This window comes from Populus nigra, chromosome 7 (genome assembly GCF_951802175.1).
Source record: "Populus nigra chromosome 7, ddPopNigr1.1, whole genome shotgun sequence".
Classification (NCBI taxonomy): Eukaryota; Viridiplantae; Streptophyta; class Magnoliopsida; order Malpighiales; family Salicaceae; genus Populus; species Populus nigra.
Window position 1 is genome coordinate 16,052,640 of NC_084858.1, and position 70,719 is coordinate 16,123,358.

The window sequence follows — 70,719 nt, forward strand, 5'->3', positions numbered from 1 at the left end:
TTAACAGAACAACAATAATGAATCAAATACATTCATAAAAAGATATGTCAAGCACTAATAATACCTGATATTAATATTAATAAAATTATAAAATAAAATATAGTTGAAAGGTTAAAAAAAAATACAAAACATCATTTCAATAAAATAATATTTTATGAGTGTTCTTACAATAATTTAGCCTCACTTTTTTATTATTTTGTTAATAATTTTTAAGCTTATAGATTGTAGATAATGTATATATAATTAAAGTACTCATGAAAATTTTTATTTAATTATGAAAAAAAATGTCTTTATATTTGTAATATGAAGTATTTATTTGTATATTTCATTAATAACATTTCTATTACTTCTAGTACACCCTAAAACCAACTCCCTCGACCTCGCCTAAGCTGGATCAATCCTCGGATCGTGTCTACCCGATCAGGTCTTGAAATCTTGATCACTTGATAAAAACATCAGGTACTGGCCCAACAACAGTAAATCGGGCCGGTCAAAAAGTCCGCCACGTAAACACCCCTTCATTAACCATTGCAAACACCAAACACACGCCTCCTCCTCCTCCTCCTCCCCACCATTTCTCTTTCTGAGATCTCAAACCTTGACACCAAAAAATAACACAAACACAAAAATGGGGTTAGGCTTGTTAGCTTCAAGGCTCATAAGACCCCAAAAAACCGCCGCCCGAAACCTTCTTCTACGCTCGATCGTGACTAAACCGGAGCTTCAATCAGCCGAACCCGCAACCACCCCACAACCTGATCTTCCACCACGAACACCACTAGGTGGTGCCAGAGTTCACTTTCCGAACCCGGACGATGCAATCGAAGTGTTTGTTGATGGGTATCCAGTGAAAATCCCGAAAGGGATGACAGTGTTACAAGCTTGTGAAGTTGCTGGTGTTGATATTCCGAGGTTTTGTTATCATAGTCGGTTGTCGATTGCTGGGAACTGTCGTATGTGTCTTGTTGAGGTGGAGAAGAGTCCTAAGCCTGTTGCTTCTTGCGCTATGCCTGCTCTTCCTGGTTAGGGCTTTAATTTTGTTTTTTGTTTGTTTTTATCTGGGTTTTTGGTTTGGATAGTGAATTTTGGTGGAAATGAGTGTCGTTTGTTTTGATTGTTGAGTAAAGATTGGAGATTTGTGGTTAGGATTTTGCCCTTTTGTGATTTGGGTTTTTTTAGAAGTGATTAGTTTTCTAATGTACTGTATTGGTTGAAATGAGAGATAATTTATGACTGATTTTGATAGTTTAAGTGGAATTTGGGGCTTCTGGTTTCGTCCTGTGATTTTGCTGATTTTAAGTAGAAGATGGGACGTTGAACTTTTTTTGGGTTCTTATGTTTTTTGTCATTTGGGTTTTGATTTGGATGGTGAATGTGGTGGAAGCTAGTGTAATTTCTGTGGATTTTGCGTAAAGATTGGATTTTTTGTGGTTCATCTGGGGTTTTGTTTTAATTCATTTTGTAACGTGTGTTTTGAGTTTTTATGATTTCGTCGGGGGTTGAGTTCTTAATTGATTTATCTGGTGTTTAATTTGGTAAAAAAGTATTTAACTTGTTTGATTATTGATTGAAAAACTGATTTTTTTTTTTTATAATTAATGGTCTAGGCTTTGGCTTTATGTGATTTGGGTTCGTAGTTCTCTAATTTGCTCTATTAGTAGAGATAAATGGTAATTTATGATTCTGATTTGTGTGATTTTGATGGGTTTAATTAGTAATTGGTGTTCTTGTGGCTTAATTGGATTTTCAATTTAGTTGTGGGTTCTGTTTACCAACAGAAATGGGGTTTAATTTATGATATAATGTGTTATTTTTTAGAAACGGAAATTTTGTGGCTCATTCCAATGCTCAAAGTGTGACATTTGGGGGCCTAGATTCTGAAATACTGTAATTGTTTAATATATTGAACATTCTATTCTTTATGGTTTTTGTTTTCTCCTATTCAAGGCTCCATGCATTATATATTTTTAGTTTGATGTTCTTAAAGTTATTGTTTTTCTCATTTGCTTATTTCTCTAGAGGTTCTTGAAGGTGTCTATTATTTTGGCTCAGTTTTGTTTGGTTTACCTTTACAAAATTTTAGACGATCTCTCTGATTCTTTTCTTGTTTTATGGTTGTGACTCAGAGTAGTTAGTTTTAGTTTCTTGCAGTTTCTTTAGTAGAAAATCTTGATTTGATTTAATTATGATTGATTTGATGTTTCTTGTTTTTGCTCTCAATGTCCATGCTTCTGATTTATTTGCTATCATTTGTGTATATGATTTATCCTGATTTTATGATATGCATTGTATTTGCAAACACATTTTGATTCGCTTATATAGTCATAAGAAACCTTGATTTTATGATGCAAGGTCTTATGAACTTGCACGTTTCCTTTGTTTTCCCCTTTTTTTTGAATAATTTTTGCTTAGTATCTTAGATGGCTTAGTGTTCTTAATTTGATGATTGAGGTTTCAGAATTGCTTAGTTTAAGAATTTGTATCCTCCTTTGTGCTTGGTTTATTTCTTAATTATATTTTATTTATCAGATGGTTTATATTGTAGGAATGAAGATTAAGACAGACACACCTGTGGCAAAGAAAGCACGAGAAGGGGTTATGGAATTTTTGTTGATGAATCACCCATTGGATTGTCCAATTTGTGATCAAGGTGGAGAGTGTGATCTTCAGGATCAGAGTATGGCATTTGGATCTGATCGCGGCCGGTTCACTGAAGTGAAGCGATCAGTTGTTGATAAGAATCTTGGCCCTCTGGTTAAGACCGTTATGACTCGTTGCATCCAGTGTACAAGGTTTGATTCTGAAATCATTTTGCCATCAATTATATGAACATGATTATTTCAAATTATTAAATGTTTGTTTTAGGCGAGTAGTGCTAAATATGAGAATATTTATGTGCATATTCTGCATGGCAACAATTTGACTTTAGGACCACAATGCAAATACTTCTGTGTAGCCTTTTCATTTAGGACAATTTCTTTCAGATTTGCTTCTCCATGCTGCAAAGAGTGATCAAATCTTGTCTGTGAATCCTTTTCTATTTCCCCCATTTGTTTTCTATATATATATATATATATATTCTGTTTTGATGAATGATGCACCAAGACCTTGCTAGGGTTTGAATCCCAGGCTTTGTCACTATGATCAAGGTTATAAGAGATTACTTGGCACAAATTTGGTTAGGCTCCACTTTGTGTTTTCATGCTTGATTTTTGATCTCTAGTTTCATTCTTACACTTAAAGAAGTGGAAGCTAGTTTAATCTTTGTGATTGTTCTGACTTATCCAGAAATACTATTCCTGTTCAATATTATGATCATGTTATTGTCCTGTTTTCTGCATGCATTTCCTTTGATATCCTGTAGTTTGTGTTTTCTTGCTTTTGCCACCTCTCCCTCTATCAATTATATTTGGAAGCAATTTATGCTGGATGTCCCAAGTTGATGAATGGGATAATTCCTAAAATAGTCCTGCCTGCCATGGAAAAACTTCTATCATTTACCCTTTTTTATGATTAACTTATTGGAAGCCAGCAAGTTTTCTTGTTTCTGCTTTAACCAACTTATTTTGTCTTGGGTAATCTTTCATGTACTTATCTTGTTAGTTCATTTTAGCATTTGATATGTTGGTTGATTAGGCATTAGAGATCTGTTGATTTATTTTCACTCTAGTGATGTAATGGGATTAAGTTAGGTCGTGTGCAGTGGGGTATTGTGGTAAAAATGAATCTTTGATGTAATTGCAAATGATGCAGCATTGGTAATGGTTAAAGTTACAGTTGATTGCTGTGTAATTTTCCATCAACCTTTTCTTGCTATCTGTTAGCATTTATAAATCTTGGTTGTAGTTTTGCGCACACTGTACTATCTTCTGATGCAAACTAATTTATTCTATTGTTGACCCACAGGTGTGTGAGGTTTGCCTCAGAAATTGCCGGGGTTCAGGATCTTGGCATGCTAGGTCGTGGCAGTGGAGAAGAAATCGGAACTTATGTTGAAAAACTTATGACAAGTGAACTATCTGGAAATGTGATAGATATCTGTCCTGTGGGAGCCCTTACGTCGAAACCTTTTGCATTTAAAGCTCGAAATTGGGAGTTGAAAGGTACAGAGACCATTGATATCACTGATGCAGTTGGATCCAACATCCGGATTGATAGCAGAGGTCCAGAGGTCTTGCGCATCACTCCACGGTTGAATGAGGTAGATTCCCTGCAATGTAGTGTGTTATTTTCTTTATTTTTCAGACAGTTTATTGGCTGGTCTAACCAAAGCATCTAATTGCTTCCTTCTGAAAGCAAATTTGTCCCGTGCTTTGAAGGGGTCATAATTTTCCGTGAAGAGGAAATAAGGCTATTATTTCATATTTGACAATTAGGTCTACTAGTGGTTTTGCATTGTATCCATCTGCTGATGTTGACAAGGGTGCTGTGAGCTTATAAATGTTAAACTATATAATATACAACAATTTACCAGTAGATTTTCTATTGCGAGGGAATAAATATATCAATGGCTTAATTGTAGCATTCTACAAGTAGGCTGCTGTGTTTATTGTGGTTTAATGTTACACAATATAAGTTATTGTTAAGTTATGTTAGATGCGCTGTTTCAGTTCATGAAGGATTATCAGGTCCATTTAACTTGTTTCATTCAACAGATTGATTTAGGGTTGTATGGCTTTAATTTCTATCAAGTGAATCACTTTGGAGGCAATCAAGCTTGTGTATTTTACTTATTTTAATTAAGGGGCAAAGCACTTCAATATACTTTGCTTTTAATATCCTACTATGATTATTTTAGATTAGAAGGGAAAAAAAAACCAACGCTATCAACTTTTTTGTTATGGTTTAAGTGTTTTTGGTGTACAAGACTGCAAGGGTGCCTACTCATGATTTTGGACTGACATATTTCAGGATATAAATGAAGAATGGATATCAGACAAAACTCGGTTTTGCTATGATGGTTTAAAGAGGCAGAGGCTAAATGATCCTATGATTCGCGGTGCAGATGGGCGCTTTAAGGCTGTGAGCTGGCATGATGTCTTAGCTGTGGTTGCTGAGATTGCTCATCAAGTTAAGCCAGAGGAAATGGTGGGCATTGCTGGTAAACTATCTGATGCTGAATCCATGATGGCTCTGAAAGATTTCTTAAACAAAATGGGGTCAAATAATGTGTGGTGCGAAGGAAATGGCCCTAGCCCAAATGCTGATCTACGATCTGGATATATTATGAACAGTGGCATTAGTGGTCTTGAGAATGCAGATGTTTTCCTCTTGGTTGGAACCCAGGTAATCTCATTGACATTTTCAATCATTTGCAGAATTGAATTCTTGGATTACAGCCACTATATCATCGCATATGACTTTACAACTATGAACTTGTCTTCTGTGGGTATGATGTCTTGAATTTGTTCTTTGCATTTGTACACTCCTTTACACTTTTTCATTGCCACAATGACTTTGAAGTAATCTTGTTTACAAGGCGTTTGGATTGATTGGGACTATTGGTCATGTAATCTCATAATTCATTTAATGAATTGTCAGCCAAGGGTAGAAGCTGCCATGGTAAATGCCAGAATCCGCAAGACAGTTCGAGGAAGTAATGCTAAGGTTGCTTATGTTGGCCCTCCCACTGATTTCAACTATGATTGTGAGCATCTAGGCACTGGTCCTGAAACTCTAACTGAAATCGCAGAGGGTCGTCACCCCTTTTGCTCAACACTTTCAAATGCCAAAAATCCAGCCATCATCGTGGGTGCTGGACTCTTTGAGAGATCGGACAAGGATGCAATTTTCTCTGCTGTAGAAGCCATAACGAAAAATGGGAATGTTGTACGACCTGACTGGAATGGTTTCAATGTGTTGCTTCTCAATGCTGCCCAAGCTGCAGCCCTTGACCTTGGACTTGTGCCAGAATCGAGCCAAAGTATTGAGAGTGCCAAGTTTGTGTATCTGATGGGTGCTGATGATGTGGATTTGGAAAAGCTTCCAAATGATGCCTTTGTTGTATATCAGGGGCACCATGGGGACCGAGGTGTGTATCGTGCCAATGTAATTCTACCAGCATCAGCATTCAGTGAGAAGGAAGGGACGTATGAAAACACAGAAGGGTGTACGCAACAGACTTTGCCTGCAGTTCCAACAGTTGGTGATGCCAGGGATGACTGGAAGATAATTCGTGCTCTTTCCGAGGTAGCGGGGGTGCGGTTGCCCTATGATACAGTTGGGGCCATCCGATCCCGGATTAAGACAGTTGCGCCAAACCTCTTGAGCGTGGAAGAAAGAGAGCCAGCTACCTTTTGGGCTTCATTGAAGCCTGATGCCACTAAGAAGATGAGTTCAACTCCTTTCGAAGCTGCTATAGACAATTTCTATATGACTGATTCTATTACCAGGGCATCAAAAATAATGGCTCAATGCAGTGCACTGCTGCTAAAGAAGTGACTTCTGGATTTTTGATCTTTTTAATAAACTTGCAAATTCACTCTTCTTTGTACCTCTTCATTCAAGCAGTGTTAGGCCTTGTTTGGCAAATGGTCTAGGCTTCTGGAACATCCGGATTACATCCAATAAGGCTATTTTTAGATTCTGTTTATTTCACTGTAACATGTCCTGCAATTAAATAGCATTTCCCTGTAAACGCTCGGTGTGTAAGATGTGAGACTTAACTGTTTGTGTTGCTTAGGTTTTAGAATATGTTCCAGTTTGCGGCAGCGTCTGCTTCTGTTCACCAATCATATCTAATAAAGAGACCCTTGAGAGTACAGTTATTTCTCGTTTATATTCTCTGTACACGGTGAACTGGTATAGGTAAGAATTAAGATGTTATTGTTCACTGGTATAGTTAAGAGTGTTAATAGTCTCGCCTCATTCCCTGGCAAACTCATTATAGGTAAGATGTTTTTGTTCACTTTAGTTGAAATCCATGTAGTTTCCCTTCAGTACTAAGTAGCCCTGAATACGGGTTCTTTTGCTCATAAATGAAAACATTATTGAAATGAATAGAACTTGAAAGAATTTATTTGTATCGCAGCTGACTTGTGTTTTTTTAAAAACATGTACGGAGGTCCTAGCTTTCCATGGCGAAACACATCCAGGTTGTCCTTTCAAGTTCAAACACAAACATGTCTAGGCTTGATTATGTTGGTTTTTTTTTTTTTTTATTTCTTAAATTTTTTTAATATTTAAAATGAAATCCTTTTTCAAATATAATAATTACAATAATATTTTAAAAAACATGTGATGGCACCATAAGGTTAGATATTTTTAATGGTAATGTTACCAATTACTTTATGTATAATTAAATATGAATTTAATGTAGATATTTTTCTATTAAAAATTATCTTGAATATTCAATAAGAGTAAAATATCTATTTTTTTTTATTTTGAAGTTTTTATACATTTTTATTTAAATTAATTATTCTTTTATTTTCTTATACATTCGTGTAAAAATTATCAAGATTTATTTATATTTTATTTTTTTATTTAAACTTGCTTTTCATGATAAGTTTTTATTACACAAAGCATGTTATATATAAAAAAATATATTCTTATATCATAATGAAATATATAAACAAAGTAGTGAGTTTTAACTAGAGATATTTTTGGCAAAAAAATCTTAAGAAAAAAACTGCGCACAACACAATTTTGTCTTAATAATTTCTTGAAAAAAAAAAAACTTTTTTGCTCCCATGTCCTCTTTGAATTTAGACTTGAAATTTTTCTTGAAGCTTTGCTGTTTGAAATCCATGCAAACAAAATTTAATCAATGAAAAAGACAGAAGGCGAGCCCCAAGATAGTTGAATTATGAACATAAACAATCGAAGAAGATAAAATTACAACTGAGAGAATGCAGGAGTCCAACCATATGACAAATAAACATCAAAACTGATGCGCTCTCTCAAGTGGACTTCATGTTACTCTAAGATCTAGCAGAAAACATCGACATCCAGAAACTTGCAGTTGCTCGAGCTATGGACATCATCTCCTTCTCTTTAAAATAAGTGCGTCAAAAGAGAAGGCCTGAATTGGGAAGTGAAAGAGCCTCTGGGGTCGAAGAAATCCTGCCAGCAGGACTCAGATTTTGTCTCCTCGTAATTGTTCTTCTTAATCTTCCAATCCGAGCCAAATCTGTTTTTCCAATTTCCAAAGCTTTGGGATTCAGAGGCGTATCCAAACTCATCCACATACTTCTGCTTCCATATATCATTGTTTGAACAGAAACTCTGCTGCTTTGAATTAATGCATGAAGTGTCGCGACATTCGTGGCAGGAAGAAACCCAAATCTTGAGCTTTAAATCTGATGATAGGCTCAAAAAGCAAGGCGGAAGAGTCTCACCAGTCCTCTCGGAAAGTTGTATGGAAAATGGCATAGCAAGCTGATCCTTCAAGGCTTTCCAGAACTCGTTAACTTCACTCATCCTGTCGTTCTCAAGACAATTTGTCCGCAACAAATCCAAAACTGGGGCAAATATATTCTGATCGAAAGTCAAATACAACTTTGTCCTGCTCTCGGCCAAAGACCCTGAAACTACAGCACCATTATTGATCAACCTCCTTATATTCAAAACAATTGATTCAGAAACATCCTCCTTCTCCAAAAGTTCAGGAAGAGTGTAGGAAAGCGACAGTGGGGGTAGCTGATGAAGGCCACTCTTCCGGGAATTGAAGTCCATCAACAGGTGTTCTAGATACAGGATCGAATCCAACAAGACCAGACTCCAAGAAAGCTTCATGAACAGAAACAACCAAGAGGTTGATAACTCACTCTTATCACCTAATACACTCCTCAATACACGAGCAGAGAACCTCTCACAGGCCATATCGATAATCTAAACTCTATTGAAAAACAAATTCTATTATAATTCCTCCTTCTCTTATTAACATGTTTTCGTGTTGTCTTGATTTTTTTTAAGTCAACTCATATTTTTACCTGATTATCAAGTTATTTCTAAATATGTTAAATTATTTAAATCACATAAAAATAACTTCAACATAATTTAATTTAAAATATAAATTAGATAAGAAGTCAGATCAGTGAATTTCAAGACTAATTTGCTGAGCGATTTTAATAACAATATCAAAAAATTTCTAATAACCTAAATAATCATTTTTATGTTCAAGAAATTTTTTACTATCAAGTGTAATGTTAAAATTTAACCTTTTGCTTCTTAGAGATCATCTGTTCAAGTTCCACAAACCTCAAGACTATTGAAAACTTACATGGTCGTTAACTTCAGGACCCATAAAATTAGTCGAGATACGTTGGTCGGACACCCACGTTAATTTTTATAAAAAAAAAGATTTGAACCTAGAAAATTAAGGAATGAAACAAACTTTCTTGACTAGCAAGACAACTCATTGAGATTTCCATAAACGTCAACTTAATAACTTGATATATTAGCTTGATTTAATCATTGAGATCCCTACTTCATAGTTCCAGGAGAAATTGGAGAGCATTCAATAACAACTACTCCCATAAAAAGAAATATGATCTGCGCCGCCGCCAGTGTTAGTGAAAATGCCTCAAAGTCTGCTAATAGTTCGAAGTCTGCATGGTGTTTACTCCAGCTAGCGCGCCTGAACCTTGATCCAGTTAATAAAAAATTTTATGGACAAGGCAAGTTTAATAATAATGATTTTAAGAGGGAGTGGGATGATTAGGTAGGTAGGTTCTGTATTTCTTAACGTCGAATTTATTTTTATATATTAATATAATTGTTTGTAAGCTTCTTATCACATATATATGGTATTATCTCTATGGTGGTATCTATAAAAAATTGTCATTGTGCTCTTTAAAGCCCCGTGATTAATCTAATTTTTCCAATTTGACCACCTCATTAAAGAAAATGCTTCAATTTAGTCCCTGAAATCACATTATGTTACATTCAACAACCAACTAACTAAAACCAGAAAGCCCGCCCTTTTAAAATTTCAGTCCTTCCCTTCAAATGATTCACATCAGCTCTTCTTCAAGAAACTCTCCATTTTTAAGAATCTTTCAAGAATGGCCTCCACTACTTCATCGCCACTACCTCAGGATTCAGCTACACCACCATCGATGTCCCTGCCTTCGCTCTTGAGGGCCAAACTCCGTCCGACCCGAGGAAACCCAAATTCAGCCATAAACTGGTCACCACCACCAACATCAAGACTAAGGCCACCATCATTGGGCTCACAGAGGTCACCATTACTTTCACCGCCGACGCAGTCATCCCTGAATTCAACCAGGGACTATCTCAGAAGAAAAACCATGGAAATCCTGGAATCACCAGATACCTTACCTCTTACTTGTCTTATTGAAGAGCTTAACTTCCCTGAAACCTCCACTGATTTAATGTATGCCCAAAACCTCTTGAATTACCTTAAAAACAATTACCTTACGTCCTTCTGTTTTTGCCTTGTTTCTTTCTATAAGACTTGCGGCTCTGACTTTGGAAACTGCAAGGAGTATGCCTTTGATATTCTATGCCAGATTCTTACAGAAGATAAGGAAGGACCTTGTCAAGAAACCTCTTTCTTGGATAAAGAAATCAAATCTGCAATTCTTGATTTTTTGAATACAGAGAGTTCAATAAAGAATTTGAATAAGATTCGCGATTTTGTCGCTAAGATTGTCACTAAAGAAGTAAGACTTGGAAATGATTGGCCTGAGCTTCTTGAGTTTGTTTATGAATCTTTGGATTCTGATTCTGAAGAAAAAGTGAAGTATGCTGTTTCTTTGCTTTATAAGTTGATTCCGCATTGTGCTGTCGAAGATCTGGTTGTTAGTCCTGATTCCTTTTATGATAGTTTAGTGGATATATTTGATTCTGATTATATGAGTTTAGAGGTACAGGTTGAGGCAGTTCTGACCTCAAATCGTTTTCTCTTGTACTGGACGAATCGATCGAATCATGATAGGTATAGTGTCCTTATGATTCAAATAGTGGAGACCATTTCCACTTTGGTTGAGCATAAATCAGACAAAGATGTACAGGCGGTAGTTAAGGAATTGACTGTGTTGACAAAGGAGAAGCCATGGACTTTGAGCAGCAAATTTGATTATGTAGTTCTATCTGTGCTTAGGATCCTAGGTGAAGTCGAACTCCAAGACAAAACAAGAATTCTTGCACTAGAATTTGTGATTGCTTTAGCTGAAGAAAGAGTTCAGGGTCGACAGATGTTGCTAGGATCGCAACTCGCAATCCCAAAGTTACTTGAAAAGATTTTGCTTCTGCTAGCAAATTTGAAAGATGACTCAGAATGGGGAACTGCAGAGAGTGATACACAGAATCTGCATTCGGCAAGGTGCTTGGATAGAATTGTAGCCGCCTTAGGTGGGGAAGTTCTTATGAGGTATTTCCCCCGATTATTTGCAATTAATTTTTGTGCTGAAGATTGGCAGAGCCGCCACGCTGCGGTTCTTTCCCTTGGCATTGTTGCAGAGAGATGCTCAAGTCTAAAGGTCTCAGATTATTTCTCCGTTTCCATTCTAATGTTTTGTCATTGGTTCTAATTCTTGTGGCTTTATTGGACTTCAAAATCATCCCTAAGGTTCTATATTTTGCAGGAGTCGAAACACAGTTGGGATCAAATGGCAGGAAGAATTATAAGAAGTGTCAAAGAAGACATACACCCTTGTGTGCGTTTGACAGCTTTATATACAATTAAACAATTTTCCAAGAATTTGAAACCTGAATTTCAAGACCAGTATCGTGACCAAGTTCTTCCTGCATTAACGAAAGCCATGGATGATTTCAATTATCCCCGCGTTCAGGTACTTCGATTCCTGAAGTAGTTAATCCTGGCTTAATCTTGTATTATCAGTATCCTTTTGCCATCTTGCCTATAGATTTTATATCCTTGATTCTTCATATTTTACTTATTATATCCTCTCAGGTGCAAGCTTATTCAGCATTGTTTGAATTCACCTCGAACTGCACTCCAAGTATTCTAAATCCTTACCTAAAAGAAATTGTCACCAAATTGCTCAAAGAATTAAGGGTATATTATCTTAAAAATACAATTCATTCTACTGTATGCACCCTTGTTTATAATTCATTTTGGCACTAATGCAGGAAGAAAAGCACATGATCAAGGGTGAAACTTTGAAAGTATTGTCTGCAGTTGCTTATTCATCACAGGTACTTCTTGATAGTCTCTTAATCTAAGTTTTATTTTTCTTACATTTCATTTATCCTTTTATTTTGACACTGTAGGATCAGTTTGCAGAGTATTACAGTACTGTCATGCCTTACCTTAAGGTTATAATGATGTCTGCGAAAAAGGAACTTGATCACAACCTTCTAGCCAATTCCGTGGATTGCATCACTATGGTTTGGATGGCTGTAGGAAAGGAGAAGATCAGAGATGATACTGATATGGTAATTGTCAATAAAGTTTTTAAGAATAGACCACCTGAAGTCAGCCTGTAACCCAAACAGATGGGGTCAGCAAGGCCAAATGATCTGTAATTGTGAGATCATTGCCTCACTAACTGTTTGTTATCTCATACAAGGTTGTGAAAATGCTTATCTCGTTACAAAGATCTGAATTAGAGGCAAATGATCCAATGAGATGTCAACTGTTGCAAGTATGTTAATGTTACTTCTTCGATTTCATTTGAAACATAAACGCAGTACTTTCATTTATACCTGCTTTTTATCTAACACAAATCAATAACCATGTTTCAGGCATGGGCCAGACTGGGGAAATGCTTGGGAAAAGAATTCAAACCTTATATGAGTGTCTCCATTCCTCGTTTGCTCAGGTCTGCTAAAATTGGATCATATGTCCTTATACCTGAGAATCCTGACAATGTTGATGAATCAGACGGAAGGTTGGCTTTTAAGATGAAAATTTTTCTTCATTCCTCTAATGCATATGTTATAAGTAAATTTCTTTTAAAACAATGCTACAATGGCATAAGCTATACTCTGAAATCGAGAAATCTTTTCTTTTAGCTTTATGCTTTCAGAAGAAATTATTTTAACAATAAGATAGCAACATTTGGTGTTTCGAATTATGATCTGATATTATGATTTTTAGCCCTTTCCTTTTGCTGAGGGATATATGATTTTTACAGTATCAGGGCCCTGATTCTTGGAGAACGAAAGATATGGATCAAGACTAAGGTCCTGGAGGAGAAAGTTGCAGCTTGTGAAGGGCTGTATTTACTTGCTGATGAGTTGAAGGAAGGACTTTCTGTATGGATCGAAGAGGTTAGTTATGTAGCACTTCATATGATTTTCCTTTCTTGAATCTCTTCAAACAAAACGTAAAAGGCTGTATTTGTGTAGGTTGCTCAGACTTTAGTTCCATTTCTCAACTTTCAACTCAACGAAGAGATTCGAAGAGTTGCTGCTTCAGGTATTTACACATCAATGGTCCTTGACAAAGAAGGCATAATTCTGCAAGTTAAAACTAATGCTCAGAATAGATTGCAGATTTCCTGACAGCCTGCACACCTTGGAGTAAAACTGTCACAACTTCCTCTAGGAAACTCCGATACCGCACACACCATTTGAAGCATCAGAACCTAGATACGTGTAGCTTTCTAGTCATATATGGATTGCATGGTGTTTTGCTTAGAATTAATACAGTTTTTCCTTTGAAGTTAAATTCAAAATCTGAGCTTGTTATGAAAGTTTTCAGCTGTCCTAAACCTTGTTAAGCACCATTTATCTCATCTTAATTTCTCAATGTAAATTTTTTATTTATCAGGAATGCTCCTGCATCACTGACAGTAACAATTTAATTTTTTTGTGCTTCCACACTAGCCATGCCAGTGCTATTAAAATCATCTAAAGAAGCAAAACAAAAAGGGAATCTTGAATTGTCTGATGAATCTCCTTTCGAGAAGTTATGTTCTGATGTGTTACCAGCTTTGGTAAAAGCACTAAGTAAGGTAATTTCTATCTGGATATGACATTTTTTTTTAATCAAAGAAATGACTTTTTATTAAGCTTCGCTGCCATTTAAGAAATTTGTAATTTGTAATTGCTATTGCTGAGTAGGAATCCTTGCCCGAAATTGCTGCAATAATTTTGGACTCATTGGAGGAATGCATGAAGGTCTGTATTGCTTTTAATAAATCTGTACTGCGTATAGCTGTCTATGATCTTACATCAGAAGAATTCAAATTGCTTGTTTCTACTTTAATCATATTTTTTTACTTCTATATATCTTTCCAAGGATAATGATTCTGCTAATCGAATTCATATGTTATAGCAAAATGCTGTTCGCGTACTAATGCTCTTTATCTTTCAGATGTCTGGACCTGTTCTAGATGAAGACCAGACTGACTTGTTCTTGAAGAAGATAATGAATGTTTTGAATTCAAGAAGCAAAGTAGGGGACATTGATGTAATAAAGCAGACGTTACAAGAAGAACAAAAAGTTTATGACAAAGTCTGTAGTTTTTGTCATCTTTAATTAGATATGCCTTGCCGCTTATTTCAAATTTAATTATCTGTGCAAGTTCCTTGAAATGAGTTCTGTTTCTTGCCTTATGTTCATTTCTTGATGCAGGCAGTTGATTGTTTGGCCACTTTCATCAGAATACAAAAGTCTTCTTTCTCACCATTCCTCGGCAAGCTTTTACCTTGCATACAACTTATGTGGGTGAGTTTAACCATTCATTTCTGCTCAGATTCTGTGATGCTAACTGATCTCAGTTTCATCCATAAAACTGTAGCATGAATGCTGCTTCTAGGCTACCCTGATGACTTTCCAATTCCGTTCTAATTGTTTTCATTTTCCCTTGTTTCTTTGCCTTCAGGAAAAGGATAAAATAGCTAAAGAGCGAAGAACTGGCTTGCGCATATTTTGTGATGTTGCAAAGCAATTCCCAGAAGAAGCATTCAGGTAGAACACTTCGTTTTTATTGATTCAGCTTGTTATTTAAATGTGCTTAATACAATCTGATAAAACAGGCAGTACAATATTTGTCTTCTGTTTCTGTTTGAGGCATGCAAGGATGAGAACCCCGAAGTTCTAGAGGTTTATCTCCCACTCATGCCTGTAATGTAGGCACGCATTCATGTGGTGCATTTCTGATTCAAAATACTGTCGTTTCAGGTGGCTGTGCAGGCAATTGGGATATTTGCTGAGTTTGGTGGGTCTGCATTCAAGTCTCTTCTTAGAGGTTGCTTGTTATACTGCTTTCTGCTACATGAGTTAGTCCAGTGCAGTCTGTTACTGTAATAAATCACATCACTTTTTTCTTCGGCAGGGGCTTTTTATGCTTTGAAAGCGGTTATAGACCATCCTAAGGCGTTGCAGATAGAATATGTAATGGCCCATGATGCTGCTGTTTCTGCTCTAGGAAAATTTTTGCAGTTCCATCGTGAAAAACTCAATGCGGCACAGGTATATATATATACTTTTTTCCTATTCCCAGATCAATGGAAAAAGAAGCTTTTATGTTTTACCAAATGCGTACACATTTCATCTTCTACTCCCTTTTAGACTTTCCTTTTGGACTTATTGAAGCGATACACGTATTGACAAGTTTAAGTCCAAGAAGAAAGACTGAACAAGTATAGAAGACTGAACAAGTAAAGCGAGCTTTCTGATGAAAATGAACATAATTTTGATCTGGTTCATTCCAACTATTCTTCACTAGTAAGAAATTGGATTCGAACAATTAGGAGATTTAGTAGAAGAAATACAGTATAATGGGTCACCTTGTTGTCATGTCCAAATTAGATCTAGAAGTTGTTGTTCAGGATTTTACTTTATTTTCCTAGTTATTTTCATATTCTTTTCCTAGTTAGGTTTTAGAATTTTGATTTAATTAGGTTTTTATTAGTTTAGGTTAGTTTAGCATCTATTCAAACCATTTGTAAGTTATTTCAAGAAGAGTTTTCGGAATTATTGAATTTCAGAACATATTAAAACAGTGTTTTCTCTATGGTTTAGATCTAGGGCTATAACCTTAAGACTCGAGAAACCCTAGTTCTTTCTTTTTCTTTCGTCATACGTTGTGTCGCTGATCTTCAACAGGAGAGTATGTTGTCAGTAAAACAGTAGCACATGCAAAGCTAGGAATTAATTTGTCCTTTGAAAAGCATATTATGGCCATTCTGTGAAGTTTGTTTCTCTATTTAACAGTTTTTAAAGACATGGTTAAGACATTTGCCGCTGGAAAATAATCTAAACGAGGCCAAAGTTGCGCATCATCAGCTTTGTTCACTAGTTGAAGTGTAAGTCAAAATTTTCATCACATGTTTGAAGTACAACTAGAAACAGTCAGTTATATTTTCCACTGATGGAGTATTTTTCTTATTTCATTTCAGGTCAGATGTGGAACTTCTTGGTCCCAAAAAGAAAAATCTTCACAAGATTGTTACTGTTTATGCCGAGGTACAGTCCAATAGTTCCATCCTTTGTTTAAAAACAGAAAATTGCTTAAATTTCTGTGAATTCTACTTATCATAGAGTAACTCCTTTTTCTTTTTGTTCAGATCCTGTGGGCAGGTAAGAAGTTAGCAACTGAGGAAACTGTAAGCCAAATGATCAAGCAATTGGAACTTTACAGGAGAAGGTCAATCCCCTCTACCTGGAGATCCTTCATGTTATCCATGGAAAACCATCTGCGAAGGAAGTTGGAATCAAAATTATCATCCTAGATTGTTATTTCTAGTTGTCAATGTTGTCTGTCCCACTTCGAAACCTTGGTGCTAATCAGCAAGTTTTCTCATTGCAGAATGTATATGAACTATTCTTATGTGCATTCACCCTTTTTGCCCTAACAGTTCCTGGAATGCATAAATCAAAGGAATAGATTGCTTATTCAATCACTTCTAATCTAAAAGAGGTACTCATTCTGATATTGAACATCTGCTAGAAAGAAAGAAACACGTGTCTTTGTCCATTGCTCTTATAACACCCACCGCGCCTATGTCAGAAAAGAAGCTCGAGGGCCACATGACATAGAGTTGCCACCATCCAAGGGCTAAAGTACCACGACTTTGTAATTTGACCACCTCATTAACGCAAATGCTTTAATCTAATCCTTGAATAAATGGACACCAAATACAGTACATTTGAGACCCTCACTCTTCTTCTAAGTGATGATCAGCATGGATTTTGGCAAGAAACCTCCTTCGAGGATGAAAAAACTGAAATCTGCAATTCTTGATTGCCTTTATACACAAGGCCAGAAAGGTTTTTGCCTAAAATTCACGATTTTGTAGCCAAGCTTGTCAAAAAGTAGTAATTGATCGAAATGAATGGCCTGAGCCAACTGAGTTTCTTTAGGAATCTTTGAATTCTAGATCCGAGGGGAAACTAAAGTGTGCACTTCATTTGCTTTGTAAGTTGATGCCACAATGCCATAATAGGTTGTTGAATATATTTGATTCTAAAATGAGTTTGGAGGCATATGCTCAGGCAGTTCATAACTCAACTAATTTTATCTTGTACTGGAAAAATCGATCGAATTACTATAGGTACATTTCCCATTTGGATCAAATGGTGAATACCCTTTTCATTTCGGTCTATCTTTATTCAGACCAATATGCACAAGTGGTGGTCAAGGAATCAAATTGATTTGGTTGGCAAAGAATAATTCATTGTCTCTAAGTACCCATTTTGATAATGTAGTTGAGCTGTAGCCGAAAACCAGGCTCTTGCACTGGAATTTGTAGTCATTTTAGCTGAAGAAAGATATCAGGATCGAGAATTCTACTCGAATTGCCACATTTTATCACGAAGTTCAATGAAAAGATGTTGTTTATGCTCGAAGTCATAAAAGATGAACCAGAATGTGAAACTGCATAGAGAGATGACAAGAATCAGGACTTGTCAAGATTTTCGGCTCATGGGAAGAAGACCTTGGCTAGAATTGAAGCTGCCCTGGGTGAGGAACAGGGTAAATTCTTAGAAAGAGCTTCCTTCAATCATCCCTGGGCTAATGCTGCTTATATGTGTTGCAGGCATGGAAACACGATTTGAATGATATGACAGCATTACTTACAGAAGTTGTCAATGAACATATCCACCCTCGCATTTGTTGGCAGCTCTAAATACAATTAAAGAATTTTCCAAGCATTTGAGCCTGGAATTTCAAGAACAGTATCGTCAACAAGTGGTGCTCGCATTAACAAAGGCTGCTTTCTTAACCATGATCTCTTCTCTTTCAGTTGTCAGGACCAACTCTAGGCGAAGACCAAATCAACTTCTTCTAGGTAGAGATAATGAAGGTTCTCATAAACAGACCATCTCGTTCAGGAAGCAAAATGGTGGACATTGACGCAAGAAAGCAAGAATTAGTAGAAGAGGAAAATCAGAAAGAAGAAATGTTTCTGACAAAGTCTGTAGTTTCTGTCATCTTTAACTGGACATGCTGCTTTTATACTCATTTCAGATTTAATTGTTTGTATATGTTCCTTGGAATGAGGTTTGCTTGTTGCCTTGTGTTTATTTCTTGATGCAGACTGCTGGTTGTCTGGCCACTTTTATCAGCACTCATAAGTATTTTTTTATTATTCTAGTTGGTATGAGAAAATAATATAAATTATATTTTAAAGTGTCATGTAATAGTTTAATTTTTTGAATTAAAACAGTTTTTATAATAATATTATAGTTTTATCTACCAAATATTAAAAGCGTGTATTATAAAATAATAATATTTGAGGACTCACCTAATATTTAAGCAATATGGGTGAGTTTATCTACTCTCGTCTAAATAATGCATAATGATCAAAATTTTCATCCCTTAAATTACGTTGTTGTATGGCGACTATTGGTAAAACTTAGTTGAAGGACACAGGAGATGAAACTGAGGATGCTACAGTGATGACTCTGATTTCCATCAAATTGGTTCTGTTTCTACTAGGTGGATTGCCCGCGCGACGCTGCGGGCTTTCTTGGCAATTACAAATTGATGAACTCTGAATCGCATAGCAAGGAAAAAAAGAAGGAAGAACTTTCCTAACATGCAAGCAAGATCTAGTTGCACTGAAAGGCAATGAATGCAGCAGTTAAGCAATAATATCTTTAGGTGAAAAGGAGTTTGTTTAACACCTGTGATGCTTGCATAATAAGTGAATAAGCAGATACAAAGAAAACATAGTTGTTGTCCAATGATTCTAGAAAAAAAGAGGTGCTTGATAAATCCAAAAAAAGAACTGAATATAGCAGTGCTAGCCAGATAGTCAAGTTGAATGCTGGCGCTGGTAAGGTCTATGCTTCCTACCAGCTTCAGAATGGTGGTGCCATGATAGCTTATTTTCCCTTTCATCACCAGCAATACATCCTCATATTTGCTAGTGTAGTATAAATCAGATTGTATGTGTTCTTCAGAAGAATTACTCATTGGTCATCATGGCACTGGATTTCTTAAACACATCCAGGTATGCTTCCGAACAGTTTGTTGTGAGAAAGGTCTAAAACTTGTAAAGAAGTTATATAACAGAGTTCTTCAGGGATGGAGGCATAAAGATTATTTGACCATAGCATGATAACCTTCAAATTAGACAACCTTTCTCCAAGCCATGAGGGAACAATACCAGCTAATTGATTTTCAGCAAAGTCAAGGGTTTGTAACTGTGATCAATTTTCAAGTGACAAAGGTATGCCACCAGAAATGATGTTCTTTTCAAGGCTCAAAGATTGAAGGTAACTGTAGTTTCCTAGCGAATTTGGAATGTCACTGGTAAAAGTGTTGTTGCCTAAATATTGTCACTGCCTCCAACAATCAAGTATTTCTAACAAAAGATTGTTTCTAAGATTGAGAACTTGCAAAAGCTTTGACTCGTCCATCCTATCACACAAAAAATAGGAAATGGGACCTGACAGAGAGTTGTCCCATCACAGTGATTCAGTTTTTTTGGAGCATCAACGATGCTAAAGAAAACCAAGACGCTTCTCATGTATAGGGCTATAAGCTCTTGTAATGGACTTGTCTTGATTCTGGGGACTGCTAGATCCTATTTCAAAGAAAGTTTTACAGTGGATTCAATTCAAGCTCTTGCCATTTATTTATGGGCATGAAAGAGTTAATCTGTCATTTTTTTTTAAGACAGGGCTAGGCAGAAACTAAAATATAAGTCTAAGGTGGTGATAATTTTTTTTAACATGGAAAGGTAAATAGCAAGGTTATCCAGGCTGATTTTCCAGCAACGTTGAAGCTAATATGCAATGACAGCAACAAACAAGCATGTTTTTCAAACTAAAGGCAACATTCTTAGGCTGTTGCATCCAGAGAAGGAAGCATTCACTGCAGATGTTGTAATGACAGTAAGAAACTAAGAAAGCATATTAATGCAGAAATTCTGATTTGTTGATGAATCGTTTTTTCACAAACCACTGTCATCCAAGTGCCACTGTGACTGAGAAATCTAAAATTGTCAGCTGAATTCTTCGATTCCATAGACAATCTAGACACTTTCTCTGGATCACACACTCCAATCCCAAACAACGACATCCTCTCTGCAAGCTCGACCGGATACAAATCCTCTACCCTCTTATCAACCCACTTCCTCAATTCACCCAGACCAATAGCCACCACCACCCTTTCCCTCCCAATCACCCTAATTCTCTTACAATCTCAGCCTTAATCATAAAACACATATCTCAACGCCTCTTCCCCAGCTGTCCACTTTTGTTAACCCTATCCAGCAAAAGGATGCCTATATAGCCATGAGACTGGTGGAAAAGCTTCATAGAATTCACAATGACGCGTCTAGCCAGAGAAAAAAGCAATTTGTATACTATTGTGTGCAAACCGTGGCCATGCCAACCTAATGCCTGTTTATTTGCTTGAGTGATCCCAAAACAATAAAAATTCTTCACTTCACTTTGACCAAGCAATCATGTATATTTTATATTTTTATACAAACCTTGAAGTAGAGATCACGCTCACCACCAATCTCCAAAGAAAGTCTCAACAAGAAACACAGATTCTCCAAGCATGTTTGTGTCCACAACCAGCACCACCAACGAAGAAAAAGGGTAACAGGCTTTCTCCTAATCCCTCTGCAAAGTTCACCCCAAGGCCATCTAGATCCTTAGAAATATGAAACTCTTTTATTGAGCACTGTACTGATTTTAGTTAGCAATGTAAATAGAAGAGCTGCAAGCCAGTGTGTGTTGCAAACAGTATCAGTTTCGCAATGCAAGGGGAAATATGTTTTTGTTTATTGAATATGTTGCTTGAATGTTTTTTTATTCAATTTGAACAGAATGGTACTTCAGGAATAGTCTTCCAGACCAGCTTAGACCTTGCAAGGATGAGATCCCCGAAGTTCAGGAGGATTATCTCTGACTCAGGCCTCTCATGATGGCACACTTCATTAATGTTCCACAGGAAATTGGTATATTTGCAGAAGATGGTGGCCTGGTGGGTCGGTATTCAAGCCTCTTATTCGAGGTAGCTTTGTTATTCTGCTTACTGCTATATGAGTTATTTCCTATACTGTCCTTCAATGCTTGAGTTCTTTTGGCAGGGGCTGTTCCTGGTTTAAAAGTTTGGTGATAGGGTATCCTAAGGCGTTGGACAGAGAATGTGTAATGGTCAATGGTGCTGCTGTTTCTGCTCTAGGCAAAATAATGCAGTTCCATCGTGAAAGACTCAATGTGGCAAAGGTATGTTTACTTGTTTCTTCTTTCCAGATTATTGGCAAAAGAAGCCTTTGTGCTTTACCAAATGCATTTACATTTCTTAGTGAATTTCCTCGTAGACTTTCCTTTTTGGACTGATCTTGTGAGTTCTAGCTCAGTTGAAAGTAAAAGGAGATGTTTTGCATGATTCCATTGCATTTTTAGAAAGAAATCCTCCGATATTTGTCAACAATTCATGCTCTGAAATTGTACAACACCAATATTTTCTCAAAAATGCTGGTCAGTGATCATTCTGTCAAGTGTGAAGCTGGTTTCTTTATTTAGCAGGTTAACGAGATGTGGTTAAGCCATTTGCCACAAAAAAAAATAGAAATCAGGCAACAGTTTTGCATCATCGTCTAATTCAAACAATAAAGGTTAATACAGCCAAAAATTCTCCTTTCTCCTATCATTTCAGCATAAGCATCGTCAATACAGCAAAAAATTCCCTAATTAACAAACACAACAAATTACAAGCATCATTTGTTGAAAGAACTACATTACGCGAAAGCAAAGACAGCACAGAATAAAGCTACTTGATGAAAAGATGATTTCAAGCCAACCAGAAAAATAAACAAAACTTAATATTCATTCCCTCATGCCTTCATCCTCATCTTCGGCGCCATTTATCTCAAGATCAGCAAGCAACTCCTCTAGAGGAATGGAAGGTATATCTTCCCCATCAGTCATAGATGCCATCTCAGAAGGCTGATATTCTTTGTTACGATACAATGATACATTGAACCTCAACTCCAGGTTCTCTTCCAGTTCTCTCAGGAACTGTTCGTACTCTGAGCTCATCTTCTCTTGGTCACCTTTAGCTCTCGTGTCATCAACCTCCATATTGAGGGACTTTAGCTTCCAGGAACGAGGCTTCCCTCGTTTCCTCTGGCGCTTCTCTTCATAGCTTTTCTTTACCAAAATTGCTTCTGGAATGACTAGATTTTTGTACTTGTCAAGCTCCATGTCATTACTGTTAGCTCCATGTAAATCATAACCAAGAGCATAATCACCAGGTTTCAAAATATGCCCCAGGTGCGTTTTTATGTTGAACATGGTATCATTCTTCCCAAAATCTGACATGCGAGCAACAGTAGCATCAGCGAGAGCATATCTAGACCCGCCAATATTAACTTCAGGGGAAACAAAGTCCACATCAAATACAATATACTCTACAAGTTGCCTGCTAGTGAGAAGAGACTTAAAGGGTGTTCTCCAGTACTGGTCAGCATCCAAGAAGCAGTGTCTCAGGGTGAAAGGATCTAACAAAGCAATGCTATTTGTCACTTTCGAGCAGATCACAAGAGGACCTAGATTCCCCAAGCTAACAGCAACCCTTGGAGGGAAGCAGACTAAATCCTCACGGCAAATTGGAGAGATTTCAACAGAGAAAGTATGTTTGTAATTATAGTTGTTGCTCTTAGTATCATGGGAAACAAGTTGCTTGTCATTGCGACTCTTTACTGGAGCTACTTTACCCACAAAGTCAACAAATTTAACACCATGGCTACGATTTGCAAAGAAAAAATCAATACCATGATCCATTTGCTTTATTTTAATGGCACGGGCAGCAGCATCATGCTTCAAAATCAGCTGCTCCAAGTAAAAGAAAGTTCTTCTATGAGCAACATGTTGCCGGAGCTGGACACCAGCAACCCACTGATCAGGGTTGGCCTGAACTCTTGTGCAAGAATCACACATTTGGTCCTGCTGAACATACTCAATAACATATGCTTGTTCGAGTATTGCACCATGAAGAACCTCCTTCTGAACTCTCACTCGGAGCTTGATCCTCTTGGAATGTGGTTCAGTCCAAATAAATTCCGCATTTACCAAAATAACTCCTGAGGACTTCAATTTCAACTTCTTCAGACAAAATTCCATCAACTCCCTCGATTCCAGTTGGGCCCTAATCCGCGTACTAGGTGGATCCAAGTAGGTATCACACTCCGGGCAATGTAAAAGAATTACATTCTTCTTTAGACCTTCAGTGATGTCAACTTCAGAGCGCAAACACTTAACACACATATTAGCAGCATTTGGTTGCATAGGAATACCACATTTGCAACACAAAACACTTCCAATTGTTTGATGAACCATAAACATGCCTGCTTCTTCGGCCATATCTGGCAAGTATAACTGACATATAAATTCTCAAATCAGTAAAGAATAAACTCTAGGGTATCAAACGGCTAAAAAAATGATAAACAAGAGCAGTATTAATTAGAGACTAATAAGAGACCTATGCAATATAAAACAAGATCACAACCATGATATGCAGGTCAACTAAACTAGGTTACAGACTCGATAGTTTCTTCCTCCTCAATCCAAATCAGCTCAGGTTATAGATTCCGCATTCTTATACCAGTGTCTCTGTCATAAGAAGGTTGTTCATCATTAGCCTTGGAATAGCTAAGTAGCTAACACAGTAAAGCTCAGATACTATGCCTGTCAGGACAACAAATGCAGCTCCAGCTCCAAAACTTCCCTTTCTCACTTTCTGGCAAGAGTGAGGAGGATCTGATAAGTACTTGGTGTGGTAACTGTCACGACCCGATCCCCGGATCCATGACCGGCACATAGGCAAGGTTCCCCTCCAAGGTTCCATGTCTATGCGAACCCAAACTTACACACAAACTTATCCTAACTCAATCAGAGTTCAACACAACATTAATAACAAAATCAATTTCATAATATAATTGAATTGTCTTAATACAAAAGTTTATAAAAGTTTAGAGTTTTGGAGCACTAACTAGATATAAAGGAAAGGTACAAAGTACAACCAAAAAGCAGGTTCTGAAGGTCCAACAAAATGACCTGCTATCAAGCTATAAGCCTGAAAAGGATAAATGATGAGAGGGTGAGTTCAACAACTCAGTGAGTAGATAATGTTCAATACACACACACGAGGTAATAAAACAATGAGAAATATATATACAAGTATGGCTTTAGGTTCTTATAGGAAGTTTTCTCAAATAGGCCATAACAAGAAGATCAAATGGTAAAGTTCGTCAGAAAATCAAAATGCAATGAGCATGAGGCTCCGTACTGTGGGATGATCAGTCCACACAAGTTGGTGACTCCCCCAACCAACTAGGGTTCAAATACGATGTGCACAAAGACTAACACTACCATGTTAGCATGAGTATTATGACTGACATGCCATAGGTTCATAATCATAATCAAACAGATATATTCATATCTCAAAGCTCAACTCATGACATCAATCAAATGAGGAGCTATCAATTCAGAAGTCCATTCAAAATATATGTTGGTTCATATCAAGAATTCAGATTCAATAATTGATCATGCTTTATCATAACAAGGATAATAATCAACATATATATTATCAAGAAGCATGATTCAATTCATATTAATAAATCAAATATTTATACTATTTCTCATGCATATGAAAAATTATCCACTCACCTGACTCGAAAGCAACAAAACTCAAAGCTGATATCGAAGAAAATCCTACTGACGTCCCGCCGGTAGAATATCAGGATTATCTGAATATAAAGGAGACATATTTAAGAATGACTCAAAAGAATATATATAACCTATTTAATACACTTATCTAAGGGTGTATTCCATAACCCTAAATGTTTTTGAACTAACTAGTTATCTTTCCTAAAAACCCAACATTTAACGGTTTTCCCGAAATCTAATCCATAATAAAACAATTAATAAAATTGGTAATAATTCACTAAATAACCCTCAATTATTCATCAAACTAATCTGAAAAAGATAATATTACAGCTAGGGACTAATCTAGAATTTATCATATTTTTAAGGGTCAAATTGCAACTTTTGTCAAATTGGAGGACCAAACTAAAATTTATCATAAATCCATGAATATACTGAAATTATGTCCATAATTCATCCTCATTTCTGTCCAGATCATCTCATTATACTCCAGGGACCATTCTGGAATTTTACCAAATTTTTAGGGTCAAATTGTAATTTTTGTCAAATTGGAGGACCAAATTGAAAGTGTTAAATTCTCTTATCTATACAATAATTCTGTCCATAATTCATATGTTATTATGTTCAGATTCTCGGAATAGTCTCCAGGGACCAATATGTAATTTTCCAAAGTTTAGGGACTAAACTGTAATTTTCCAAAATTGAGGGACCAAATTGAATTTTCGTCATCTTCAACCTCAAACCCAGAATTTTCAACAGAAAACCCACTGTTCTTTCCTTATTTCTAACACAAATTCACCATTCAACAAAACCATAACTCAAAATCATCATTTTCATCTACAATCTCTCAAAATCATCCAAATAATCAAATACCCACAACAATTAACTCTAAAACATTCAAATTAAATCATCAATCAAACTCAAAAAACAATTTTTCAAAACCCTAACATTCATCAAAACTGAAATTAAGTTCAATTAACATACATTTATACATTTAACAACCTAAATCTTACCTTTAAACTTATTCTCTTCAACTCCTTTCTATTTCCGTTCTAATTTCCCTCTTTTCTCTTCTTCTTCTTCTTCTTCTTTCTCCCTTCTCCCTTCTCTCTCACGGTTTTTCACTCAAAATATTCAGATCTCTTTTTTTTCCCTTTCTATTTATATTTATCAACTATTATTCAATTACTACTATACCCTTCATTTAATTATACCACTCTTTAAGCCACCAAGAGCTTTGTTGTATTTTCCTAACTCTTTTAATTCAAAACATTACAGTAACCATTACGAACAGATTTGGATTGAGGAGGAAGAAACTATCGAGTAAAGTGATGGAGAAATGAAAAACCCATTAAAGAATCATAAAGGATTCAAGGACCGCAAAAAAGAGAGCAAAGAATAAATCAATCAAGTCAGCAACTAACATAATGCATTCTCAAACAAATCCAGTAAAACAGCATAATCAAATGTTATTTAAGCAAAGTTCAGATCTTGATCACAAAATCACTATTTTTAGTCAAACCCCACAATAGATCCAAGCCAACAGCGGAAACCAAGATGAAAAAAAGAGCAAAAACAATAAATGAAAAACCCATTAAAAAAAATGAGAGATGAGCAGTGGAAGAAAGTACCTAGCTTGAAAGATCAAGAAAGCTGAAAGAAGATTTGAACTTTAGCAACAAAAACACTGTAGACAGAGAGCTCCTTGTAATGAAATACTGGGGAAGCTTGGCAGCCTCAGAATCTAAGCATGAATTTCACATAACATTAATATAATGCAAATGCAAATTTGCTTCTAATAATTCCCGAGAAAATAACAAGTAGTAGTGGGTGCCTATATTCTTACTGTTGGAACTTTTTCAGGCTTCTTATCCAATAAAACAACATGAATATGAAGATTGAAGATGAAAAAATCATACCTGGTGTCCCTGGGTTGTTAGATTTGAAGATGAAATTTGAAGCCTTGTTGATGTTTTGTTAGACGACTAGAAGTCTAGATCTGGCCATGAAGTTTTATAAAGTGATGGAGAATTCAATTTTTATCAAGCCGAGAGTGTGAGAGATTGAGATTTGAGAGTTGTGGCTTGTGAGGGCTTTGGGGAGGAGGGGGAGACGGCTGCTGGATGCAGAAGGATGGGGAAAGCAAAGGTTAAAAAAAGAGGGCTTTTATATTATTTTTTTTTTAAAAACCGAATCGGTTAGTTTTTTTAAAATTATAATCGGTTTAATCAGTTTTTTTTTACGGTTCAGTTTTTTCGGTAATTTTGTTTTCTGGTTTTTCCGGTTTCATCGGTTTTTCGGTTTTTTTCCTCACCCCTAGCTAAAACTACAAGTATTTCAAAACCCTAGGTGACAACCTCAGTTTCTTCGACTTAAAATTCAAAATCTCCACCAAGTTCCTAATTTTATCAAACTTACTTAAACATTTCTTGTCAAAATTTTCTTAATAAGCTTATAAGCAACTTAACAAAAGCATCAGAAAAAGGACCGATATAGTCGTCTGAAAAGCAAATTCTTAAATAATAGCAAAAAACTAAACTAAACTAAACCAAAACCCAGAAAAGGACCGATATAGCCGTTTGAAAAGCAAAATCTTAAATAATAGCAAAAAACTAAGCTAAACTAAACCAAAACCCAACCGCCAAAAGACAGCAAAAAATAACAAACAAGCAAGAAGCCAGATCATAAACGTCAAAGAAGCAGTCAAATTTTGTAATTCCTCTACTGTTTTCCTAAAATTTTCCCGGGAAACAGCCAGAAAAATAAGCAACGATAATGAAAACAAGATCAAGTCTTTACCTTTGATTGATTGAAGATCCAAATGAAAACAAAGATTTTATTATTTTCTTTTTTGTGAAGAGAAAGTATAAAACCCTTGAGGGTCGGCTGTTAAATTCTTAACCAGGTTTGAAGAAATGATAAGATGCTATAAATATCTTTGTGAACATACTTATTTTGGCCTTTGTTAGGGTTGCCGGGTCAACTTAGAAAATCCCAAAAGATGGTTTCTTTGTGTTCACACTTGAGTAATAATGGCAAAGGCAAATTTACAATCCAAATCGAGAGAACTAAACAATATAAATCACTGCAATGCTTCTTTAATCTAAGATATTAGCAAAACACACACCAAACAACCTTAAAAACAACTAAAACTACAAGTATTTCAAAACCCCAGGTGACAACCTCAATTTCTTCGACTTAAGATTCAAAATCTCCACCAAGTTCCTAACTTTATCAAACTTACTTAAACATGTCTTGTCAAAATTTTCTTAATAAGCTTATAAGCAACTTAACAAAAGCACCAGAAAATGACCGATATAGCCGTCTTAAAAGCAAAATCTTAAATAATAGCAAAAAACTAAACTAAACCAAACCAAAACCTAACCGCCAAAAGACAGCAAAAAATAACAAACAAGCAAGAAGCCAGATCATAAATGTCAAAGAAGCAGTCAAATTTTGTAATTCCTCTACTGTTTTCCTAAAATTTTCTCATGAAACAGCCGGAAAAATAAGCAACGATAATGAAAACAAGATCAAGTCTTTACCTTTGATTGATTGAAGATCCAAATGAAAACGAAGATTTTATTATTTTCTTTTTTATGAAGAGAAAGTATAAAACCCTCGAGGGTCGGCTCTTAAATTCTTAACCAGGTTTGAAGAAATGATAAGATGCTATAAATATCTTTGTGAACAAACTAATTTGGGCCTTTGTTAGGGTTGCTGGGTCAACTTAGAAAAGCCCAAAAGATGGTTTCTTTGTGATCACACTTGAGTAATAATGGCAAAGGCAAATTTGAGTTAGGATGTTGAGCATAAATCCAGGGATCATATTTATGTGTGTGTGTGTCTATATATATCAGGTTTGGTATTACGAACGAAACTGAATCCAAAAGTTTTATTTTTTCTCAATTTTTAGATATTAAAACCTAACTCTTGATTGAGTTTTGGGCCTCATCATAGTTGTTGCTACCCAATTTTTGACCCATGTTTTGATAAATTTTCAGAAAAAAATCCAAAAATAGCGAAAAACATTGAAAATCCAAAAAATACATTTTTAATACATTTGCATCGTTTTTAGCATTTTTAGCATCGTCTCAAAAGAATTTAAATTTTCAAAGACACTTGGAACGCGTTCAACTTTTAACGCGTTATTTTTAAAATCATTGATTTTCTTTATTGGGTCGACGTTGATATTGCTCGTTTTCAAAAAATACAAAAAAAAAATAAGAAAAAATCAAAATTTACAAAAAAAAAGAGGAAAAGAGAAGGAAAGGAAAAGTTGAGGGACTAATTTGAAAACCTAGCAAAACTTTTCCTATAAATACCATGCTACACTAAATTTTCAAAAGGGAAGGGGGGCAATTTTGACAACATCAGAAGAGGGGAAGAGAAACCCTAAACCTATCTCATCTTTTCCAAGCCGCCAGCCCTCCCCTATTTTCTAGCCAACAACACAGGCCCCCCCACGTTTTTTGGTTTTCCTCTCCACGCCGTTCCCCCCATTTTCTTCTCCTTGGCTAGCCAACAACAGAAAACCCCATTCATTTTTCCAGCAGCTGCTCCAACTCCATTTTCCTTCACACAAGCCGCTGCTCCCCTTTCCCTAAGTTTTCCCTTCGGTTTTTTCTTCCCTCTCTGCCTCTCCAGCTTTTCCACAGGCCTTCCTTCAACCAGTGACAGCCGGCCATAGTCCAGCCCCCTCGCCCTTGATCACCGTTCCTTCCCCTCAACCACAGCCCCCACACACCCAGACCAGCCTCCCCTTCACAGACAACACCCACCGTTTCCACATCTCCCAAGACCAGCACTCATTTTCCTTCCTTCTCCCACAGCCCGGTCATCAACAGATAGCCCTCATTTCCAGCTTCTTTTCCCAAGCCAGAGCAGCCTCCTCTGCATTCCCCCATCTCCCTTTCACTCGCTCCTCTCTTTGACAGAACAGGATCCCCTCACTCTCTCATTTCCATCGCCAGGTCGCTCAACCTTTTCTCCCCCTACACTGCTCCCTACCTCTGCCAAAAAAAACCAGCCAAGGCCACACCCACATCAACCTCCAACAGCGGCAGCCAAGACCTGCCCTCTGCACAGAAGCCGACCCACCTCCAGCAAGCACCTTCAGCAGTGCCCACAGACCGGCCACCAGCAGCAGCAGCCGATCTCCTTCACCGCCGGTCGCCAGCCTCCAGCACTCCTTGCTGCCAGTACATGGAACAAGGGAGAAGAGGATGAGCAGCAACAGCTGATCTGCAACGAAGCAGACCCAAAAGAGGTCGTGGCAGATCTTAAAAAAGGAGAGCCGGAATTGTTTGTGTTGTTGGTTTACTTTGCAGGTGACTGGGAGAGGCGCCGCCGGTACGGACGAGAAGAGAAGAAGGAGACGATCCCGATCTACCAGCTTGCTGGTCTTCACCGGCGGTGGCGCGTGAGGCCCACGCGCTGCCACTGTTCCCGCGCCCGGAAAAATTCCTTGACACTGTTCCGGCTTGTAGAAGTCTTTCCCTGCAACTTCTGGAGTTTTAGGGACCATTTTTGTAAATTTTTAAATTATGTAATGTAATTTTTGTTTAGTGTTGAATTTTTTTTAATTTGTAATGTGGATGTAACAAAAAAAAAAGAAAAAGAAAAGAAAAGAAAAAATATAGTGAAGGTGTATGTGTGTTTGTATTTTTTTTTTATGAATGTTTTTTTTATGATAAAATTGCAAGAATAAAGAAGAATTTAAGATTTTGATTTGCTCACGGATAAAGAATTATGAACTTACATGTAAGTCGTATTTCTAAAATTCGATGAAAGAACAGAATTTTTAAAACTTCTTTAACACATCAAGTTCACGAAGCAGCTTATCTCAGGTAGGGTGTGTTAGGGGTGCTAATACCTTCCCTAACCACAACCAGTTTCTTACCCGCGAATCTCTGATAAGACCAGTACCTGGGTTTCCTAGTAGCCTTCAATAAATTACTAGGTGACGACTCCAACGAACCAATCAAATCAAACGACAATGAAAAATCGCCAGCCGACGCCGCGCGGATTTTTCGGAGGTGCGACAATAGTTATAAAGAACCTGACTTGAATCCAAACCTAGATTTTAACATGAATCTTGTTTTCACCCTTAATCCATATATCTAAATTGCTAAAAGATTAAAGCACTTTTCCTTTTCAAAAAATTGTTATGCACTTTAAATTGCAATATCATGAAATAGTTTATGTAGTATTGATTCTTTCAATGGAAGGTTAACACTCTTGGTGTCTTGAATATAAAAAAAGAGAGAATCAAATATTCAAGTTGCTCGAACTCTTACCACAACTTAGATAAAACACCTTCAAACTACAAAGTTAAAGCATAAAAAATGCAATTTTCACCTATGTTTAGCAATAGTATTTAGTGCACTCGACAATAATATGATGATCATGGACAAAATAATTTTTTTTTCCAATGATCCAAGAAGATGAGGCCTAGTATGGCCCATGTAATTCCGTTACCAGCAAGAATAAGAGGAATGTGTGTGTGTGTGTTTGTGTGTCTATATGTATGGTTTGGTATGGATATAATTTTATGAAACTTTAAGATCATTATTGATTTTAGAGTCAGGGCTCGGTAAGGTTTCGAGTAGAATAAGATAATATCTATATTTAATCCAAAACCTTACTTTTAAATTTTACCTTAATCTAATCCAAACTAAAAATATCCATAGAATTTACTATTCAGATCTTGTTAGTATCCATAAGGTTTGGTATGGGTGAAATAACATTAGTGTAGGTTAAAGCTCATTACAAATCTTGAACTAAAAAGTTGTTAGTAGATCAAATGAGCTTCTTTACTAAATTTAGTTAATTGGGCAATATACCTTTGTTTAGGCTAATGTGTATCACAATATATTTAAAGATGTTTGTGTATTTTTTTAGCCTTCATCAGTAGGTACTTAGGAGGCTTCAAGCCCCAAAAGACCCATTTCTTAAACTCACACTCCAACTTCCCGGGTCAGGCTTTTATTGACCAAAGGCACTATATTTACAAGCAAGTTTAACAAATGTTTTGTGCTCTACAATCTTCTTCCATCTTTTAGGTAGTGTTTGGTTACTGTCTCGGGATAGAGAAAACAATACAAAAAAAAAGATAGAGGCAAAGACAAAATTGTGTTTAGTAGTAATGTACAAGACAAAGAGATTGTCTCTATATCCTATTTGGTTACGGTGGACAGAACATAATAAAATATAAAAAAAATTATTTTACCCTTAACATGTATTGTTGTCAAACTTACAAATTTTAAAAAATAATTAGATATTATTTTTTCTATTTTATTTTATATTGAGTGTTAAAATTAATAATATTATAATAACTATAATTACAAAACTAGAATTGGTCTAACAGGTTGACCTAGAACCATGTCGACCTAAGGCATGAAGTAGTTCGAGTTGAAGAAAAAATAAATGAAAGGATTGACTCGACTTGACCCTGTTAAAAACCCAGGCCAACCTAGGATAAAACACGGGTTTAAAACTCGTTGACTTTTTTTTTAAAATCTTTTTTTATTAAAACGAGGTTACTTAAAAACATTTAGGTCAATCATGTTGACCCCCCGATCCATGACCTGAACTTTACCTCAAATTGACTCTTGAGTCGGGTTTTAAAACTATGATAATAATCATTTTTATCCATACATTGACTCGGGTCAACCCATGTTTACCCTTTCGACCTATGACTTAGGCCTTGCTCTGATTGACTTCTAAGTCAGGTTTTAAAACTATAATAATAAAAACTTTTATTCTTACATTGATTAGGGTCAACCCTCTTGATTCATGACTCGGGTCCTACCCCAAGTTGACCTTCGAATCGAGTTTTAAAATTACGATAATAATCATTTTTTGTTATATTGACCGTCTTGACACATGACCGAGGCCTTGCTCTGGATCGATCCCTGAATAAGATTTTAAAATTATGATAATAACTAATTTTATTCTATCATTGACTTGAGTCAACCCGACCCTGTGACCTAGTGACCTAGGCTTTACTCTAGGTCAACCCGAATTAGATTTTAAAATTATGATAATAACTGTTTTTATGCTTACGCTAACTTAAGTCAACTCAACCTTATGATTTAGACCTCGACTAGTGATCCAAGTTTTGCCTAGGATCGACCCCGAATTAAGTTTTAAAACTATGATGATAACTATTTTTTATCATTATATGTCTTAATTGGATAATTTTGGAATAGAGAGTTCTTATAAGGATATTTTAGAAATAAAATAATAAATATTTTCTCTAAAGACATGTCCTCTTTGTACCTCCTGTTTTGGAAGTATAGAAATTCACTCCAAAATTATTCAAGAGATAGAGTTGTTTTTTGTCTTTGTTTGTATCTCTTTAACCAAACATATTTCTATCTTTATTATATCAATTCCTTTTGTTTCAGGATAGTAATCAAATGCTACCTTAATATTTTAACCTTCAGAAACATTAGTCGACACCAAAAGTTTATAAATTAAGCCTAGAATACATTCTCCATTTTTCCATAAATCAATATATGCTCCTTCACAAACTTCTTTTTCGGGTCTTTCAATTTTTTCTCTAAATTGTTTTTTGGATCTTCTAGAGTTGCATTACTTTTGGTTCAACTTTTGCTCTCAATCTTTTCTAATGAAAATTCATATATTTTTTTTTAATATGGTAAGGGCTTAGTGGAATCTCTTATATTTTCCCAAAATTTCCCTCAAAGTTTTTGAAATGTTTTACTACTAATTCTTAAACCATAAACTTTACCAATTGAACAAGTCTAATATATGAAAATTAAATTAAATTGTTAAATTAAAATTGAAATCATACAGGGATTTTAAAAAAAAAATAGTTTAGGGGATAACTCCAGGAAACTCTATATATATATATATATATATATATATATATATATATATATATATATATATATATATATATATATGAAAATCTAAAAATTATAAGGTTAGTAGAGATTACCTTTTTTTTTTAACATAAATGATTTCGAGGGTGTATGAGACAAATTCTATTTTTGTTTTTAGATGTTTGTTAAAAGTTTTTCTAGCTTGAAAAATCATTACATTGATTCTTTTTAAGTGCTTTCTGATTAATTTGATGTACTGATATTAAAAATTAAAAAAATCTGAAAACAATTCATTTTAATATATTTTCAAGTAAAAAGTTAAGAAATTGTGAATTATGAAGAGCCAAGTGATTTGAAAAGTAACCACAATCACACTCCTAAACACCCTGTCCTCGAACTTGAGCATTACTTTATTAAAAGAAGCTATGGAATATATAATTATATTAGCTGTTAGGGTAACCTTTTAATGTATTAATTGGTTAATTTGTTTGCTGGCAATTAAAGTATACTTAATTAGCTGAGTTTTGAACTACACAAGCTTGCAAGTTGCAACCTATGGTGACGACTGAGGGTATGAATAGCGAAGAGAACAAGTCTTTTGCTCTATGTATTGTCTTCTCAATTCTTGTTCCAAATAGGCCTAAGAACGTGGCATGGGAATTGACAAAGACCATACACAAGCAATACTTCTGATGGGATCATCTCCTAGCTCTACGACTTAAAATAATTTTTTTGAAAATATTAAAAATGGCCCCACATGGATTTATGAGATAATAAAACTATACAATATTTATGTCAAGACACGCACACCCCCCGCTTTAAATGCTGGGCAAACAGTAGGGGTCAAAAGCTTTCCTGAAGGACAATGCCAGCCTCTCTCTTAGGGCCCTTGGCTGGAGCATGATGTGAAATAAAATGGTTAGACACCCTTTGATGTCTGAGAAGCTTGAGCAAATGAACTCACATAAAAGAAGAAAAAAACTGTAAAAAAAGAAAGAATAAGAAAATAAAATAAAAAGAAAACCCACCATTCTATGCAACTTTTTTTTTTTAAATTAGCTCAATAACAAATATTGTTTTGCCAAAATAGCATAGCTAAGAATTTATTTATGAAAACAATACAATTAGTTGAAAGGCACGTGTAAGACATTTATAATTTTTAAATTTGTGAAAAATAGTTCTGACATTTCAAATTTAATATGCACAATTTTTAAATTATTTTTCATATAAAATAATATGGTAATATGCAACCTTCAATGAATTATGTATTTTTCATAAATAGAATTTAAATTGTACTATTTTGCTCTTTGAGAATATACTAATTTTTTTTTTGAAAAAAAAAACCCCTCTGGAGTCTGAACTGGTTAGCAAACAGGTAGCTAGCCTTAACAAGACATGCTTGCAAGCACAAGCACACATGCATATATTATCTTATAATCATCATAGCCTCATGATAGCTTACTTTGTCTTCACTATTGTTTTGTTGTCAGCAAGAAAAGAGGGAAAAGTTGAGATAATAAAAGAAAAAAGCTTCGAGAGAAATATACAAAGAGTGAGCGGAAGTAGTGGAGCCTTTTTTTTTTTTTGAAGGAATTTTTTCATCAATCATAAAGCAATCGATTACAAAATCATTTTCTCACCTCTCACATCAGACAACCTTTTGTGTTTCTGCCAAAAAAGTCCTGCATCCTCCTGCCTCCTTTGCATTTAATACTCTCCTTTCGAGGACTGGGCCATCTAGGGTTTACCCCCCTCCCACCCGTCGGCCGTCCCCCTCTCCCAGACACATTCATATTCATATGTCAACCTCAAAGAGGGCAACTTTGTTCCAAGTGTCAATGTGTAATTATTAAAATTAGGTCAGTGACTATCTTTGCTACTGTGATTTTCTTATAAGGATTAATGAGATTTTGACTATGCAGCGTGAGTACTTGAGAGATTATTGGTTTCAAATGAAGAATTTAACAAAAAGTTGATTTCAAGATCTCGTAAATGAAATCCTGCAAGGTGCTATAGCTAGTTCGAGACCGCCATTGCACAGCGTGTTTCAAACTTGACCTAACTTTGAAAAACTAACTAAACAACATGATCATCATTAATGAATATTGATTAGCTGAATTGTTTTAATCTAAATTAAATGATCTCTATCTTCTTAGGATAGAAAATTAATACTTTATGTAAAAAACTCATGAGGTTCCATGGTTTTTTATTTTTTTATTTTTCTGAACAAATAAATGCAGACACACCGGCAAGCACATGCCCCTAAAGATTTCTTATATACGCATCAATTTTCACATGATTATTGATTAAAAAAGACACATGTTATGCATATATATATATATATATATATATATATATATGGGAGTGATGTGCACGCAGTGATCAAACTATTAAAGGGGCATAAATGTTTATATGGGTGAAACATTGTTCATGGATGGTTGAGTGTTGTAATAAGTGTCGTCATATGAGGTGATTCACACTACTTTCTTTGCGATAGTGGTGCTCTTTCACTCTCAAAATATTTGTTTGTCAAAGGGTACATATGAAATATTAGAGCCAAGTTTCTCCTCAATTCCCCCACCTCAAAATTGAAAAGTATGTTTTGACAATATCTCTTTCTTCTCACTCTCTTAGATATATATACCTCACGTTCTACTATTAAAAAATAATATAAATCATATCTTGGGACCTCACCTAACAGCTTAACTTTTTGGGTTGAATTAGTTCTTTGACATGATATCAGAGCCTTAATGACCAAATGATCATGAGTTCGAATCTCACCATCCTTATTTATTTGATAAAAATTAAGCACAAGGTAGTGCAGGCTTGTGCAAGTTTTAAATTTAAAGGGTTTTCACTTGAGGGGGTGTGTTAGAGAATAATATAAATCATATCTTGAAACCTCATATAATAACTTAAATTTTTGGGTTGAATTGATTCTTTGAGATCTACCATAACAGGAACTTGCCATTCAAAGGGACACAAATGTTTATATGGTTGAAACATTGTTCGTGGATGGTTGAGTGTTGTAATAAGTGCCGGCATATGAGGTGGTTCACACTACTTTCTTTGCGATGGTGGTGCTCTTTCACCCTACGTACGTATGAAATATTGGAGCCAAGTTTCTCCTTCAATTCCCCCACCTCAAAATTGAAAAAGTATGCTTTGACAATCTCTTTCTTCTCATTCTCTTTCATGAATGAACTATATATATATATATATATATATATATATATATATATATATATATATATATATATATATATATATATATATGGGAGTGATGTGCACGCAGTGATCAAACTATTAAAGGGGCATAAATGTTTATATGGGTGAAACATTGTTCATGGATGGTTGAGTGTTGTAATAAGTGTCGTCATATGAGATGATTCACACTACTTTCTTTGCGATAGTGGTGCTCTTTCACTCTCAAAATATTTGTTTGTCAAAGGGTACATATGAAATATTAGAGCCAAGTTTCTCCTCAATTCCCCCACCTCAAAATTGAAAAGTATGTTTTGACAATATCTCTTTCTTCTCACTCTCTTAGATATATATACCTCACGTTCTACTATTAAAAAATAATATAAATCATATCTTGGGACCTCACCTAACAGCTTAACTTTTTGGGTTGAATTAGTTCTTTGACATGATATCAGAGCCTTAATGACCAAATGATCATGAGTTCGAATCTCACCATCCTTATTTATTTGATAAAAATTAAGCACAAGGTAGTGCAGGCTTGTGCAAGTTTTAAATTTAAAGGGTTTTCACTTGAGGGGGTGTGTTAGAGAATAATATAAATCATATCTTGAAACCTCATATAATAACTTAAATTTTTGGGTTGAATTGATTCTTTGAGATCTACCATAACAGGAACTTGCCATTCAAAGGGACACAAATGTTTATATGGTTGAAACATTGTTCGTGGATGGTTGAGTGTTGTAATAAGTGCCGGCATATGAGGTGGTTCACACTACTTTCTTTGCGATGGTGGTGCTCTTTCACCCTACGTACGTATGAAATATTGGAGCCAAGTTTCTCCTTCAATTCCCCCACCTCAAAATTGAAAAAGTATGCTTTGACAATCTCTTTCTTCTCATTCTCTTTCATGAATGAACTATATATATATATATATATATATATATATATATATATATATATATGGGAGTGATGTGCACGCAGTGATCAAACTATTAAAGGGGCATAAATGTTTATATGGGTGAAACATTGTTCATGGATGGTTGAGTGTTGTAATAAGTGTCGTCATATGAGGTGATTCACACTACTTTCTTTGCGATAGTGGTGCTCTTTCACTCTCAAAATATTTGTTTGTCAAAGGGTACATATGAAATATTAGAGCCAAGTTTCTCCTCAATTCCCCCACCTCAAAATTGAAAAGTATGTTTTGACAATATCTCTTTCTTCTCACTCTCTTAGATATATATACCTCACGTTCTACTATTAAAAAATAATATAAATCATATCTTGGGACCTCACCTAACAGCTTAACTTTTTGGGTTGAATTAGTTCTTTGACATGATATCAGAGCCTTAATGACCAAATGATCATGAGTTCGAATCTCACCATCCTTATTTATTTGATAAAAATTAAGCACAAGGTAGTGCAGGCTTGTGCAAGTTTTAAATTTAAAGGGTTTTCACTTGAGGGGGTGTGTTAGAGAATAATATAAATCATATCTTGAAACCTCATATAATAACTTAAATTTTTGGGTTGAATTGATTCTTTGAGATCTACCATAACAGGAACTTGCCATTCAAAGGGACACAAATGTTTATATGGTTGAAACATTGTTCGTGGATGGTTGAGTGTTGTAATAAGTGCCGGCATATGAGGTGGTTCACACTACTTTCTTTGCGATGGTGGTGCTCTTTCACCCTACGTACGTATGAAATATTGGAGCCAAGTTTCTCCTTCAATTCCCCCACCTCAAAATTGAAAAAGTATGCTTTGACAATCTCTTTCTTCTCATTCTCTTTCATGAATGAACTATATATATATATATATATATATATATATATATATATATATGGGAGTGATGTGCACGCAGTGATCAAACTATTAAAGGGGCATAAATGTTTATATGGGTGAAACATTGTTCATGGATGGTTGAGTGTTGTAATAAGTGTCGTCATATGAGATGATTCACACTACTTTCTTTGCGATAGTGGTGCTCTTTCACTCTCAAAATATTTGTTTGTCAAAGGGTACATATGAAATATTAGAGCCAAGTTTCTCCTCAATTCCCCCACCTCAAAATTGAAAAGTATGTTTTGACAATATCTCTTTCTTCTCACTCTCTTAGATATATATACCTCACGTTCTACTATTAAAAAATAATATAAATCATATCTTGGGACCTCACCTAACAGCTTAACTTTTTGGGTTGAATTAGTTCTTTGACATGATATCAGAGCCTTAATGACCAAATGATCATGAGTTCGAATCTCACCATCCTTATTTATTTGATAAAAATTAAGCACAAGGTAGTGCAGGCTTGTGCAAGTTTTAAATTTAAAGGGTTTTCACTTGAGGGGGTGTGTTAGAGAATAATATAAATCATATCTTGAAACCTCATATAATAACTTAAATTTTTGGGTTGAATTGATTCTTTGAGATCTACCATAACAGGAACTTGCCATTCAAAGGGACACAAATGTTTATATGGTTGAAACATTGTTCGTGGATGGTTGAGTGTTGTAATAAGTGCCGGCATATGAGGTGGTTCACACTACTTTCTTTGCGATGGTGGTGCTCTTTCACCCTACGTACGTATGAAATATTGGAGCCAAGTTTCTCCTTCAATTCCCCCACCTCAAAATTGAAAAAGTATGCTTTGACAATCTCTTTCTTCTCATTCTCTTTCATGAATGAACTATATATATATATATATATATATATATATATATATATATATATATATATATATATATATATATATATATATGGGAGTGATGTGCACGCAGTGATCAAACTATTAAAGGGGCATAAATGTTTATATGGGTGAAACATTGTTCATGGATGGTTGAGTGTTGTAATAAGTGTCGTCATATGAGGTGATTCACACTACTTTCTTTGCGATAGTGGTGCTCTTTCACTCTCAAAATATTTGTTTGTCAAAGGGTACATATGAAATATTAGAGCCAAGTTTCTCCTCAATTCCCCCACCTCAAAATTGAAAAGTATGTTTTGACAATATCTCTTTCTTCTCACTCTCTTAGATATATATACCTCACGTTCTACTATTAAAAAATAATATAAATCATATCTTGGGACCTCACCTAACAGCTTAACTTTTTGGGTTGAATTAGTTCTTTGACATGATATCAGAGCCTTAATGACCAAATGATCATGAGTTCGAATCTCACCATCCTTATTTATTTGATAAAAATTAAGCACAAGGTAGTGCAGGCTTGTGCAAGTTTTAAATTTAAAGGGTTTTCACTTGAGGGGGTGTGTTAGAGAATAATATAAATCATATCTTGAAACCTCATATAATAACTTAAATTTTTGGGTTGAATTGATTCTTTGAGATCTACCATAACAGGAACTTGCCATTCAAAGGGACACAAATGTTTATATGGTTGAAACATTGTTCGTGGATGGTTGAGTGTTGTAATAAGTGCCGGCATATGAGGTGGTTCACACTACTTTCTTTGCGATGGTGGTGCTCTTTCACCCTACGTACGTATGAAATATTGGAGCCAAGTTTCTCCTTCAATTCCCCCACCTCAAAATTGAAAAAGTATGCTTTGACAATCTCTTTCTTCTCATTCTCTTTCATGAATGAACTATATATATATATATATATATATATATATATATATATATATATATATATATATATATATATATATAACCCTATATTTATCCCATGTCCTATTGTTAGAGAATAATATAAATCATATTTTGGGACCTTATCTAACAGTTTAATCTTTTAGGTTGAATTGATTCTTTGATATAGTATCAGAGCCTTGATGATCAAGCGGTCATGAGTTTGAATCTCACCATCCCTATTTATTTGATAAAAATTAAGCACAAGGTAATGTGAGCTTGTGTAAGTTTCAAGCTCAAAGAGCTTTTCCTTGAGAAGGTGTGTTAAAGAATAATATAAATTATATCTTAAGACCTTATCTAACAATTTAAGTTTTTAGGTTGAATTAGTTTTTTAACACCTACTCTAATAAGAACTTTCCATTAAAGCTATTGTAGTATAGCAAAGAATAGGACATGCATTAAAGCTTGTGTGAGTAGAAAAGTAACCTAATTCCATAACTTAAACAATTTCTAAACAAATATGATAATTTCATTATGAGCATTACAAGAAATTACCCTTGCAAGCTTAGTTGGCTAAATGGATTTGTTATTCTCTCATTACTCGATAATTTAATGAGAGATTGTAAAATAAAAACTACTCGTGAATAAACTACTTGGAATATAAACGATTTGTTTAGATTGATATGAGAAAGTTCACATGAAATCACTGAAATATTAAAACATAAAAAAGGCTTTAGAAGAGATTTTACGCGACTAAATTCATTCAAAAAAGAGTATACATGTATAAGTTTTTACCTGTTTCATGATTGAATTTATAATTTTGTTGGAAATTTAATTGAATGTTCATTGAAAGCCAAATAGATTGAGCTAAGTTGCGATTGTCATGAATCTCGAGGTCCTTACTCTAATTCATCGTATATATGAACATGTGATGTGTCCCTGTATACTTATACAAGAATTGATCAAACATTTGTTGCCATGACGATAATGGCAATAGTTATAAAGACAATGATTTTTATGTTGTGCATGTCACTGATCTCATATCTGGCTATATATAAATGAAGATGAAGACGACGACGAAGTGGATTGAGTTTATTTTTATATTTTTATTATCCTAACCTTAATCATAGGAGTTCTCACATTATTTTATATATATATCAATTACAATAAACACCGATATTTGTAATCTATTTGTTACCCTATTGATTAATTAATTTCATTGATGCAATACATTCAAACTTGACTCAAATAATCCTTTCTCTAAAACTAAGAGAATAAAATTAGGATTTATGATCCATTCTCCTAGAATAGGAGTAATGATGCAAATCATCCTGGCATCATGTGATGCTTCTCATGTAATTTCAAGAACATATATACTACTATTACAATGACTCGATGAGATGTTCTAATAATGTTCTATTATTTTTTAATAGACATGTTTGTTTTTTATTTTTTTTTCTATTGTTTTTTTAGTTGTTACCTAATAACCTAAACTTTTGAGTGTAGTAATTTTTTTGACATTGAATCCAAATAGTGAATGTTTCAATACATATCTATATATAGATGATATTTATTTATTTATTTTTGTATTTGTGAGGGGCCAAGAATTAAAGCTCAAAACATTGAAAAACGAACCAACAACACCTACTGTGATCATAAATATTTCGATATCTTTTGAAATAACTCCAAATAATTACAGTGAAAAAAAATATGATGCTAACTGGCAATCACTTGTAGAAAAATATAACCCATCAAGGGTATTTGACTTTGACAATGTCCAGAGCTCCTTTTCATCTCCATTTTGGAGATTTGTGCATTTTACCATAAATGATAACAGAGAAGCCGAGAAGAAATGAAGGGAAAAACAAAAAAGAATTTGGGAATGGGGTAGACGTACGTACGTGCATCACTGCAAGGAAAATCGCATGTGAAAACAAATACTATTGTCACGGGTTATACAGACATTTCTGCCTTCTTTTCAGTGGTTTTTCTGATATATCTTTTCCTTCCCGGTCTAAAATGAGAGAGTTTAAATCTTTAAATTCCTCAGATGGTCCATTGGGAATTGTTAGCAAGACAATCAGCTACTACCATACAAAAAAGATAAACCTATATAACAAAGAATTTTTCATTGTTTTGTAAATATTTCCTGAAAAAGTTTTTACATAAAATAATAGCAAGGGGTTTGAGATTTAGATTAAAGTTCAAATATAAAAAAGAATGGCTGTCTAATTTTTAAAATCTTTTAAAATTTTGATCAAAAAAGAAAGTCCAAGTCAAGTTACGACAATGCAGGTGAGAATGACGTACCCATGGAAAGAGACACAGCAGAAATCATAAAAACGCAATGCTAAAATGGAGTCCAAGCTATAGGGACAAATTTGTAAAAACTCATTTGATACGACGTAATTAAGAAGCTTGAATAATTCTCCAATGTGCACATGAGAATCACACGCACGCCATTATCTTAAACCATAGAAAGTGACGCATTAATTTTTTTTTATTTATGTGGATATCCGGATCAGTTTGCGCACACCATGATTAATCTCACTGCAATAGAAGGAGATCAAGCTCCTCTCACCGCCAGGCCAAGACCCTCAGTGCGAAAGTGACGCATTATTATTGGTGTTGGTGGTGGTAAAAGGAGCAGGATCTAGAATGAGTTTTCAAACTATGGGGACTAATATGTAAATAATCCTGTATTATTAGTAAGGTTAAATTAATGCTATTCATCTAATCTCTTAGTATAGTGGCTTTATATAAGGTTTCATTCAAATAAGGTGGGTCCATGTTTTGCTAAAAATGAAAGTAAGGCTAGGTTACACACAAGACTTGCTATATATATATATATTAGGATATGTTTGGCATTGCTTTATCACACGAAAAAAGACAGATTGGATCGATATATTCCTCCATGCAAGAGATCAGAGTGAGGGAGGAAGGAAGGAAGAGAGAGGGAGATGTGAATAAACTTTAGGAAAAGGAGTTATCTTTGCTTTTTATACGTGCATATTGTGGTCACACTTTGATGAAAATGAAAGCACTACGTACGTACTAGCTTGCAAGCAAGCTTCAACAAAGGCGAAGGAAACATACTCAGAGAAGCAAGGTCGACCTTCCCTAAAAGCTCTCTTGGGGTTGGGGGGAAAATGAAAGTTGAATTGATCATTGATGACCATATCAGATCTCTTTCCAGCAATCCCCCCAGCTGTAATACCTAGCAGGATACATGTAGGACCAAAAGCAAAAGCTTAAATATTCAGGTATATGCTTGAGCTTTGACATCTGGTCTCATCGTATAATGTTGGATTGGACTCTCATGTGTACAATCCATTGATGTTAACCGTGGAGAAATTGCGTTTTCTCCTCGTACGTGTTGGAGTTCAAGGTTTGAATTGTAAGATTTTTTTTTGTTGAAAAACCTATTAACATACACTCTTATATATTTTATAATTTATCAACCATATTTTTTCATAAAAAATAATCCAATTTTTATATTTAATTTGTTCCTATGTATTCTTCAACGTACTTTTTGCTAACTATTTTCATAAAAATTAATAATTATATGATCAACGCGTGATAATTTTGTAAAAAATATTTTCTTAAATCAATCTAATTGATGATATAATTGATTATAAGGGTATGGTTTTTATTATTTTTCATGAATATACCAGTTGAATATGAATGGCCTCCAATGCAAATCTTTATAATCTCTGTGTGAAAACGTGCTTGCTGCTTTCTCATTGATAAATTGAACTCATTCATAAAAAATAAAAAAAAAAGAATATAATTTTGCATGCAAAAGCTAGCTAGATGATATTTTATAATATAGTTAGAGGAGGGAGTCAAAGGAGGATGTAAGGGCAGAATCAACGGAGACTTTCATTCTCCAATATATTCTTTGTACTATTTTTTCGTAGGATTATATAGAATGATAATGTCTAGGGCATAGCTATTGGATTTGCCCACACATGTGGGTATTTTGTAATGAATGTTCAGGAGCATGGGGATATTTTATATTTAATTGTATTAATTAATTAATTAGCCTTGCCGTCGGCTATGTATAGTCGTTTTTTTATTGTAAACAAATACACTTTACTTTGATTTTTCTTACTTGAAAATATTGTCATCTACATTTGTAAAACAAAAGGATAGAGGAAGGTTACAACAGGATGATAAATGGAGAACTTCTAATTCCCTTTTTTTTCCCTCTCATTCCTTTCTTGCACCTCAAATCGCTCTCTCAAAAAAATCATATTCTCAATGATATTTCCCATTTCATCTTTCTTTTGACTCTCCACACTATCTTTACTTCAGTTATTGCTTTAAAGTTCAAATACCTACAAAGGAAGACTCGTGGCAAGCTGACATTAGGCACTCCCTGTTTGTTTTCTTCTTTCTTACATGCTCACTGTCCCAGCCAGCATTGAATTGCCCCTTTCCTTGCTTTGATTCCATTTTTCGTACCCTCTATAATTTGCCATTTCTTATGCTTTCTACGTGCCCTTTTCTTTAACACTTTTTTTTTAACACATGTGGTTCCCAACTTGCCATATGCTTCCTAGTAAATTGTCTCCTAATTCGTTGTTCTGTGCAATCAACATTTCTTCCTACTTTGAATATGCCTAACATTAGTTAACCAACATTGCTTTTAAGCAAGGGAGTAATTGTCACAAAAATGAGCTTGCATCATCTTTTTTTTATATATAATCCGAGGTGTCCGGGTCAGTTTACGCGCATCACGACTAATCTCTGGACCCACTGAACACCTTACAAACCTAGTGGATAGGTAAAGCACCGAGAGGGTGACAGATATGCACAGAAAGAATTGAACCAGGATGCAGAGGAAAAGAACAAGTCCTTAAGTGTGTGGTGAGGATCTATTTTTATTTATGCATTGTTTTGCGGTGTGTTGCGGTTAATGTTAAAGTATTTAGTTAATAAGAACATATCATAGTTTTGCATGGATTTACTAAAAACTCTTTTGAAATATTAATTAAATAAAGGTTAATTATAATTGTAAAAACAACTACAATGCTAAATACATGCTAAAATGATCAATTTAATCGGTTTGATCAATATAAACAAAGTTTATGAAATAAATGCAAGTGTACCTCTTTTACTATTTTGTAAAAAATAAATAAAAAAGAATTGTGTCACTTATTGCCTTTATCAGTCACTACTTTTTAATTCCATGTTTGTATTCTTTTTCTTTTTTTTTGTTAGCTTGAATTATAATCACATTCACTCGTACAAAACAGTATTATGAATCATGCACCCAAAGATTGTTCTTTTCTTTTTACTGAAAAAAGTCCAGTATTTTATTATACTAGATCTCATACTTGTCACACATGGTGCTGGGAACTAACACGGGAAAGGCCACGGGTAAATGGGTCAACGCCGGAGCAATTTGGTCACCACCAGAAAAATGAATATTAGTGACGGAATATTTCATCACACAATAATCATTTAACCTGTTGGTATAATGAAATCCGATAGACTTACCTATAAAACTATTTTATCTACTAGTGTTGCGTTGGTGATTAATAATCCTTCGGTAATTTCATTGTTTATTTAACCACTGACTGTTATACCAATAGAATATTAATAATATGTTAGTTTATCGGTCGGTAAATATTCCAGATATATTGCCAATATATTACCTGTCAGCAATGAATCTCATATTTCCAACGGATAACCAACAAAATAACAAACAACAAAGTGTATGTCGGTATAAATTGAAACACTTCTCTGTATAATTCTTCAACGAAAATTGACATGTTTAACCAATAGGATAACCGAAAAAGTTTTTATTTCTATCAGTGATTCCATCGGTAGAATAGATAAATGTTTTTTAATGCTATCAATAAACAATTTGACATTAAACCATTATACCAAAATTTTATTTTAAATAATACACTTAATATATACCAAGAGTAGATATTTATATTTATGAACATTAATTTTACAGTCTAAATCAATTTCAAATGTTTAAAAACATTAAAAGATGTGGAGGAGGTGGAGAGGAAGGAGGAGGAAAACCTCATAGAGGTCCATAAAAAGAAGGATGATAATTGGATTGTATAGTGCCTACGGTAAAAACATTACTGTCCAACCTCATATCTTGGGCCATAGTCATAAAGATACCATAAATCCAATTCCTATCAAGAGCATCAGTTGCTCTAGCCTCTAATCACAACTTCAGATCGTATTTTAGATGGATTGAAGGGTCATCCTCATGTTTGGCATGCATGGCGTTATATTGTTTTTAAATAACAAAATAAACAAGTCAAAGATATGGATAGAAAAACAAAAATATGTAATAAAAAATATTACAATTCAACAAAAAAAAATTAAACTTCACACGTTAAAACTTACATAGTTGTGTTGTGATTTTCCAGACTTTCTTTGTCACCCCAGAGTTTGCATTGTCCCACTAAGATTTTTCAATGTAATTATTTTTGTAAAATAATTAGTTTTTATATTAAAAAATCTTTTATTAATAAAACAAGTATTGATTATATATATATTAACCTTGAACTTCCCCCACCAAGTCTCAACCACATCATCTATTTATGATGTTTTTTAAGTTGGCTCCTTTGAAATAAGGGAACTTTTATTGATGATTTCATCATCGATGTTATCATTTGTGTAACTTCTATATTTGTGAATCTAAAAATTAATTAATTAATGGTTGACTATATAAACACATAATCATTAATTTAATGGTATGTGTAAATTAAACAAGTTTTCTTTCATGCTTAAACTCAACTTCCATTCCACAATTAACATGTTAGAATATCGGTTTCTGGTAGATGAGATGCCATATCTACGACCCGTATTTAACGAGCCTGTATCGTTAGAATATGCATCACATGTTGGTTCATGATTGGCACTTAAATGCATCGCAGGCATAAGAACATTACTACTTGAAGATGCACAACAACTATGTTTCAACCCTAAACTTTTCCCGACATCTAAAAAATGTAACTGAATAATTAAAAATATTCAATTAAATTATTGATCTATTTTTTTAAAATGAAAAATATTTCCCTTAATAGCAAGCTCTACCAATCAGTACCCTAAACATAAGACTTAATATAAGTATACACTTCACATATACAAAGGTTTTCCATTAGAATTTTAAAGATTCATATAATTTTGATAAAATTTTGGCTGACTCTTCCTTACACGGGACCCTACCTAAAAATTTATTGTTATTAAATACATGTATAACACAAAGAGCATCAAAAAGTATTAATTTCTAAATCAGTCCTCAATTGTTGATTTATTCAATCAGGTCCTCAATTGAGATTTTAATTTTAAGAATCAATTTAATTTCATCCTTGTCAAATTCAAATGCCAACCCTAAAGTTGGCTGCTTTTTTCACTTTGGTTCTTGGTTTTGAATTTGTGCATTTTGACCCTTAATTGTTTAACAAACTTCCAATTTCTTTAATTTGGCCCTTGATTCGGTCAATTTTGGCCCCTATATTTAAGTTCCTTTTTTCTAGTTTAGTCTTTGGTTTTAGATTTCTTTAATAAAGTCTCTACTTGCTCATCAAACTTCAATAATGATGCAATTAAGCCCTTAATTTAATAAAATTAACTCTTAAAAATTATAATTCGACCCCCAAACTTTAATTTCTTCCAATTAAAGTTTAAATTGACTTAAAATCAATTTTTCTTGGAATCAAACCCTTCATAAACTCAATTGATCTTTCAACCAAATCTAATTGAGTCCTTAAACATCTGATTTTGAAATTTTCTTCCTCAAATTGAATTTTCTTTGTCTATACAGCCTTCATCAGTCAACAATACACTGTTAAATTTAAATCTCTATATTTTTGAACCCTCAACCAATCTTTGGCCATTTTTTGGGTGCCTTTATATCCTCTTCTCACTGCTATATATATTTTTGGTTTTCTTTTAATAATGTTTTTGATCATTTTTTCTTTTTCTCTTTTTATGTGAGGACCCAAAAATAAATAACAACAATTATAATTACTTGTGTTTTAAACCATGTGGTAAATTGTTCATCTTGTATTTAGAAAACTTGAGCTTCAGTGAGATATGAATTTTGGATTAATAACAACTGATGTTGTTGCCTATATAAAAATTAGTGAGAATTTAACATAAATTAGAATACAATAGAAAATGATTTATCATATAAACAACCGTAAAATTAACTTAATCAACGAAATTTCTAAATTTATCATATTTAAATAGTACATATTAATATGCTTGTCTAAATTTGATGTCTGTCAAATATCTTATCAAAACTACATTCTTCAATAATAGTCAACTAGGATGAGAAAATATTGATAAATTTTCACTAGAAGGCAATTCAACACCATCATCATGTCTTAGAACATGTTTGATTCATATTCTCATATGGGGTTCAAAATAATATAAGATAAATATTGAAATCTCTTAAAAAATATAAACCCTGCATATTAAAGCCTCAATATGCGCCTTGTTTTTAATCTTTTTCTTGAGATTGAACAAGTACCTTTTTCTTGCGACTATTGTGACCAAAGAAACAATGTTGGAAGACTTCTGAAACTACAAGAACAGTGGCGGCAAGTAGGTCTCATGCATCAACACCACTAGTGGCACGTGAACTCACGTGTTATCGCTGATGAAATGGAAAATGGTTGGATTTAGAATCACTTATTCTCCCTTTTCTTTATGTGCCAGCGATGAGAGCTATCATCACTTACAAAAGAGTAAATCAACGCAATCAGTTTGATTTATTTCTAAGGTCGGTTTTCTCAATTGTTTTCTTCCTTTTTTCAATTGCTTCAACCATAAATAGTGGGGGGAGAGGGGTTATAGGAGCCGGTGTTAGGAAGTTGCTATGTTGCTATTGTAGACAGAATTGGAGGGAGAAGGAGGCCATGAGGTGTGTTGGTTGGTTTTCATGTTGATAATGATTGGCTTTGGTGTGGAAAATAATGATTGGGATAAATCTGGTGGTGCTGGTCAAGTCACAGTGGAACTAGGGTAAGAAGCATTGGTAGGATTAGTTGTTGCTCACGATGGTTGGCTTTGGTGTGAAGGAAAATGGCTAGGATAGGGAAAAGAAAATGAGAGTGGAGCTTTTTGGGGGTCGGGGGAAATGGGTCTTAGTTTCAAGATAGTAAATGAGATTGGTTTGTTGGTTTGTTTTTGGTTGAGAAAGGAAAGGCTAGAAAAGTTGGTTCCAATGGTTGTGGCGAGTCGAAGGCAATTCAAACAAAGAGAAAAGGTTGTTGGTCAGCTGAAGGTTGAAGATGGGTAGGCGGGAGGAAGGTTAATGCTATTGGTGGAAGGGTTAGAGGCTGTCACGATTCTTTCCTTCTCTTTCGATGGTGTCTGTCACGGTGGAGGGTTGTTGGTCAGAGGTGGAGGAAAGGCTGGCTGATAATGGTGGAGTCTTTGTGGTAAAGATGGGAATGGAGGCAAAGGAAAGGTTTGGTGGCAACTCAACAATGGTTGAGAGAGGGAGTAGCTGGTCAGGGAGGGGGGTTTTTTAGCTGGTGGCTAGGTTTATTAGGGGTTAGGGTTTTTTTTAGGTATTTTCTTTAGGGTTTTTTTCTAATGGCTCCCCCTCTTGTGTGTGTATGTGTGTGTGTAGTCATCTATTTATAGGTGAAAATTTTTATCTTCTTTCCCAATTGCTTGGTCTAACATTGTATTTTGATTTTTTTAAAAAAAAAAAGCAACATCAACGTCAATTCAATGAGAAAAATCAATGATTTTAAAAATAATACATAAAAAGCTGAAGGCGTTGAAAAGAAATTTGAAATTTTAATCCTTCTGAGATGATGCTGAAAATGTTGAAAACGACGCAAATACATCAAGAACATATTTTTTTGGGTTTTTGTTGTTTTTTTTTTTTTGCTATTTTTTAGTTTTTTTCAAAAATATTTCAAAAATTAGATAGCAGCAGTAAAATGGAATGCATTTCTTCATATGAGATTCTGATGATCAATAAGTTTTTTAGAAAAACAAATTTTGTATTATTATTAATGTAAAAAACTATCATTTAGGTTAATTGATTATCTACTAGCTAGTACATTCTTTAATGTTGTATTTAATGGGTTGTAAGGAATTTTTCCTTATCACTTATGCTCTTTATAAACTTTTCTTGGCTAGCTAGTACAACTAAAGTTTTGCATGGTGAAACTACTTGAAATGAGTACATTCAATTGCAAGATGCTTCAAAATCAAATGTTAAGTTGCTTTACATCCATGACATTTTATTTGATGATCTTCCCAAATCTTAGGGACCTAGCTTTTATGCCCGTCAAGAAGGAAAATTTGTTTTTCCCAAAAACCTTGTTACCTTAAAGAATATGCAGTGAATGTTTTGAATGTGAACTATCTATCTCCCCCACATGAAAACCTAACCAAATCATGTTGTCCCAAAGAAAAAAAAAAGTTAGGAATAGAACCACTCATCCTAATTAACATATATTTGATAGTAGCATAAATGGTGGTCAAAATATGTCACTCTTTAATCTAAAATGAAAAGGAAAAACCTTTCTTCTTCTTTTTTTTCTTTTAAACTTGATATGAATCTTTAAAGATGCAAATTAATTTGGAAATTGCTTTATAGGAGTGTGTGTGCGCACATGCACGTATTTTGATGAATTAAAATTTATAAATTATTAAATTAGTGTTTGGTTACTATCTCATGATAAAAAGAACAGAGACAAGAAAAACAAAGAAAACATGTTTCTCTATATTTTCTATTTTAAAAGTATATAAATTCACTTTATTTTATATCTTCTTCTTTGATCTTTCAACTAAACATGTTTTTGTTCTTATTTTTCATGTTTTTTCTTTCCCGAAATAGCTACTAAATGCTATCTAAAGTTCAAATTTTATTAAGTCAAATAATGAGAAATAAATTCTCGTATTTTTTTCTTATTAAGATAGATTGTTAATCTTATTGTGTAAAATTGTTACAAAAATACACCACCTAGACAATAAATATATATAGTCTTTGTCTTGTCAAAACTTCCATCTTCATGATATCAGCTAAGCTTTTCAATTGAGGGATTGTTTGAAAAATCCAATTCCTACCCAAATTTATAGAAAGATTTTCTAGAAGAAATAAATTGACTAAGGTGATATACTACACCCCCCACATCTTAGTAAAACACCAGCACTAATTACTGTGGAAAATAATGTTGATCAACAATCTTGCACATGAATAATATAAGTAGAGATTCAGGATCCGTGAGATTAGTCGAGGTACATACAAACTGGCCCGAATACCCATGTTAATCTAAAAAAAAAAAATTAAGCAGAGGCATCGAGGATGGTTGAAAATTAGCCACTTGAACTTCTCTGTGAAGGGGAAGGTTGGAAAATTATTATACTGACATGCTGATTTATATGGATTAAAATTGTATTAATTTTGATATATATTATTAATTTTTCCTTTGGTATATATAAACCAAATACATATTATAATTATTCAAAAAACCCTGCATATATGAATAATATCTATGCACATGTAGAAGGTAGAGCTAGCGCATGCATGTGAGTGAAAAAAAAATGTGGGAGAATAATTAAGAAAACGTAAAAAAATGCTGACACAAATTAAACCTAGTTTCAATCACATATGTTTTCCTTAAAGTTATCGAACTAATAAAAGAAAAAAATAGTCTTTAAACATTTGAAATTTGATCTATAGAAACCGTTTTAAGAAAATTTAATGAGATCAAATCTTCTATTTTAATTAGAACAATAAAATACCATGTACATCATTGTTTTAAGAGAATAAATTCTTTTAAATGCTAATTTTAAAATTCAAATCCAACAAAATCAAGAGCATATTAAACAAATCTACTTTACTAAACCTATTTATTGTTTGGAGTTGTGGTGGAGACGATTTTCAAAGTACGAGTACTCTCTGAGACTCCCTCAAGCTAGCTCCTTTAATCAAGTACTTGAGCTTCCATAGAAGTAAAGTCTCATCACTTGTGAAAGGTAACACTACTCTTAGCCAGAGAGTATAGGTAGACGAAGGAGAAGGAAAAGTTTTTGAAAGAATGAAAGAGCATTTAATACCCAAAACAAGGAGAGAGTTGGATCCTTGGTTTGTACATGTGATCTCCTTTCACATATTTAGGCTTAAAAAAAAAATTGAGTGATCCTTTTCCTCACCCTTCTTTTAATTAGATCTTCCTCGTCCTTTAATATCTCTTGTTGGGTCATATATAAAGCATTAATGTGAGAGCTAGCATCGGGGCTAGATAACCATTCCATGATTCAAATTTTCTTATGCTTATTTACATACATGGCTTGGAAAACGTGCCCTTTCCCTTTTTTTTCTCACCTCGAGTTGTCAAACTTCTGATATAAATTTTAGGGATTAGATACTAACATTGCATGGCATCAAGCCTTGTAAGTTGGAATCGAAAAACTTACCTCTTTTATGTAACTCGAGATCTAATTTATTTAGGGCATTTGCATAAAAAAAAAGAAGATTATTTTATCCCCAAGTTGAGGAACACAGCTCGATTAAGGTTTACATGGAATTAAAGTTTTGCATGTGACCTTGGGACTATAAAATTCAGGATTTTATGTTTAAGTTTCTGTGGGGAACATGTTAGGGTTTTGATCTAGGTTAAAACTTTGGTTTTATTATTGGGTAAATTGCTAGGGAACCATTTTCTAGTGATCAATATGTTAGTGCCATTAAACATAGTTGCTTGAGGATTTATTTTAATCTCTAGAGCGGGTGGGGATGGGTGTTCAGCGAATAGAGCACTGTTGTTGGAGCCCAGGATCGATATATATATTGAGTCTACCATTAAACCCTCCAAAAATCATATTTAATTTCTCAGTGAAAGACTTGTTCTATCCCTTATTTTTATTTATTTATTTTGCCTGTCCACTCAACAAATATATATATAAATATGATTTGTACATTTAAAATCATTTTAGATCATTTGACTCTAGCCTGATTAATTAGCCGCTTTCAATAGTGTAGCTCTGTTGACTCTTAAAATGTGTTTTTAAAAAAAAAACAATTTTTTTTTTAAATTTAATATGATTTGTACATTTTAGATCATTTTAATAGGTTGATATTAAAAATAATTTTTTAAAAATAAAAAAATATTATTAGTATGTATTTCGACATAAAAAATTATTTTAAAAACAATTATTTTTACACTGTCTAACACATTTAATGTATTGGGAGTGGTTTTTATAGCTATAAATGCTTGTATATATAATGTTTGTATGGCTATGATGGCCCTGGCTTGTCGGCGTGCTATGCTCTCATTTAAATAATTAAGGTTTTAATTTCTGGTTGAAAAAATTAGTGCAAAGTGGTATAATACTTTATTATTCTTATACATATAAACATCAATATATTAACAAACTACTTATAATATACAATATTATTTGAAAATAATACAAATATATTTATGCAGAAAATAATACATTATGATATATTAAAATAACTTTTCTCTATAATATGTAGCTTTTCTAATACAATTTATATGATTTAAAATGTATAATTATTGTTTGATATAATATGTTATGTATTATAATGTATTTTCTATAAATATTATCTAAAAATGTTTGATAGTATTAAAAATCTTCTTATTTTAAAAAACTTAATAACTCAAAATATATTATTTTTCATCTTATTTTTTATAATAATTTCAAACATCAAAAAATAACTTTCTATGATAAATCAAATATTGAAAATTAAAATAATTTATTTTCTTAAAAATTATTTTTCTTAAAATTCAATTTTTAAAAGGGATTCACTTGTAGCCAAACAAATACAGTAAATTAGATGCCAATTGTTAAATGTGTGGACCTCATATGTTAAGCGGGGTGTTTAGTACTGTGGTAAAAGTTGGTTTTCAAAATATTTTTTGTTTAACATATCAAAATAATATTTTTAATTTTTTAAAATTTATTTTTGATATTAACGTATTAAAATGATCTAAAAACACTAAAAAATTTAAATTTTAATAAAAAAAACTAAAAAGCTAAACTATAAATACCTCGATTCACATATATTAGTGTTGCTTGAACCAAAGTCCATTTTATTTTTTTTAACAGAGCAAAAAATTAGGCTCACATTTTTTTTTAACAAACCAAAAAATTAATCTACAAACACCTAGTCAGAGCTGGAACAAATTTTTTTGGGTGGAAACTAAAATAGTGGTTTAAGTTTAAGAGCCAAAAATAAATTAATACCGAAGACAAAAGGTTCAGAAAACATAGGCGTTGTCTCGCACGCATAGGGACAATTGGAGGTTTTTCTCTTGCTCGACCCAACCTTGTGTGCAAGTTTACCATCCTTTTTTTATTAGATACTAGCCCATATCAAAATCTATTATATAGATATTAGAATAATGTTTTATTTTTGCAATGTAGGATTGGAAACCCATTAGTAAATATACTCTATGTTCACAGGAAGAAAGTTATGTTTTTCTAATGTGGAATAGAAAATAATTTTTGTTTAAATACTTCAACTTAAAAGGAGAAGATAGTATCTTTTCAATGTGAGATAAAAAATCTTTTGAAATAATATTTAAAACTTTATTGTTTACAATATATATAGCCTATAGCCACATAGATTATTTTTTAATTTTTTCTTATGAGATATTAAAATCTCAAATAATTTTTAAAAAATTTCCCGAGTTAATTTGGAACAACTCATATAACTTAGGACCCGACCTCCTAGTTAATTCAACCTCAGAACAGGTTTAATAACTATGCATCCAACTTGAAGGAGAGATCAGGGACATGATCTTATTATTATTCATCATGTACCATTACTAGTTTTATCAAAATTATTCTACAATTATTCTTTTTATTGCCGGGATATAATAATAAAATAATTAAATACAACATTAAAATAAATATATAAAAAGTTATTATAAATAAAGACTGTGCAATCTTTATATATGTTCGAATTATGAAATTTCTAAATCTAACTAAAATCTATAAAAAAAAAACATATTATTACAGTATTCTTGTACTAAAATGATTGAAGCAACTTAAAAGCATATTAAAAACAAATCCTTCACTTCAAATTCGAATCATATGATTGTTAATATAATGGTCATTAGAGATTTACATGATCGTTAATTTCAGAGCTTGTGAAATTAGTCGAGATGCACGGAAGCTGACTCAGACATTCACGTTAAACTAAAAAAAAAAATCCTTCACTGCTTTTAATTAATGGATTCAAACAACGAACAAGTATAGCAGCTAATTAATTAGATGATTTAATTTTTTTTAAAAAAAAAAAACGAGGAAATGAAAATGCGGGACCCAAGCTATAAAATGGCTGTCCATTGATAGAGCTGTACCTGAAAAGAAATATTAAGTGTAATGTCACTCACAGGCTATTCCATCCATATTCGCCACCATACATTCTTGTCAAAACTGACAACCAATTAATGAGATACATGTGGAATATATATCTTTCTGATCTGATTTTTCATAAATTATATTTATTTATGTGGGATTTCTTAGCAAATGTTGTGTCCGGTCCCTCGTGGTTCATTTCCAGCCATGCCATGAAGACAGATATGGGATTTAATTCAGATTTTTGCATGACAATAGGACAGTGTATTTAAGGTTTTGAAAGAAGAAATATGGCCCATTACCTTCCTTCTTTCTTTGATTTCCCTAATAATATTTGATTATTCTCTCCATACAAAAAAAAAACAACCTTAAATTTATTTTGAAACACAAAAATAAACAAATTTATATCTATTATTTTTTATCTTGGAACAATACTAACCAAACACAACCTTAGTTTTGTATAAAAAAGGTTTCATTGTGAGTTTTAGTCCCTCTACATTTAAATGCATGTTATTTTGATCCCTTGCTAATTTTATTTACCCGATGTGCCATCCGCCTAGGCTCTTTCTCTGTATTCTTATAACTATTTTGTCCTTCCATTATTGAAGACATAAAACCCAATTGTTAAGTGGCGCTGTTCTTTTTTAGTCCAAGCGATGACATCTATGACACTTATTGCATGGAACATCAATGTGAATTATATGTAAAAAAAATAATAAAAAAAAATTTAATATCTAATTTTATGGTAACCAATAATTCTAATTGATATTCTAAATAAAGGTGTGGTTATGTAATAGAAAACATACTCATAATTCTATATATCTTATTTAAGATAATATGTATTATTGTTTATTTTTAATGATTAAGGTGCTTAATATGCTTACATGCTAAGGGCTTGTTTAAACCGGTATATACATGTTTTATTATTAAATGTAAAATATTATTATAACCTAAGTCAACAATTGAAGACCTGGACCTGGATCTGGCAACAAAACTCAATCCTCACTTTAAAACACGAGCATTGAACCCAAAAGTATAGTGAAAAAACAATAGGCATAAGCATGTTCAAAGTTATGTTATCAAAATGGATCTAAAAGTAAATACTCACACTTAATAAGCCTATATGGGATCATACTTATTCAACCCAAATCCGCTTGCAATAATAAAAAAAAAGTGTCCTAAAAAACAAGAACACGGGAATAAAATTAAATACACATCTACTTGGGCAAACAAATGTAAATTAAAATAAGAATTAAATATTTACAAATCAACATCAACATTAAAATTTCATAAATAGTCATATTTTAATTTAAAAACAACGTCTTTGCTTTTTTGAAAATGACTAGCTAGATGATTGGGATATTAGTTGAGAAGGGTATTGTCAAGGTACCCTTGAACCCATAGTCTAGATTCACAAAAGGATAAAAACAAAACTTATTATTAATTTTTTAAAACAAAATCACGAGATAGGAAAATAAGAAACGATATCTTAAAAATATTTTATAATCACACCTTATGACTCCACCCGGTAATGGTTCATTGTTACGATTAAAATAAACCTATTAGTCTAGATTCACAAGAGGATGAAAAGAAAACTTTATTTTAAAAAAGATAAGAAAATTACAAGATAAGAAAAATAAAATCTTGAAAATATTTTTTTAATCACAATCTATGACACTGCCCAGTGATTGTACATCTATCATAGTTAGGATCGATGGGCATGATAAAGTCACGAGAAAAACACTTCTTAATAATGGTACTTTTTCATAGGTAGAGGGTTTGAAAATATTTTAAAATGATGTCTTAAGTAATTTATTATTGGTTAATTTCACCCTATAACACTATTGGATGATGATACACCTATCATAAATAGAGAGTTTGAAAATATTTTTATATTGGATTAAATGATTGTTTTTTACTTATTAACTACACCCTATAACACTACCCAATAATAGTTTATTTGTCATGGGTAGAGATCATTAACCAACCAATACATAATAAAAACACAAGAAAAATAGATTTTGAAATATTATAATTTATTAAGCGATTTTATTACTTTCTAATCAATCCTTATAAAATGTCCAATAATAATATATTTCTCATAGATAGAATCACAAACCAACCACGAATGATGTGATTTATTAAACAATTTTATTTCTTACTAATTACACCTATGACAATATTGTCCAATAATAGTAAATTTTGCATAGGGAAGATCATTGACCAAACAACACAAGACAAAAACATATTTGGATTAAACAAATTTTTAATAAGGTATCTTTAAGCATCTTAAGAATTTCAACAAGGTTTGTAGTTGGAGATGGAAAAATAATGAGATTTTGGACCAATAAGTGGGCAGGAAATTCTGCTCTCTCACATCAATAGCTTTCAAGGTTGTTTGCATTATTAATGCTACAAGCAATTTGGAGTCTTTCTTGGAGGAGGGGGTTATAGGTATTTAAACAATAGAAGTTAACAAGCTTGAAGCATTGTGGACCGATCCCGATGACAAGAAGCACATATTACTATGGTCTGGTTTTTAGCTTCATGCCTTGTACTTTTATCTTAGTTAATGATGCTCCTCTCGTTTATAAATAAATAAATAAATAAATAAGAGGATGTTAGACCATGCCTATCAACTTGGTTGTTATATAGAGTTAAATCCTTATTTGTAGCCAAAAACTAAATTAAATAATAAATTTCCCTCCACGTTTTATTTTTATTTTTCATTCACTTTTTTTACATAATTGGTAAAATATGGGGCTAAATGATCAGGCCAATTGACAAGGGTCGCCAATCTCGTTCAATTTTATTCATCATGTGTGTATGTCACATTATCGGGGAAAATTAAATTGACTTTTCCTTGCAAAAGTTAGGAGGGATCAAACTGACTTTGCAAACCATTTTAATAGGCTTAATTTAGCCACCATTTTTCTTAATTATAGATCAAATTGACCAGAAAATGAAACAGGGGGGATAATTTAACTTCTTTTTTGTTATAAATAGAGGAGGCAAAATAGGTATTATCTCTTTGTATATGAAACCATGCGCTGTCATTAAATTTTAAAGCACTATCATTAAATTTAAAATAAAAAACATAATGTGGAATATATATATATATATATATATATATATTGCTGGAAGCTAGTGAGAATGTTTAGGTACCATTCACTTCATAATTTTATAATTTATCAAAGGAAACATTCTGCCGGTAGTTAGAAACTAATTCTGTTGGCCAAGACTTTTACCGACGGGCTCAAAAATTGTTACTTTTCATCAGAAAAACTTTCCTCAGTGATTATTGTTTTATTACTCATTCCATCAATAATATAATCACAGATAGATTTATAGATAAAAAAGAGCACCAAACAAAAAAAAAATATCCATTTTATTTTGTCGATATTTCCATTGATGAATATGACATATCACCGATAAAAAGACTATATGTAATTTCATCGGTAATTTTTTAATATTACCAATGGAATTAAATCATCAGTGATTAAACAGTGACAGTAGCATTTGAAGTAATTCTTTTTCAACTCTCTAGAATATAATATCTCAGTAAGACCGTCAATCCGTAGTGTTTTAAAAATATTTTTTGAACAAAAATATTAAATAGAGTAGAAAATAATTAAATTAAATATTAAATATTTATTACATATTTAAAATTTTATCAGTTCGAATACAATTCATCTAGAAGAGAGAGGCTATAGGAGGAGAAGGCGGGTCTTTGCTGGACCAAGGGGTGATAAAGGGGGGCACATGGACCACCCATGTGTGATTTTAGCTCCACGTAAAATTGTTGAAATTTGGTCATCTCAGCAGTAAGATGGGTTCCGAGCTTCAACTTGTTGGTTGAAAATTGCCTGGAACTCCAAAGATTGAATGCTCAGAACTGATTACAAGCATCCAACAGCTGAAACACTTTGGGCTGTCGGCAAGTTCTCGGTCGTAGTGTTTGAGATACCGTAAACCCGATTTCTATCGGGTCCACCGGACGATCCTACCTTCAACCATAATTCCGAATCAATTTTCGGATGGGCCAAAGGATTGTCCTCATATCTCTCCTACAACTAGGTGTTATATTTTTCTCAATTAAAAAAAAACAATCAGCAAATTAAAAAAAATAATAACTTAAGAAACTTAAGAAAAGAAATTGTTGAAATTCAACATACCACGAACTTCTTAGCTCGACTATCCACAAGTTGTTACATTCCTTTTCGACGGTCATCATTTTGCTCTTCATCGGTCTTGATTTGCATCCAAAACTCATAGTCTACAAGAAAAAAACCTGTTAGTTAAACATATTCATATAAAACAATAATTTAAAAAATGGATGTAATAAAAAAAAATATTACCATTTGATTTACATGTGAAACGAATGAAATGGATTTGTTAGTGTATGTGGTAATGGAACCATGAATATTTATATTCTAATTCTCTATACTAGATTGTGACTGTTGCACGAAACACTCGAACATGACGTGCTAAATATATTTTTCCCATATAGCCTCCAAAACGTACAAAGATCTGAAATCCTTCCAAACCACCATGTCTTTCCAGCCTGGAAGCTCTCCTTTTTTTAGCATAATTTAGCCTTTTTCATGCGCCTTTATACCAAAAATCATGTAACTATATGGTACAAGTGAATTATTGCTTAATAAATAAAAAATAAAATTTTAACATTTGGATAAAAAATATTTATTCATATTTCAATCTTATCTAGTTGCATTGTAATTCTCTCAAACCCTCCTGACAAAAGTATAGTCAGCCCTATCACAGTAAGATTTTTCTTTGCACTTCAAATTTGTAAAAGAATTAATTCATTAATATTAATAAATAACTGAATTAACATAATAAAAAAATTGTTTAAGTATATATTAACCTTGAACTTTCTGAATCATGCATCAATAATGGGTTTCCATTTAGGGTTTTTGAAAACCTACCTTCATTGAAACAATGACACTTCCATCAACAATTTCATCATCAGTGTTATCATTCAGGCAACCATAATATTTGTAAACCTGAAATTATATTCGTTAATTGAAATTAAGTTTTCAAAAATTATTAACTATTCTTTATTTTTTAATAATGAAAGGAAAACAAACTTACATTGAGTGGTTGGACTTTTATTGGGCAAAGTACTTTCTAGTAAATGAATCCCATTCTAAATGGACCCCTAGTGGCGTGGCAGCATCGCACTCGACGAGTCCATGTTGAGAGAGGTTGCATGTGCTCCAAGTGCTTGTTCATTGTCAGCACCTAACGACTCATGGTCATTAGAAAAGCTGCTAGAAGAACTAGTTGTGATCATGTTCATATAACGTGTTACTGACTTTCCCTAGGCATCTACACAAATTAAATGATCAAGATACCGTAAACTATTCCTATTAAAAAAAATCCACAACATCTCCCATATACGTACGGAAGACAGGAGACTACCCAAAATTTGTTTACCTACAAATACACATTAATAATACATTGTCACAAACCAGTTTATTTTATTCAACTTCTAAGTCATTTATTTCATGTGTCTATTAGTATAAAACTCTAAATTTTATTCATTATATTTATATGGGCTTGCTTACTATCATTTATATAGCTTCTAACTTTTCAATATAAATATTTTTTGTAAGACTTGGTTGGCTTTTATTTTTTATTTAACTTTATTTAATTTAAAACTTTTAAATAATTAATTTGAACCTAACAATTCAATTCATATGCTTTGAGACATTAACCACTTCAACAATGTCAAGTTTCAATTTAAATTCGATCATTATTTCAATATTCTTATTACAACACAATTTAAATTCGATCTTGTTTTCAAATAATTCCATCTAATATATAGTATTCATATTTTATATATACAAAAGTCACAAATTAAATTTGTATTTGTATTTAACAAATAATCACATTATATACACAAACTAACTTTATAAACAATTTTAAATTCAACAACTAATATATATTATTTATTATGATAAACTCAAATTAAACAACAAAATTCAATTAAATCATTAATCATGTTATCTAAAACACAATTAACTCATAATTACATAAATTCACATTTTCAATCACAAATACTCATAAACCCTATAATTAACAAATTAGGGATTTATAATTCAACAACAAAATTTCACAACTCATAAACCCTATAATTAACAAATTAGCTAGGGATTTATAATTCAACAACAAAATTTCACAAAAACATCACAATCAATTCAAAAACAAAAAAAATCTAACAACAACATTCCAACAAAAAAAGTTCAAAAAACCAAATATAATGCAAAACAATAGGCAAAAAATGAAAAATCTTACCTCTTAATCCAACTAATAAAGCTTGCACTATTTCTTGCAAGGATAAAAACAAAACAAGAACAAATTTATGTCATCATAATACACATAAAAAAAAAGGTAAAACTAAGGAGAGAAGAGAAGGAGTTAAGAAGAAGAGATTGAGAGAGAAAGAGAAAGAAAAGGAGAGAAATGTTGATTTTTTTTGTAGAGAAGAGGAAGACATAAAAGAAATAAGGTGTATCTGTTATGAAATTAGGGATTCTAGTATTTTAATTTGAGGCTTCTTTACCGATGGACAGTTAAAAATTAATGTTTTAAACTTGTCCAATGATGATTATGTCTGTAATATTTGATTGAGATTTTCAATTTATTCAAAAAATTTCATAACACCCCCCCTCCCAAATATTATCGATGAATTAACAAGAAGAAATGTTAGGACTTAACTATAAACTTTAATACTTGGGGGTATAAAATTACTCTATAAAGTATATTTTCAGGTATTAAAGATATAGGGTAGAAATAATTACAACATTAAAATTTGAGCTTTAGAATAATTAGGTTTTAGCCTGATAAAGCAAATATCTCCTTAGTGAGAGGGATCTGTCTCAAATCTTAAACAGATCAACGAATAGAAATATGATCTAGAAAAAAAAAATAATTAATCATCAATGCATCTTACCATAGATAGAATACACTAAGGTGATGCGTCTTTCTCATGCAACTAATTATCTTATTCAGATTCTCGTAAACCAATAAATTTTTTAAAGACCATAATATTAAATAATCACTCCTTCAAAATCATAATTTTATAATTAATTAACCCTAACACATCCACAAGTAGAGATCTGTTATTTTGCACGCCACTAACATCCAAAATAATTAAGTTGTCGTATCTTTATGTTTGAAAAATAGATTTGGGCATAGGATCTAATTAAATACTGATTGTAACCTTGGGGTTCATCACTCTTAACTATTATAGTTGTAGTTAATTGATGTTGAAATCAGCAAGACCCTAATTAATGAAAAAAATAAGATATTTATGAAACCGTTGATGTAGAATGTGGGAGGTTGAAACTTATATTGTTATTTTGGGTTTAAATTCAAAGAAAAATACAAAAAATAAAATAAAATGTCTCATAAATTCATCTAATTTTTTTAAAACCTAACCCAAATTTGATAACGAAAAGCTGATTTAATAGCAATGAGGATTAGTGCGGCAATAAATATGGAAGTCAGTGCTAATATTAATTGTACCGAAAAAGCAATGGTTCACTGTATATGTGTATGTAGGTGAGAGTTTCTATATAATCACAATACAAAATATGTATTACGTACCTAGAAGTTAAAAAAACCAACAGCATTTACTATTACCCTATTTTGCATTTAATGCACCATCCAAACACCACCTATGAATTAGTATTTTGTCCTCGCTAACATTGGAGAAAGTGGCAAACAGTAAGATCAACTACATTAGAATATTCACACCTAATTAAGATACTTGTTTTTCAATTAAAAAATCGTTTTTTTTTATTTTTTTGTGTTTTTAGATTGTTTTAAAATGTTAATATAAAGATAAATTTTATAAAATAAAAAAATATTATTAAAATAACCACTTTGATAGCTAAATAATCTTTACTAAGGGGCTGGCTGCCAAGAAAAAGTCAATTTGTAATCTCCAGCAAACACTTTGCATCAAAAGATTTAAAAAAAAAAAATCAGGGTTAGTACTTCCCAATTCTCTACAATAGAGTTCTTAGCAATCCCATAATAATAAATTATACTTATGATTTCGCCTAGGGTTTTGTGAAACCCTAGCAGATATGTATATAGTCAATGAGCTAGAGCTGGCTAGCTAGAGGATGAGAATTGTTATATATTGTGTAAGTATGGTTCATGTGGATGACTCCATTACAAAAATCTACACACGATCATGCCTGGAGACCAGATTGTTGAAAGATTATTATTAGAAGGGGAATATTTGGGAGAATGAGAGGGAATTAGAAGGTAATGTAGAATTAGGGTTTACGATGTATCCACATTAAAGCAAACAAACAACCCTTTATGTGGGTCTCTTACTACGTACGTATATAAAAAGTCAATGGGTCTACCCATATATAATACAAAAATACATGTATTATTATTATTATTATTATTATTATTATAGTTGTTGTTGTGTGTAATCTGTTCTACTAATTAATGATCTCAATAACTTCTCATAATGTGAAAAAGAAAAATAATTAAATTATATATGTACTATATAATATTTATTTACACGTTAATCAAGATAAATTAAATTATATTTTCAAGTAATTTTAATTAAGAACGCATTTTATACGTTAATTTAATGTATTTAGAGGAAATAAAAATATTGCATAATTACCGACCAAACCCATTTAAGCATAGAAATGGCATCCTAAAATAATATTTTTTTATCCTTGCAAAAAAAAAAAAAGTAAAAGTTCTTGGAATTATTAAGTATGCTGCATAGAGAGAGAAGGGGGGGTGGGGCGAAGAGTGTGGGGGAGGAGGAATCCTCCAAGGATGAGTCTTTCTCTTTCTAACATTTGTTATCCCGTTCTCTACGGGGAAGGAAAATCATAGTGATGGAAAGTTTTCTTTTTTTAAGGTTATTTTATATATTTATTTATTTATTTATGAGTGATTGAGTTTTGACTAGATAGAGAAATACCTTGTGTTCTTCTTCGTCTCTTAGTGTCATTTTCCAAGATATACTCTCGAGGTGTGCGAACCAAAACCCATTGCCTTTCAATGCACTTTCAAGATTTCAATTTTCTTTTTTCTATATATTTATTTAATTATTTTTATTTCCCTTCTTCTTCCTTGCCTAACAACACAAATCCCTCCCCCTCTTTATCTCTTGTTCTCTATCTACCTTTCACACGCACTCTCTCTCTCTCGTTCTTTCTTGAGCATGTTGGTTTGCTGATGAAGATTTAAAGACACTTCTCTTTGCTTCATCTCTCTCTTTCTTTCTTTAAGTCTTTAAAGTAGAAATTCATCTGTGGTGTGTTCTTTCCAAGCTTTTTATCTATCTGGTGTCAAAGCTGGCCACATCTCCATCTCTCTAGCTAGCTAGCTCTTACATGTATTGTCAAGGAGAAGGAAGAGATCAGAAAAGGGATTAAAGACACACACTCTTCACTATGCTTGCCCTTTTTTGCTTTGCTTCCAAGCAAGCTAGCTAGCTTACATTAGCAAGAGGAAAAGGCCACTAGCTTGTAAAGAAAATGCCCTTAGAAGGGGTTTTCATTGAACCCTCTTCAAACCCAGTTCCTGATCTTTCTTTACACATTAGTCCTCCAAATATTTCCTCTCCTTCTTCACTATGTAACAAGAAGAACAATAACATTAGCAATAAAGTGGATGCAAGCTTCAATCTTTTGGGCAGACAAGAAGCCACTCATAAGCCCAACACAGTTAGCTCCATGAGAAGTGATTCTCAAGCTTATATAGAGCTCTCTCTAGCGCATCCAACAACTGGCCTTGATGAAGAAAGTAGAAGAAGTAGAAGAAATCTATCAAGTTCAAGAGCTGTAGAGCTACCTCACCTCAACCCTTATCATCAACAAAGTCATAATCATCATCAGCAGCAGCATCTTCACCATTCTAATAGTACCACTCATCACTTGAATCATATAAATCATGGGGTTTCTCTGCTTGAAGTATCAGATGGTTTGAGACCAATTAAAGGAATTCCAGTTTATCACAACCGCTCATTTCCTTTTACGCCTTTAGAGCATTCATCAAGAGAGAATAAAGATCCCAAGATGTGCTTCTACCAAATGCCCTACCCTTCTTCCTCGTTTTTCCCTCCTGTTAATCCTCACTCTTCTTCTTCCACTTCCTTACCTTATAGTATTGGAGGAGGAGGTTTAGATCCCATGTCCATGTTAAACTCATCAGGACCTAATCAAGCTTTTCCAGGTCCTTACAATAGATTAGCACCAACAACAAGATTCAATGGGCTGTCAATGGATGCTTTCAAATCCCACCAATTGCACCACCAGCACCACCACCACCATAATCAATATGGAGTTGGATCTACTGAAGGTTCTCCTCATGGGTTGATTAGATCAAGATTCTTTCCAAAGCTTCCAACAAAGAGGAGCATGAGAGCACCGAGAATGAGATGGACTAGCACTCTTCATGCTAGATTTGTTCATGCTGTTGAGCTTCTTGGAGGCCATGAAAGTAAAGAGCTTCAAAATTTTCTTCTGCTCTTTTCTCTTTTTTTCCTCTTTTTGCTACTACAATAATTTGTGTGTGAATGATTGGTCTTTGAGTTTTAGACAAACACTATGAATTTTAGAGATTTCTCAATGTTTTGTTTTGACTTTAGTACTTTTTTTTCTTTTTTCTTGGATTGGCTCGTTGTTTATAGGAGCTACTCCAAAGTCAGTTCTTGAACTCATGGATGTCAAAGATCTCACATTAGCTCATGTCAAGAGCCATTTACAGGTAATCTCTCTCCCTCTCCCTCTCCCTCTCCCTCTCCCTCTCCCTCTCCCTCTATCTAGAATGTGAGGAGGATAGAGGAGAGGAAGGTGTCTCCCACAGGCACAGTAGCCAAAGAAGGCAGTGTGAATGGGCGGGTTAAAGAATACTAGAGAAAGGAAATGAGCCTGAAACATCAGAAAGGTCTCAGACAGACAAGTTTCTGCTTTCAAAGAGGGGAGAGAGAGAGAGAGGATGATGACAGACAAAAGTAGTCATGATTTCTCAATAATACACTTACTCATTACTATACAACCTTATCAAACATCAACCTCGTGATTAATGAATCAATCCAAGACAAGCACAGAAGCCCACAGAGAGAGAAGAAAAAAAGAAGCTAGCCATAGATTGATTTAAAAAAAATAAAAAATTGAAAAGGGTTTTCAATTCTAAATTTAATTATTCATTTTGTTTAATTTTATTTTGCTAGCTCATATTTCTTCCTTTGAATAGTCTTTGTTTTACTACCTACGGATTCCTATTGGACTTTGCAGATGTATAGAACTGTCAAGACCACTGACAAGCCTGCATCCTCTTCAGGTAATTCGCGTTGTTTAGTTCATTATTTCAGCCTTTTCTTCTCTTTTTTTGAGGAGATGGTCTTATTTTTGTTTCTTCTCTTCAACATATACACTTAGTGCATTGCATGCATATATCTTATATGTACACACACACACAAACACATCTAACACTCGCGCATATGTACATTCAAGAATTTTGTGGTGTGTTTTTGTGTACAATATAAGAATGTGTGTGCATGCTTTAATTTGCATTTTATTTGAAGGTTTTGGTGCGTAAATATTAATTTGTTGAAGGGTAAAGCAGATGGATCTGGAGAAGAAGACATGTCTCCAATTGGAAGTTATAGTACTGCAAATGAGCGGGGTGGGCTGCAAAGAGGAGTACAATCAGATGGGTCACCTGTACAACAAGACATGGACTACCCTTCTTCTACTACTACTACAACTCTATGGAGTAACTCTTCGAGGTACCTCAGTCTCTCTTTTCAGTGCCTCTCTTCTGTGCCCTACACTTTTTTGAAAGGAGAGTGATGGACTAATGAAATAGAATGCTTTCTTCTTCTTCTTCTTCTTTTGTTTTCTTTTTGCATGGTACTTGATCAGCTTAGAAAGCCAAAACCCACTCACGTCCACACCATTTTTGAGGAATGAAAAGAGTTCTTCTCTTGCATGTTGTAGGCAGTCAGCTTTTGCTTTCTATATTATATATATATGCTCTTCTTTTTCTTTCTTGATCTTTTGTGTCTTGGAAGATCTTCCTGCAGACATGAGATTTGCAGTAGTAGCTTTAATTCATTCGTATTAATTATATAAAAAAGAAAAGTAGTTAAAATGCAATCAAACACTGATTAGGAAGCAATTCCCTCAGCTGCACTTTTTCTTTTTCTTTTTAAAATTACTATATAATATTGTCATATATATATTACTGTTAAACCCAGCTGGTTCTTGTTCCCTCCAAGAGACACATTGCATATATCACCGAGAACATCGGCTCCCATCTTGACTTCTTATGTGCTTTCCTCTTCTTAAAGTTCAATTAAACAATCCTAGTGTTGTGCATTGTTTAATTAGTAGTTCATTAATAATTAATTAGCACCTGCTTCCACTAAATAGCACGTAGAATTCCAGGTTAAAATTTAAATATTGATATTTCTACTCTCCACTGGTTTTTTTGCTTCCACTATATATGTATAGTCCTTTAATTGATATTTATGGTTCTTTATTCTGTTTGTAATGCTAAAGAGTGCAATTGTATTGGGCATGTATTAACGTGAAAATTTGCAATATGCAACTATATATAGCATGCACAGAATGTTTTTATAATATTTCATGCCTAACCTAACTTGTAATAAATATCAAGGTAGTGTTTGGAAACACATTATAAATTTAGTTTTTGTTTAAAATTATTATTTTATGTTTTTTTATTGTTTTGATGTGTTGATTTTGATGTATTTCTAAATAAAAAAATTTAAAAAAATAATTAAAACAAGATATAATAAAAATAAAAATATCAAGGATTACTTTTGATTTCTTGTTACAATTAAGTGGAAACATAAGGGTACTAGTAATTCTCAAAATTAAGTATTTAAAACCTCTGATCTTAGATACTACCCTGTCTGAAAAAGAATGTTTGAATTAGGGATTTTAGAGCCACCTAGATTGGAAGCAACTTACACTTTTTATGCTGACATTTCCTCAAATGTCATAGCTTTGAAGAACAGTTCATCAAAGGCATCTTCGTCCCTTCCTGTAACATCCTTTTCAGGCTTTTCTTAAACACTCAATGGCATGGATTGAAATGGCATGCATTGCATAGGTACAAGGGTTTAGCTTTTGTCTCCATACATACATTTCTTCCGTCATCCTTTCCTCTATAGCCCTTGTGCATGTGTTGAATGTGATTTATATTGGACTATTGTTAAGAGAAAATGACAGAAATCGAACCTTTCTATGTCAGTGAAAATGAAAGTTGAGTTGTTCTTAATTAGCTTTGAAATTAGAGATAATGTTACCATTCAAAATGCTTAAGTTTCAGCTAAATCAATGTTATAAATTCAGCTATAGATAATGATATGCATTGTTTAATAAATGCTATGATGAATTATGATAACAATTATGTTAATGGATGCATTTTTCATATATTGACAGACAAGAACTTCTCCTTATTATATGCTATATAGCTTGTAGACAACCTCATGAGAGAAAGACTTTGCTTAATATGGCTTGATGAAAATTCTTTCCGCTCTAGCTAGAACAAAGATATTGCTGTGCACCGTGCCAGTATAATTTCAAGCTAATTCAATTATGTTACATTTCAGTGGTAGGGAAGCATGGCCGCAAACAAACTCCAATGACATGGATGGGCACAGACAAGGAACGTTCCAGTCACAACAAAAATCTGGACAACTCATGGAGGTACCATCCCAAAGTCTAGAATTCCTTAAAGATTTTTCAAAGTTTCCAGAAATCTAACATATGGGATAAGAGTTTAATTATATGGATTTACTTGATTGATTACTTACAAGAGGTGCATGTACTTCTCTTAATTAATACTGCAGGAAAGCGGTTCGACTCGGCCGAAAAGCTACTTGGGGTCTAGTTTGGATTGCAAGAACCCCAGCTTGGAGTTCACATTAGGTAGACCAGATTGGCCGGGGAAAGAACATTGCTGATCATGCATAAACAATTGCTATATACCATGGTTGTCTTCCTTTTTTCCTTATATTGAGTTCCGTGAGTAAAATTTCATGGTCTTCATGAATGAGAGGGAAGGCATAGATACATAATTATTAGTTCTAGTTCTGTGCCATTTTAAGTCTTTTTTGCTTGAAGAAAATGTGTGTTTTGTGGAAACAAACAAGAAACCAGGAGGATAAGCAATGAGAGAAATGGGAGAAAGGGGAAGTAGGAGTACTTACTGCTAATTAATTCATTTCATTGTGTCGATCACGTATCACGTCTTCTTCAGCCTATGTTTTATTCTGGTTCTGGTTATAATCTCGGTGGCATAGAATGAAGCAAAACTATCGTTCTCAATGGAGAAAGTAAGGGCAATATTAGCTAAACAGGAAGCATCCTGCCACTTTTGTTTCTGCTTGATTACTTGTAAAGCTGAAATTTGATGACGGAATTACTAGCAATCATTTTGATTTTGGAGAAAACCCCTTTCTGTTTACCAGCATTGATGTCTGACTTCTATCTGAACCAAGCAGCGGGAAATAACGCTGTCTCAAGAAGACAAAGTCCACAGTTTCCTTATTTAGTAACCAATCCATTGCTGTGGTCCTTGCTATATCCAAATTTAGGGTTTGATGTGCCTTGTAAGAAACTCTTGAATTCTGAACCTTTTCAATTTTAAGACACCAACCTTGGTGTAATCACTGAGCTA

The 70,719-nt window shown here is 33.5% G+C and overlaps 5 protein-coding genes across 5 annotated transcripts; 3 read left to right on the forward strand and 2 right to left on the reverse strand.

Annotated features, from left to right (window-relative positions):
- The first annotated feature begins 422 nt into the window (after positions 1 to 422).
- Positions 423 to 6,763, forward strand: LOC133698649 (NADH dehydrogenase [ubiquinone] iron-sulfur protein 1, mitochondrial-like). The gene is made up of 5 exons (XM_062121651.1): positions 423 to 1,022; positions 2,546 to 2,792; positions 3,907 to 4,201; positions 4,912 to 5,286; positions 5,542 to 6,763. The coding sequence occupies exons 1-5, from the start codon at positions 629 to 631 to the stop codon at positions 6,439 to 6,441; spliced, it is 2,211 nt and encodes a 736-aa protein (XP_061977635.1). The 5' UTR covers positions 423 to 628; the 3' UTR covers positions 6,442 to 6,763.
- Positions 6,764 to 7,992: 1,229 nt separating this feature from the next.
- Positions 7,993 to 8,820, reverse strand: LOC133700110 (F-box protein SKIP22-like). The gene has a single exon (XM_062123670.1). The coding sequence runs from the start codon at positions 8,818 to 8,820 to the stop codon at positions 7,993 to 7,995; it is 828 nt and encodes a 275-aa protein (XP_061979654.1).
- A 1,184-nt stretch (positions 8,821 to 10,004) lies between these two features.
- Positions 10,005 to 21,871, forward strand: LOC133700111 (uncharacterized). Its single transcript, XM_062123671.1, has 25 exons — positions 10,005 to 11,444; positions 11,550 to 11,756; positions 11,879 to 11,983; positions 12,058 to 12,123; positions 12,199 to 12,363; positions 12,498 to 12,572; positions 12,673 to 12,818; positions 13,065 to 13,200; positions 13,279 to 13,348; positions 13,759 to 13,886; positions 13,996 to 14,052; positions 14,210 to 14,389; positions 14,510 to 14,602; positions 14,760 to 14,845; positions 14,914 to 14,980; positions 15,059 to 15,125; positions 15,213 to 15,349; positions 16,094 to 16,185; positions 16,279 to 16,345; positions 16,447 to 16,485; positions 17,765 to 17,855; positions 21,169 to 21,230; positions 21,294 to 21,334; positions 21,433 to 21,571; positions 21,752 to 21,871. Exons 1-25 carry the CDS (start codon positions 10,005 to 10,007, stop codon positions 21,869 to 21,871), a joined length of 3,876 nt encoding a protein of 1,291 aa, XP_061979655.1.
- A 97-nt stretch (positions 21,872 to 21,968) lies between these two features.
- On the reverse strand, positions 21,969 to 26,850 carry LOC133698541 (uncharacterized). Its single transcript, XM_062121493.1, has 2 exons — positions 26,644 to 26,850; positions 21,969 to 23,712 (listed from the first exon to the last, which is right to left on the reverse strand). Exon 2 carries the CDS (start codon positions 23,708 to 23,710, stop codon positions 22,175 to 22,177), a length of 1,536 nt encoding a protein of 511 aa, XP_061977477.1. The 5' UTR covers positions 23,711 to 23,712; positions 26,644 to 26,850; the 3' UTR covers positions 21,969 to 22,174.
- Positions 26,851 to 64,863: 38,013 nt separating this feature from the next.
- On the forward strand, positions 64,864 to 70,263 carry LOC133699875 (transcription repressor KAN1-like). Its single transcript, XM_062123381.1, has 6 exons — positions 64,864 to 66,507; positions 66,698 to 66,774; positions 67,305 to 67,350; positions 67,636 to 67,798; positions 69,650 to 69,746; positions 69,890 to 70,263. The coding sequence occupies exons 1-6, from the start codon at positions 65,544 to 65,546 to the stop codon at positions 70,001 to 70,003; spliced, it is 1,461 nt and encodes a 486-aa protein (XP_061979365.1). The 5' UTR covers positions 64,864 to 65,543; the 3' UTR covers positions 70,004 to 70,263.
- Positions 70,264 to 70,719: the final 456 nt, after the last annotated feature.

Excerpts from the sequence above, each read along its gene's own strand:
- LOC133700111 (XM_062123671.1), top strand. The coding sequence starts at position 10,005 with ATGGCCTCCACTACTTCATCGCCACTACCTCAGGATTCAGCTACACCA. Across the intron at positions 11,445-11,549 it reads AGAGATGCTCAAGTCTAAAG|GAGTCGAAACACAGTTGGGA; the intron begins GTCTCAGATTAT and ends TATATTTTGCAG. Across the intron at positions 12,124-12,198 it reads CAGTTGCTTATTCATCACAG|GATCAGTTTGCAGAGTATTA; the intron begins GTACTTCTTGAT and ends TTGACACTGTAG.
- LOC133698541 (XM_062121493.1), bottom strand. The coding sequence starts at position 23,710 with ATGGCCGAAGAAGCAGGCATGTTTATGGTTCATCAAACAATTGGAAGT.
- LOC133699875 (XM_062123381.1), top strand. The coding sequence starts at position 65,544 with ATGCCCTTAGAAGGGGTTTTCATTGAACCCTCTTCAAACCCAGTTCCT. Across the intron at positions 66,775-67,304 it reads ATGTCAAGAGCCATTTACAG|ATGTATAGAACTGTCAAGAC; the intron begins GTAATCTCTCTC and ends TGGACTTTGCAG. Across the intron at positions 67,799-69,649 it reads CTATGGAGTAACTCTTCGAG|TGGTAGGGAAGCATGGCCGC; the intron begins GTACCTCAGTCT and ends GTTACATTTCAG.
- LOC133698649 (XM_062121651.1), top strand. The coding sequence starts at position 629 with ATGGGGTTAGGCTTGTTAGCTTCAAGGCTCATAAGACCCCAAAAAACC. Across the intron at positions 1,023-2,545 it reads CGCTATGCCTGCTCTTCCTG|GAATGAAGATTAAGACAGAC; the intron begins GTTAGGGCTTTA and ends TTTATATTGTAG. Across the intron at positions 4,202-4,911 it reads TCACTCCACGGTTGAATGAG|GATATAAATGAAGAATGGAT; the intron begins GTAGATTCCCTG and ends GACATATTTCAG.
- LOC133700110 (XM_062123670.1), bottom strand. The coding sequence starts at position 8,820 with ATGGCCTGTGAGAGGTTCTCTGCTCGTGTATTGAGGAGTGTATTAGGT.